The 68,340-nt window shown below is 48.1% G+C and overlaps 4 protein-coding genes across 6 annotated transcripts in view; 1 reads left to right on the plus strand and 3 right to left on the minus strand.

Annotated features, from left to right (window-relative positions):
• The first annotated feature begins 8,596 nt into the window (after window positions 1–8,596).
• Window positions 8,597–24,582, plus strand: LOC102445687 (F-box only protein 6). Of its 2 annotated transcripts, XR_016347815.1 has the most exons (7): window positions 8,597–8,853; window positions 11,314–11,584; window positions 11,912–12,038; window positions 12,736–12,831; window positions 13,389–13,524; window positions 16,192–16,403; window positions 21,618–24,582. XR_016347815.1 is itself a non-coding variant. In XM_075906637.2 (6 exons), the coding sequence occupies exons 2-6, from the start codon at window positions 11,326–11,328 to the stop codon at window positions 16,336–16,338; spliced, it is 765 nt and encodes a 254-aa protein (XP_075762752.2). In that variant the 5' UTR covers window positions 8,598–8,853; window positions 11,314–11,325; the 3' UTR covers window positions 16,339–17,874. The 2 variants fall into 2 exon arrangements, 1 of the variants encoding a protein (XP_075762752.2); XM_075906637.2 differs by lacking the exon at window positions 21,618–24,582 and having other exon boundaries at window positions 8,598–8,853; window positions 16,192–17,874.
• Window positions 19,198–29,453, minus strand: MAD2L2 (mitotic arrest deficient 2 like 2). The gene is made up of 9 exons (XM_075906641.2): window positions 29,333–29,453; window positions 26,805–26,856; window positions 25,685–25,803; window positions 24,717–24,788; window positions 23,429–23,529; window positions 23,197–23,291; window positions 22,444–22,517; window positions 21,013–21,105; window positions 19,198–19,841 (listed from the first exon to the last, which is right to left on the minus strand). Exons 2-9 carry the CDS (start codon window positions 26,842–26,844, stop codon window positions 19,800–19,802), a joined length of 636 nt encoding a protein of 211 aa, XP_075762756.1. The 5' UTR covers window positions 26,845–26,856; window positions 29,333–29,453; the 3' UTR covers window positions 19,198–19,799.
• A 14,143-nt stretch (window positions 29,454–43,596) lies between these two features.
• LOC102447780 (group IIE secretory phospholipase A2-like) lies at window positions 43,597–60,688 on the minus strand. 2 transcript variants are annotated; one of them, XM_089773050.1, is made up of 7 exons: window positions 60,031–60,688; window positions 58,732–58,956; window positions 57,437–57,581; window positions 55,920–56,026; window positions 50,760–50,904; window positions 48,717–48,823; window positions 43,597–45,572 (listed from the first exon to the last, which is right to left on the minus strand). In XM_089773050.1, exons 2-7 carry the CDS (start codon window positions 58,817–58,819, stop codon window positions 45,430–45,432), a joined length of 735 nt encoding a protein of 244 aa, XP_089629176.1. In that variant the 5' UTR covers window positions 58,820–58,956; window positions 60,031–60,688; the 3' UTR covers window positions 43,597–45,429. The 2 variants fall into 2 exon arrangements, with proteins under 2 accessions (XP_089629176.1, XP_089629177.1); XM_089773051.1 differs by lacking the exons at window positions 55,920–56,026; window positions 57,437–57,581; window positions 58,732–58,956; window positions 60,031–60,688 and adding an exon at window positions 51,387–53,189.
• A 6,093-nt stretch (window positions 60,689–66,781) lies between these two features.
• Window positions 66,782–68,340, minus strand: part of LOC149521720 (phospholipase A2, membrane associated-like) — a 10,812-nt gene continuing 9,253 nt past the window's right edge. The window contains exon 5 of the mRNA XM_089773053.1: window positions 66,782–68,319. Within this exon, the coding sequence (XP_089629179.1) occupies window positions 68,205–68,319 (115 nt within the window). The 3' untranslated portion in view covers window positions 66,782–68,204. The remainder of the gene's footprint in view (window positions 68,320–68,340) is intronic.

A 68,340-nucleotide genomic window follows, 5' to 3' on the forward strand; every position in this document is an offset into this window, starting at 1 on the left:
GGCTCATAAAAACAAAATGAGAAGTCCTGATTCCCACCTGCAGCTTGTATTACACCCCCCCTCCTGCTTTGTATCTGAGGATTTGCTAAAACACTCCACACACAAACCCACACCAAACAGCCTGCTCACATGTAGGAGTCAGTTCTATATAAAGCGAGCAGTAAGGGCACTTTAAACTCATAGTCACGTGGCCCTCAGTAGCTGCTCGAGGGACATTGTCACTGGAGCCAGCTGAAAAAGCACCTGTTCACTAGGTAAGTTGCATCCCAGTAGACACCTGATTCCTCTGGATGATCTAAGCCTTGGACAAGGCTGAAGATGATTAGAAGAGTCAGCATCAGGTACCTTTGTGGGCTCTTTATTCTACATAGAGCTGCATCTAGAAGAGAATAACAAAAAGGGATTAAGAAAGGAACCATGCAGGCTAACCGATCTAGGTGTGTGTAGTATCTTCTGCAGTATTGGTTTAATTCCGTTAGGAGAACTGTACTGTAGAGGGAGGAAATCAGACTTAATCAGCTGGGTTTTCACCACAGTTAGCACCTGTGATCAGAGTCCATTTCAGGAGATGGGGTAAGCTGGTGCTATAAGGCAGCAACAAAGAGCTAAGGATTCAGTCCAGGGATTTATTTTTGCTCTAGGTCCACACCTTCAAGGAGCCCAGTTCCAAGGGGAGTCTTGGGCGCATTGTTAGGAGGTGCTCGGTCCCTCACAATCAGACTATTAGTGGGCAGGGGTTGCAGTAAAACACAAAGCATTCACAGACTGGAGCTACAGCCCAGCTTTCCAGCAGCTGGCTGTGCCATAGGCTCATCTCTGACAGCAGGGTCATTGTTCTGTGGCTTGTTCATTGGCCACTTCAGCCCTCGTAGACTGACTGACTCCCTGCTTACTGGTGATGGGATAATAGGGCCAGTGCATCCTGCCACAAAAGGGCTTCATACTTTGGATGAGGAAGGTCCCACCCTCCCATGCTTGCCTGGGCTCAGTGCACAGTGACTCCTGGGTCAGCAGCTCCGGCTGGGGTAAGATGATTCACAGCAGTGGTAAGCCAATGCCCTGCAGGTGACAGATTCCCTTCACCCTGGGGAGTATGAATAGACTGAAGTAGTGCTCATGCCAGGCTGGGCCTGCACTCTGCTCACCTTTAAGATGTCCGAGGTCATGGTCTTCAGGGGGATTAGCCGGGGGTCATGCATGTGCACGTCCTGCTCATCTGCCAGGATCCATGGGAAGTCCTGGAGCAGGAATAAAACAGGGAGAATGAGCTGCAGAGAGCACCCTCCCTTTCTGCCATCCTAAGAGTGCTTGAAATGGGAGCAGTGTTGGCTGGAGGTGGCAAGGATCCACTGCTGCCCCATCCTTTGGTCTTCTGCACCCCACTAGTGCTCCTGTCCTGCCCCCCTGTCTTGTCATTGGGTCCATGAGAAGAGGAGTTAGGAGGGACTGGGGGCGGACGGGGGGACCTGAGGCTGTGAGAGGGATAACAGATTGGAGAGGGGAAGGACCAGAGGCGAAGCGTGTGTCTGAGCAGAGGGACATGCGGCCTTGCTGCTGATGTGCTGGGGAGGTAACTGGGAGCCCACAGCTTCAAAATGGTTTATAGAGGAAAGCCTCAGGGACAATCCCCACCACGCCCATCCCTCAGCTAGTTTAACAGTGGAGGCGGAGCTGAGGTGTCTAATTACTATGGTTTCCATTGTCCTATACGCTCAGAAACCTCACTCTCCTCCTCCTATTCCCTTCTCCAGACCTCCACTGTCAGGCCTTATCCTCTGCACTGGAGCTACAGCCTGAGAACAAACCAAAGTCATCCAGAGGAGAGAGAGTGCTCAGCACCTTGCAAGATCAAATCTTTAGCCACTTACCCATCTGGAAGCCAGGTATGCCATTTTGCCAGCGGGTTGCCGACTTCCCCGTAGGGATGCTATTGCCCCAGGAGTCCTAGCTGACATCTAGGCAGGCTGCTGGCCTGCCTGCCCAGCCCTAGGCTCATGGGGTTATCTGAGCTGGGGAGGAAACAGATCATTATGGGAGCTCCCTGGGCCAGATGGAGGGGCCCTTTAAAATATCAGTTCCTAAAGTGAAATTCGGAGGGAAGGAAGCAGGCACTAGCTGCACCTGGCTGGTGAGAGGGAATCTACCTGATGGAAAATAGAAGTGGCTGAGTGATCTCAAAGACAAATCTCTCCATGGGGTGGTGCTCTTTATCCAGGATCACCACCACCACCTTCTCCACATCATTCTGCAAGCACAGGCAGAAGGTCGGGAGCTCTACCCCTGACCATCCCTTCTCCTCTGCTCCCCACCTGGCTCTGATGCGCCCTATGAATTAGGAACATATCTAGCCCCACATCACTTCAGTGTATTCCCAGCGCTTCAAAAGGCTGCTAGATGGCTCTGGCTACAATCAAATGTCTTATCCATTTATTACTGGATATGAGATCCCACCTGGGGAGACTGTCCTTAGGACTTGTAGGGAGCTGGAATCCAGCAAATAGGACTTTTCCTTCTCTAGCTACTGCTACATGGAGAGGCAACAGCCAGCCATCAGAGGCTTTCTGTCTCTCCCCTGCCCAAGTTCAAAGGACACCAGGAAGGAAAGAAGCAGTCCTGTGGCACTTTAGAGACTAAAAAATTAGTACGAGCTTTCATGGGCAAAACCCACTTCATCAGATGAGCAGGAAGGCTCCATAGATTAATTTATGTCCAAATAAGTGTTTAAAAATCCTAAAGTCATTTAACTCAATATATTGAGTTACAATGGAAAGAGGGTTTAAACAAATTAAACTCCTTGGTGTTGGCAACCAACCCCTGCAGCTTTGTGGCAAATACTCAAAAGTGAAATGGATGAAAACTAACCAGGAAGTGAACCTGCCCTATTTCAGTCCTCCACACTGAGAGCAATGCCAACGTGGGAGGAGTGAAAAACAGACTAAGGCAATGTGCTCTGCACAGCCAGACCCCTTCTCCTAGGTGGAGCTCACGGCAGGAACAGGGCCTTAGGCATGTGTCTAACGTTGCTTGAATTAATAATCCCACTGTCTTCCATAAGGCTGCTCACATAGGTAACGTTACTTATGACTAAGCGTCGCCAGGATTTATAATCTTTTTTAAAAGCGTGTGTCGGTTTTAATCATTTGACCATCTCACAGTTAGGGACATATATACAGTTTGCAGTCTGATGGTGTCCCTTCTGTTTCAGTGTGAATAAGTGAATAGCACCAAACCTGGATTTTGACAGTAAAGAAACATATAGAAACTGATTAGGTCACTAACGCTTTACAAATATCTGTACCAAATATAGAAAATATTGTCACTTACAAACACTGTTTCTGTAAATACTGTTTCTATAATAGCCGGACAATTTATTTTAAAGTCCTCTAACCATTTGTGACCAGAGCAGTTGGGGGGGGAGGGGGGCGGCACAAAGGTTATGCCCAGCATGAGGATATCTGGCATGGCCTCACCTTCTCGAGTAGTGGCTTCACACAGTGCAGCGTGTCCTGGATGTACTGATTCAGCTCTGGGTGCAAACAGAATGCGAACTTAGTGCTATGTTCTGAATAGCTAGAGACGGGCAGGGGAGCCGACAGCCATGCTGGGTCTCTGGGCAAGGTATGTGGGAGGGGAAGGAGGGTGAAGGAGGGGAGAGCTCCCCACTCCCCAAAGGGGTGGGGTCTTGGAAGGGATGTGGAAATTCCTCGCATGGTGGTGCATGTAGGCAGCTCCTTTGGAGCTTTGCTGGTGGGCAGCCAGGCAGGCTTCCAGTGGCACATGGTTCCCAGCCACTATACCACACGCTCCCCCACCACTGCAAGCTGCGCGGTTCCCTCCCCTCCTCCCCCCGCAGGACTGCCACTTCCTCGTGGGGCCCCTGGTCCAGCCGCTGCACCTCCTCCTCCAGGCCGCTTATTCTTTGTTACAATGGCCGCCACTGCCGCTGACGGAATGGGGGTGGGTCCAAGGCAAAGCCCAGTGGATCTGCTCCGAGGCCTCTGCTCCTTGGAGCTGCTGTCTTAGTCCCGGCAGGGGCTGCATGGAGCGGGCTGGGACGCCGTGGGGTGGGATGTGTTCGGGTTCAGCCGGCGTGCTCCGTGTGCTGCTGCTCTCTTTCCCTTCTCTTCCCACCTTGCTGGCAATGAGCCTGGTCTGGCGGGGAAGGTTGGGGTTTCTTCAGCTCCCCATGCCCTCTAAGTGGGAAGTAGGGTTGCCAGGTGTCCGGTTTTGAACTGGACAGTCCAATATTTGAGCTTTCTGTCCGGGAAACAAATTGAGAAAATATAAATGTCCGGTGTTTTCTAAATCAGATGTAATGTAGACTGTGATGTGATGTCAAGTGTGTCCCATATTTTTGTTGAAACCATCTGGCAGCCCTAGTGGGGAGCTGGTACCAATGCCTCACAACAAGGTAGAGCAAAGCCAGGTAAGCATCCCCCCTCATGCCCAGATCCTCACATCCCATTCCCCCTCAGTCACTTCCCTCCTCCTGCTAAGACCCTGAACACCTAGCTTGCTCCAACACCCTCCCTTGCTCCTGCAACCTGCCCCAAGTCCCCTTCTGCATCCTCCCTCCTGGCCAGAAACCCTTCCCCCAGCCTGTTTCTGCACCCTACCTCCTACCTAGACCTAACAACCTCTCCCCCTTCTGCAATCCATCTCCCGCCCAGATCCTGCACCCCAGCCCTGTCCCACACGCTGAACTGCTCATTTTTGTCCCCACCCCAGAGCCTAAGGGGATCCATAAAATCCACTAACTCCAGAACCCCAGAAAAGTAAGTCAGGGCTATAGGAAGCCCTGAACCTCAGTCCTCCCGGTCTCTTCCCCTCGCTCCGTGGGGCTAGAGCACCAGAGGAGTGAGGTGTCTCAGTTGGGGGTCACATCAGTGAGAGTTGGGTGTTTTAGAGGCATTTTTTTTTTTGCTTCTCACTTGTGTGGTCCCCAACTGATTTTTCTGTGGGTCAGTGGCCCACAACCCAAAAAAGGCTCCCTACCGCTGTCATAAATAAAGAAAACATTGAAACTTTCTATGTTGGACATAAATTAATATTTTACTTTATTTAAAATGAAGTTTGATAAACTAACATGAGAGAGTTAAAATGCTTAATATGTTTAATAATTTAAACTAAACTGTTCTCCCTAGCTGCAGCACTATAAAATAAAAATGGCTTGGGCATAATTATGTAATTAATGGTGAGTTTCCATTAAGGTTTACATTGAGCCAGGTAGTTCACTGACCAAAGAGTTTGAGAACCACTGAAACAGAGGCACCTCTGGCCTCTCCCCGCTCATTAATGCAATGCAAGTTGGGTTAATGCAATTGCAGTATAGGTTGCATGGGGGGTCATATGGGGTCCAAACCCATCCCTATTGGTAGAGGACAGCGGGAGAAGTTCTTAGAGGGGGTCACATGACACCCTTTACTTCCGGTCATGCATCCATTGTGACCATGGTAGTATTAAGAAAATGTAGTAACAGAATTTGGCTTTGTCAGAGAATTATAGAAAAGCAGAGTTAGAAGAGACTGCAAGAATCAGCTCGTCTAAACCTGCTCCCCAAGTCGAAGGGTTTGTTGGATCTTAAACCATCCAAGACAGATAGCTCCAGCCTCCTTTTGAAAATCTCCCTCTTAGAGGGACAATTTTAGGTGAAAAATTGGCCCCAAATTCTACGTCTCTTTAAGTAAAAAACTCTCAGACTTATCTGAAGAAAGACCGTGACTGACAGAAATGTCTAAATTAATGTTTATTCATTCCATTACATAGTTAAAATAACACAAGTAATCACTGTGCCCAGCCCCTGTGGGGTTCATGCAGCCTGCAGCTGTTCAGCAGCTTTGAGTGGAGACCACCTACTCATCATGTGCACAGGGTTACTACTGTGCATAAGTGCTTGGAAGACTGGAGCCTCTAGGTTCATGGTCCAAGTAGAGTTAAGTGCAAAAAGGGAATGAGCCACATAATTCTAGTTGTTATCTACGCAGGGCTCAAATATGCTGCCTGCTCCACAAACTCAGTGAGGAGTGACAATAAATAGTAACAGGGACACAGGAAGTAACAGTTTACAGAAAGTGGCTATTCTTGACAGCTCCTAGGCTACTAGTATTTTGCTTGGTTTGGGAGTATCAATAGTGAAAAGTAAACAAGGTTTGTAAAATTATTTTTCTCTTAATCATCCAAGAGGAATTAGCAACTAAGGAGAGGAAATAGGTTTGTTTAGAACAGTGTTGTTCGGGTGTTTTTTTGTCTTAAACATCCCTTTATATTCTCCTTTATCTAATTTAAATCATGTTTATTGTCACAAAAATGATTCCCTCTTGCTGATTTCCTCTACTTGGTTTATTCTTTTGCCTCTTATAACTTTTATTTCCTCCCTGTTTGTTAAATACAGTACAAGCTGTGTTATCCAGCTCTTTAATATCTGGAAAACCTGGTTAACCGGCATGTCATAGATGGTAAAAAATTCATCCTTTAGTGAACTGGAAAAATTCCAATAGTCATCCGGCATCACTTTTCAGCATTTTCCAGCGCTTGTGGAAGTCAGGTTTGTAAAGTTTGTTGGTGTCGTGCATCTGCATATAATACTGTGATCGGATATGATTTAACCCAGTGTTTCTCAACCAGTGGTATGAAGTACCTTTAGGGGTACTCGAGAGAAGTCTGGGGGATACGTCAACACAGCTGAAATTTGGAGAAAACTGAATTTTTATTTACGTTTTATAGCGCTTTATTATTTTTGTACTTTTTACACCGACAAATTTCATGGCTACAATTTAGTTGTTTAAACAAATGTGTTGCAATGGTAGAAAAAAATTTTGTGTGTCTGAAAACTGTAGGTACTGGGGGTAATTATAATTTTTTTTTTTTAAAAGGGGTACTTTATAAAAAAAAAAAAAAAGCGTTGAGAAACACTGATCTAACCCATCTTGCAACTATGGCTAGTGTATGGTGAAAAATTCATGAACCATCAGTGTAACACTCAAGTAACCAGCCCATTTGATTAACTGGCAACCCCCCATTCCCCACGAATGCTGGATAACAAAGCTTGCACTGTACTTTTTGCTTGAAATGAAGCTGATTGCTGTAACAAGAGTCAGAGCCTACATCTGACAGAAGCTTAGGTAATATGAAGGCTGCAGACCCTGGCTGTCCACCCATCTGGGACCAGGTCTACAATAAGGGTGTGTCTAGACTACATGCCTCCGTCAACAGAGGCATGTAGATTAGACAGATCGGCAAAGGGAAATGAAGCCGCGATTAAAGTAATCGTGGCTTCATATAAATTTAAATGGCTGCCCCACTCTGCCAACAAACAGCTAATAAGCTGTTTGTCGGCTGATCGGGGCAGTCTGGACGCGTTGCGCTCACAAGGAAGCCTTTGTTGATTGGCGCAGATATGCCTCGTGAAACCAGGTTTACCTGCGCCGATCAACAAAGGCTTCCTTGTGACCGCGGTGCGTCCAGACTGCCCTGATTAGCCGACAAACAGCTGATCAGCTGTTTGTCGGCAGAACGGGGCAGCCATTTAAATTTAAATGAAGCCGCGATTATTTTAATCGAGGCTTCATTTCCCTTTTTCGAATAAACTAATCTACATGCCTCCGTCGACGGCGGCATGTAGTTTAGATGTACCCTAAGAGTGGTTTGCATCATGGCATAGTTATGCTGGCAAAGCACTCCTAGTGTGGACACAGCCTACACGGGTTGGACTGCTCTGGTCCAGCACCCTTGGGACAGGTCCAGTCCTGAACGAGGGGATTTGCCACACCAGGAGCCGTCTCTGCCCTCATGATCCATGCTGCCCCCAGGCTAGGGTCCCAGCCCTGCTAAGGCTCCCTGGCTGCCCCCAGCCCTGCTGCTGCCGTGGCCGGAGTGCCACAGCTGGAGCTTCGCAGCCCAGGGCCAAAGCTCCATGGCTGGGGCTGAAAGTCCTTGGCTACTGGGACCCCAAGGCCAGAGTTCCCGGGTTGGGGCGAGGGCTGGCCCTACCATGAGGCGAACTGAGGCCGCTGCCTCAGGTACCAGACTGTGTGTGTGTGTGGGGGGGGGGGGTCCTAGGACCCAGAGTGTAGAAAATGGTGTCTGCTGCTGGTGCATATGTAGGAAGCAGAGCTATGATGAGAGGAGTAGAACAGGAAGAAGGCAGGATGGAGACCTTTCCAAGTGAGCTCCCCGCCTCAGCTGCCAAAATGTTGTGGGCCGGTGCGACAGAAAGTGAAACTCTCCGTTTTTGCGACCCTTGCGGTTTCTGTCATGCACACATGGAATTCGGTGCTACTGCTCAGGACTGGCTACCTGCTCCGTGGGTTGCAAATTCCGCGGGGCTGGGTTTTGCTCAATGCACCCAAAGGGGCCAATCTGGAGAAGTGAGTGTTTCTGTCCTTACACCGCCAGACACCTTGGCTGCTACTGAGCTCCCTGCCTGCAGCCCCCCCCCCCCCAACACGGTGCTCCCAGCTGAGTCTCCAGCCCATCTCCCCCTGCCCCCCAGCTCTGTGGTCCAGGACCCTCCCGCTGGAGGAAGGCACCGCCTGGACCAGCCCCATTGCTCTCTGCCTGCAGCCGCCTGGGGACCCCTCAGACAGCCGGCCCCGAACAGCCCCGTCCGCCCGCAGCGGCTCGTGGGGGACCCCGCTCCCCTCGCCCCCCGCCAGCCCAGGGGTTGGGCTCCCAGCGCCTGTCTGCTCCCGCTCGGCCGGGGCTGGATTGTGCGGGGGCAGCGGCCTGCCCGGGGGAGGCGGCTCCGCGCTGGGCCCCGTGACAAGCGGCGCCGCCCGGGCGGGTTTCACTTTCCCTTCCCCGGCGCGAGGCCGGGCCCTGAGCGGCGCAGGCGGGAAGCGGGTCTCCGGGCGGGTAAGGGCGCGGGAAGGGGGGGCGGCTCTCGGCTGGAAGCGGCCCGGGCAGCCTCCCCTGCCGGGCGGGTCGCGGCTGCCGCCGGAGCTGGGCTGGGGCCCCGCTGCCCCCGAGTCCGTCCCGCGGGAGGCCGGGATCCCTGGTGGGACGAGGCGTGGCAGGGCAGGCGGGGCCCGTAGGGGAGGCACCGCTGTGGGGACAAAAGCCCTGGCACCCCGGGGTGCTGCTGAGCCCCTGGCGCTGGCTGGCTGGCAGCACCCTCCCGGGGAAGCCTTTGGCCAGGGCTGCCACCTTGGGAATGCAAAGAACCAGCAACTTCTCCCCTTGCCCCCAGGCAGGCCTGGCACAGCTCCAACCAGGCTGCTTCACCCCCCACCCTCCCACAGCAACCCAGAGCAGCGATGGGCAACTTACTAGCTGCACGTGGCCCATGGTTGGGTTTCTAGGTGTGGCCTGAGAGACATTTTGGCTACGTCTAGATTGGCATAATTTTCCGCAAATGCTTTTAACGGAAAAGTTTTCCGTTAAAAGCATTTGCGGAAAAGAGCGCAAAAGCACTTTTTGCGGAAAAGCGTCCGTGGCCAATCTAGACGCGCTTTTCCGCAAAAAAGCCCCGATTGCCATTTTCACGAGCGGGGCTTTTTTGCACAAAACAAATCTGAGCTGTCTACACTGGCCCTTTTGTGCAAAAGCTTTGCGCAAAAGAGACTTTTGCCCGAACGGGAGCAGCATAGTATTTCCGCAAGAAGCACTGATTTCTTACAGTAGGAAGTCAGTGTTCTTGCAGAAATTCAAGCGGCCAGTGTAGACAGCTGGCAAGTTTTTCCACAAAAGCAGCTGATTTTGCAGAAAAACTTGCCAGTCTAGACACAGCCTTCGTGTACTGTTGTCCATGCACAAGGTTGCCAGATTCTGCTGGTTTCCGTCCACGCCGTTTTTTTTCCTGCTGGTGTTACTAAAGAGACACGCACGTACAGCGAGGTGCGTGCTGATTGCACACAATGTTGACTGCCATGCACTGCCTGTGATTCCAATCAAAGTGCTGATATGATTCTTTCGGCACATCCTGCAAATTCTAGGTATGCAAGTGTAGTGAGAAAAGCTATCCTATCGTGGAAGACCGTCTTGGTCACAACAATCATGCAGCTCACTGAGATGGAGGAGAGCCTGCTCACTAGCCTTTTATTTTAAGAAGGATAAGAGATCTTTCGGAAAAGGCTTTATTTTCGGAAAGATCCACGTCTAGACTGGCGCTTTTTTCCAGCAAAGCTCTGTGCCGAAAAAAAGTGGCAGCCATTTTTATGCTAATGAAACGGGGGAGATTTAAATCCTCGCTTCATTAGCAATTGCGATACGTCTAATTTGCATCCCTTTTACGAAAAAGGGATGCAATCTAGACGTAGCCCTTGTGTCTCCTCATGACTCAAACCCTCTTTGCGCACTTGTGTGTCAGTGGGCAGGGAGCTGCTGTATTTCCAGCTGTTTTGATAGAATTTTTGGACTTGGGAAGGCAGCGGTAATTTCAGCTGGCCACAGAAATGTTTAATATTAGCTCTCCCCCCAAAAACTTAAAAAATGAATGATCCTGTAGCATAATAATGGCTGACTGAATTATTTTTTGGCAATTGGCAAATCCATTTAAAAGAAAACAGCCAGGCTGGTCATATACTGGCTAGGTGGTAACCACACTAGCAATTTTAGGGCCGATGCATGTGTAGATGGGGTGCAGGATCTTTTGGGCTGGGCTGGGCTGGGACGTACAAGGAATTGGGGAGATAAGAAGGATTCCTAGCATGGGAAAGAGCAAAGTGAATCTGTTTGATTGGAGGATGTGTAGGCAGAGGCATTTGATCAAAGTTATCCCCACAGAGCTGCAAATCTCACCAGAGAGATGTCCAGACACATCTTGGGATCACCTACGCTCTGTCAACCTGCAGCTGGCCAAAACAAACTGGAAACCAAATGTAGCTGGAGCCGTGTTTGAATGGTGTTTAGATTCTGCTTCAGCACAGGGTTCAAAGCCCAGCACCTAAGGGTCAGCTATTCAGAAGTATGTAGGAGCCTTAAGATGCAGCTAGATGCCTAAGAGCATTTTCAGAATCATGTCAGTAGGTTAGGTGCTTGTTCCCCATAGGGACTCCCACATCCCACTAAACCCCATATGCATCTTTGGACACCTAAATGTCTGGCCTTAAGAACTTTGCCAACCGTTCCATAAATGAGACCACAATTCACACTTAGAGAATCATTGGTGGCTAACAGGTCCCATTTTTGCCAGTGTAGCCACAACCTCAGGCTGTCTGCCTAGCATAGTGCTTTGTAAATCTGACTTGCATGTGTACTAACTCCCTTTCCTTCTTCCGCTATTCAATGGGAGACCTTCTTTGCTCAGTGTGTGTCCCTCTCCTTCTCTGTGCTGAATGTGCTGGGTGTCGTGACTCTCTCTGGCCCGCATTACAGGCTGCTGGGAAGATGACGAACATCAGTGACCTGCCCGAAGATCTCCTGCTAGAACTCCTTTCCCTGGTCCCCGCCCGGCAGCTGATCTGTAACTGCCGGCTCGTCTGTGTCCTGTGGCGTGACATGATCGATATACCTACTCTGTGGAAACGCAAGTGCCAGCGGGAGGGCTTTAATCATCAGAAGTGGAACAGGACTATCTCGGACTGGAAGATCTTCTACTTCCTCTGCAGCCTGGAGAAAAACTTACTCAAAAATCCTTGCGCTGAAGGTTCACTCCTTTTTATTGGAAAGTACGGTGGGAGGGGAATTCCTTAGCAGCTATGAGGATGGTCAGTTTCATAGCCCAGCCCAAGGCCTGATCTCTTGGGCCTTGCCTACCCTGTGAATTATTGGCTCTGGTTACAGCCATGAGAGTCTGTCTGCTGATATAATTGTGCTGGTGCAACCACTAGCAATGGCAAGTAAACCTGCACTCAGGAAATTTGAGGTGAGGGCTGAAAACGTCAGGTTCTCAGCCCCTTCTCTCCTTTTTGGCGATTAACCCTCTGTCTGCGGTTTGAGTGGCCTCACTGTCCTCTTTACAATCCCTTTCTAGAGAGCTTTCAGTTCTGGAAACTGGACTCCAACGAGGGAGACGAATGGAAGGTTGAGGACCTGCCTGGGGAACATGGGACAGACTTTCCCAGCCAACAAGTGCACAAGTACTTTGTCACCTCATATGGGTAAGAATCAGGTTCTCATGCTTGGAGCCTGGGCCTGGAGGGAAGAGGGCAAACTGGCTGGCTGGGAGCGTACCGGACTTAAGGCAGGTGGGTGGAGCTGGGTCCAGGAAGAGAAAGCAGAACAAATATCTTAGTTAGTTTGTGGAGATACAGAGGGAGCATCCTCTTCTGCCTTCATGAGTCATCCTGCCAGCCAGGAAATTCTCTGAAGGGCACTCAAGGGCTACCCGGAAGAGCTTTTTAGTGCAGATGGAAGCTCCTCACCGTTTGGATTCTTGCTTCTTTTCTAATAGAAGCAGCGGTCATACAGGTTATGTAAAGGGTTGGTAAATGGGTTATAACGTAGACAGCTTTCCTCAGTCATTTGCCAGTAAGATTGAACAGTGTTTCCAAATCTGTGGGATAATCGGATTCAAGTTCTCGGTGTGTGTCTGGTTCCAGCAACCCACAATAAAGGCAGTTGAGTAGGAGTCAAAGGGGAGTATTAGCTGCTGTTGAGTGTCTAGCACATCTGCTGCTACATCCCTGAACCATGTGCTGTCTGGTCTACCATGTCTGGCACAGTACCTGGTGTTACTAATCTGGGGTGAGCTTGGGTTTTAACTTAAAGGGAACCACTAAACTTCACTGGAGAGATGAGGAAATACTCAAAACCAAGTTGCATGTGATGCTGAAAACGTACATGATTTGTTCCCAGGTCATGTCTAAAGTCTCAGCTCATTAACCTAAAGGAAGAGGGTTACTGGGATCAGGTGATGGATGAAGTACGGCCTGATATTACAGTCAGGGATTGGTGAGTGTGTGCGTTTAAAAACTAGACTGTCTGCATATGCTATGATGTGTAGATTTCAGCTTGGACTAGTCAGTGGAGCTCTTTGACTCTTAGCCTCCTGGGACTGTAATAATTTAATCATTATTTAATAATAAGAATTGAGTTCTGTTCCTAGTCTGGAAGGGATCATGATCCAGTGTTAACTCATAGCCAAGATTCTGGAATTCTACGCCAATCTCTGCCATTTGCTCACACAATGTCTGTGCCTCAGTTTCCCCTCCAAAGGCTGACAATACTGCCATCTGAACAGTTCTTTAAGGTTCTCTAAAGACAAATACTAGTTAATAGTAACGTCACCTTTTGGGTTACTATAACACTGGGGACACCATTAGTGATATGGAGGGCTGGATTTCCTATCCCATGGGCAGGATTTCCGAGCCCCTGTATAAACGGACTAGTCCTTGCCATGCCAAAAGCAGGGAGGGCTTGTCTCTAGCAATGGACATCCCCAGAAGAGTGACTGCCCTGTGGCAGGTGTGTGTATCTTCCCAGTGCCTGACCTTTCGCTGTCTCTCCAGGTATGCTGCCAGGTTTGACTGTGGGTGCCGTTATGAACTCTGCGTGCGGCTGCTCTCTGCAGACTACATTGTCCTTCATGAGTTCTGTCCGCAACCAGTAGTCATGGAGCAGTGGAGTGATGCAGAGTGGAGAGAGGTGAGGAATCCAGGGAGTAGCTGTGCTGGCAGCAGCTTTAGATCAGTGCTGTGGTTTTAACATGTGACACTCATCTGAACTATAGCTGGATAACAGTGGGTCTCCCTTCCCCAGGACATCTGCTGGCTTTGGGCATGCAGCTCTAACATTATTCTTTAGTGGCCTTGTAGAAGCACAGCAGTGGGAGAGGGAGCTGGGTTCAGTAGAGGTTGCAGATGCTCAGCACTTCCTATATCTGTTGAAACGTGGAGAGTTTAAATAAATGCAGACATTGAAATAACATTACACTGGTGCAAGACATTGTGTAGATATTATTTTGGTTTGTTTTAAGCCTCTTCCAAATCTCACTAAGCAGAGAAACCATTCTTAAACCAGAGGAAGAGCTCACCAGCAAAACTGGGCACCTCAAGTTATATTGAAGCAGCTTTCCTGTGTAGATAAACCCTAAATTCAGAGTACACTGGCCTGAAATCAGGGTAATTCCCAGCGTAGACAATGCCATTGTCACTGAAATCATTTGTGTGTTATTTTTTAAACAAATGTCCTGACTTATTGCTAACCTAATTAAAACCTGAGAAACGTGAATATGCCTGATCCTGTTGTGATTAGTTAGTTTCTTCAGCAGGGAAACTGTGCAACTTGACCAACCTATTTTCTATTATGTCTCTTACTTTAACAGAATATTTTGTCTGTTTGGGTGGCAAGGCTTAAAGCAGAAGATTTAAAAATCCAAATATTTTCTGATAAGCCTGCCACTATCGAAATCTAGTTTAACAATAAGCATATTGCTACCTCTGGCACCAAATCACTTATCAAATATGATTGAAAAGCTTTGAAAATTGATATTTTCCCCCCTCTGCTGTAACATTTTTTTGTTTTCTATGCTTCCATCAGTGTTACTAAGAATCCAGTTTCACTTCTGCAACAGGGAACTGTTTGTTAAGATAACAACCAGCTTTTGTGCTGACATTTCCAAATCCTTCCTGGGCAAACTGCTATTAGCACTTTGTCAAAACAATTTTTAAAGAAAAGCCAAGCTGAGTCAAATATCATTAGCCTGTCCTCTTCGGTGCATCTTTAACTTTGTGTCTGAATTCCTTGCATCCTTTAAGGTCTGAATTGCTCCTCCTTCCTGGAAGTATTTTAAAATACCTGTTGTGGGCCTCGGTGTTACTTAATATGGGAGAGGCAGAAGCCAGAGCAGTCACTGATGTGCAGCAGCTGGCTCAGTGTGAGAAGGGAAGCTAGGAAGGGGAGGTGATCTGTCAGAAATAGGAGGGAAATTTGACTTGTGACTGATAGAGGTGACCTGAAAAGGAATAAGAAATTGGGTGAGTGCTTTGTAAGACTTAGAGCTGAAGAGGCTGGATGTGTGTGTTTCTCTGCTCACTTTTCCCCCCCCACTTTAGGCATAGCAGGAAGATCGGTTTTCCCGGTAGAATAGTAGAGGGAGAGGGAGGTCATAGAAGAAGCAGTGTCAGTGTCTCAGCAACATTCAGCACATTGAGCAGAGCAGTTTGCAGTCGTTGGGACACTTGAATCCTGGAGCTGTTGCTGGAGGACACTTGGTACACAGCCACACAGGCACTCGGCTGATACAACAGTCCAGGCAGAGAGGCTAATATCACTCAAGCTGCTGTAACTTCACTGGCTGGAGTTCAAAGTTGTGTTGGCAGAACTCAAGCTTTGTGTGTAGACACGTGTGCGTGGCTGTGCTGTTAGAAGACAGGTTTTGCTAGGAAATCATCATCATTTGTTGTTGCATCAGTGCCTAAGAGCTTGAGTCAAGGACCAGGACTATTATGTGTGATGCAAACTCAGAACAAAAAAGACAGGCCTTCCCCCCAGAGCAGGCAATCTAGCATAAAACACCCAACAGAAGAAAACACACAGGCAGCACAAGGAAAACAATAAGAATATTGGCTATCATGATAGGCAGTGGTTTATGGACACTAACAGCCTACACCTAGTAGCAGAGACCAGATTTAATGGAAGATGGGTCAAAATCCCTGCAACTGGTTTGAAAACACTAAATGATGATTCTTCACCAGCAGTAGCACTGTAGATGCGGAAGATACTGACTTAGCAAAGGGGTTTCATCTTTCCCTGTGCACTGGCTGGCTAAATGCATTAGGCCTGTCTAAGCAACATTATGCAGTGCTGCAGTGAGCTAAATGGGGGAGAACTTGGAGATTCTAGTACCTAACTATAGATATGAAAGAGGCTTCCAGGCTAGACAAGGCTGGATTTTTAATGTAAAACTTTATTTTAAACTTTTCGGTATTTCTGTATAGAATAGCACAAGCCTCTGTGTCTTTCTGCCTCCCAGCACAGAGAGAGTATTCATGAGCTAACTTTTTTACAAGGCCATCGCTTTCCCACAGGGATGCCTGCTAAAACTCCTCCCCTTGCCCGCCTCCGCCCCCACACAGGGCAATACATCTCAAAGCCGGAGTCAGCTGCCCCAGCCTTGTGCTAAAAATAGCCTGCTTGGGCTGTAATCCAGGCTCTGAGAGCCACCCTCCTGCTGGGCTGACCTGCCTCTGAGACTCCTTGCCGTGGCTTGCTGTTGGGTTTTTGCAGTGCAACCATGCTCTTAGTCACAGGACAGGGGCGGAGTTCATCAGGCAAAGTGAAAAATTTCTCTCCTCCTTTCTTACCCCTCAGATCTCTCACACTTTCCGGAACTACAAGGCTGGAGTTCGTTACATCTTCTTCCAACACGGCGGACAGGACACTCAGTATTGGGCAGGATGGTATGGGTGCAGAGTGACCAACAGCAGCATCACCATTGAGCCAGGGACGTCCGCGTAGAGGTTCCATGGGGAAGACTCAGTCTCTGGAACCAAAGGCCACTCGTCGCCCTTCAGTTAATCTGGGTGAATTCTGCCAGTTCAGACTTTGTTTGGTATCAGATTTGGTTTGTTTGTTTGGTTTTTTTTTTTTTTTTTTTTTTTGCTGTCCTTTTGTGACTCTGTTTCCATAATCTGGCTGACAGCTGACAAGCGAGCTCTCAGGAGTGGCAGCCAGCCTCCTACAAGCTCTGCCCTCTGAAATGGCTCTTTTCCCCCATGCTTTCTTTGCCAGGCCAAGCTGCAGAGTTTCTCTCCCAGGGCAGAGAGTGTGCTGCAGGGCCTAGGAATCTGCCTCTTCTAAAGTACGTGGGCTTGGCTGTAGCACAAGGAGCCTGATGTCAGAAATGGGGACTCCTGCAGCATTTTAAAGGAGACCTTCAAAGGGGCGGAGATTAGGAAGTGAGGATTGTGCCTGTGGGTTTCTGTAGAACAGCTGAGAGGTGTAAAAACCTAGTGAGCTTTGGAGGATGAAACAGGGGGTTCTAACTCAGCATCCTGTCACTCTGCCCCCCCCCATTCATGCTAATTGAGCTGGAATTGAAAGACAGGCTGTTGGCAGAGGAAGCCAGTTATTGGAGTAAGGGAAAGCTAAGGGGCTTGGTGCATAGAAGTATCTCCAGAAGTGAGAGCTGCTATCAGCTGAAAGGAAGGAAGAGGGGGATCCCAGAGGAAGGCAGAAGTAGGCAGGACTGGCTAATGTGACTACTATTGTGCTCTGACCCAGAAGCAAAGGGTGATGCTACCAACTCTCTGCAAACCTCAGGGGTTGTGAAGGAGAGCTGGAGTGGGTGTGGTTTGCCGTTAAGGGCTGCAGGGCCTCACCAGGGACCACTTGTGGGCAGGGACTTTTGTTGTTTTACCTGCTTTAGGATCAGGATTTTCAGGTCCTTTGAGAGCAGCATTTTGCTTGGACATAAATATTGCTTCTCTCACCTTTGGGTTTAGGGCTGTTGTGAACCTTTCGAGAGCTTGGCCAACGGTCCGTGGTTTTGGTTGTCAGAGACATGAACAAGTTCTCAATGGTCTGAATTAAACTGCTTTCTTGGAATCGCTAGTCAAACATATGGGTTCTCCAGGCACCTATAGAAGCTTCCCTAGAAAATAATGTGAGACTCCAAAGTGTAGCATGTAAAGCAAGTGACAAAAAAGTTGCAAGGCCTCCTTTATATGCTGAAAACAAAACCACCTCCTCAAGCCCATGTCACCGCTCCCCCCTTCCTACAGTGTGAAAAAATCTCTCTCTGATTTCAACCCTGGGTGTCTTGGATAGCTACAGATTGACTAAATGTAGTGAGGCTGATGGAACCAGGCTGTAGCTTTTCCTGTACACTGGGGCCTCATTGCTTTAGTGTGTGGCTAAAAAGAAGGGTCCTGGGGCATCATAGCACCAAGGAAAGGAAGTGCGGCAGAGAGGAGTGAATTTTCTTTACACCTGAAGTGCTTGTGCTACTGGCTGTCTAACAGGAATCAATAAAGTGAAATTTAGAAATCTGCATATTGCTAGTCTATTACTTTAGTCTCTTTCGTCTGACAATTCTGCTCTGACACTAGGGCTATGTCTACACTGGCGAGTTCTTAAGCAAGAACATGTCCACACTGCCATGTGCTTTTGTGTAAGAGCATCCGTGACAGCGTGGACACTCTCTTGCGCAAGAAAGCTCTGATGGCCATTTTAGCCATGGGGCTTTCTTGCACGAGAAACCCCTGCCCCGCATCCACATTGCCCTCTTGTGCAAGAGGGCTTACGCCTGCTAGAAGAGAGCGTAGCTCTTGCGCAAGAGCCCTCTCTTCAGACGCTGTCCTGTAAATCTTCTTGCTCAAGAGCGGGCGGGCAGTGTGGATGCTCTGCGGAAGAGCAGCCGTTCTTGCCCAAGAACCCTCCAGTGTAGGCATAGCCTGGGAGTAGGGCATCAGGTGATTCCACGGTGACCATCTCGCTGACTGGTCATCAAGGGAACTCAGTGAAGTAAATAGTGTTTCTTTGCCAGCCTTACCCCCCCCCCCCCCCCCCACTGCTCTTCCCTTTTCTACCCTCACCGATTCTACGAGCTTTGGCAGGCCCCACTGAGGCCGAGTTTTGAAAAAGAGTGTTATGTAGACTTTACTGGAAACAGCGTGAGTGGGCATTTCAGTTACCTCAGGGGGAATTTTACCATAAAAATTCATGTTAACTGCATGTGCTATTTAAAAAACCCTCCCTCAAACAACTCTTGTAGGAGCTCAGACAAGGAACAGATGCCTCAGCTTGCAGGGTAATAGCACTGAACCTCACAGAGGATCCGGAGGGGGCAGAGCTGAGTCAGGAGATGGGCCTATGCTACAAGGACAATGCCCTTGTTTATTGTTTCTCCCACAGGATGGAGAGGAGACCCTTCCTAGAGAGGCAGGAGGGTGGTGCTGTATTACCTTTGCCATGGGAACCTCCTCTTCTTGAGTGAATCCTGAGTGCTGGGTCTCTAAAATATTGTGATGTGACATAGTGGGGCCCAGCATCTTGTGTGTACAGCGCTAGTTTCTTAGGGATCGATAGGATCTGAGGGCAAGATCTCTCTCCCCGTGGAAGTGTATGTGCACGGGGGATATTGCATTGCAAAGGAATCCAGGAGAGGTTCTCCACACACCTCCTAAAAACTTTCCCATGGAACCATGTGGTCATCACTTGTGTCTAACACTGAAAACAAAGAGAGAGCAAGTCCACTGGGTGCAGTGGTGCCAGTTACACTTGGTGACAGAGTGAAATAGTGCTCTGACCAGTACAGTCCCTGTACCTCAACTGCTCAGGGGGAGGCTGCGTTTACAAAAAGTCAGGCTAGCGCCACACTGGTAAAACTCGCTCAGTATTTATTGATAACTACAGATCACTCACAGGGGACACACATTGTATGTCAGGACCCCCTCATCCCTGCTGTAAGTCCAGTGATTTCACCAGTCACAGCAGGAACAAAGTTGGCCCCCAATCTCAGACTTCCAGCACAACAAACACAGCTTTATCCAGCTGGATACTCATAGGTAACAAAAATGGTCATTGACATACAAGTATCAATGTACAATTGAACTACCCTATTAATGCTTAAATTGGGCTAATAAAAAACAAAATGAGAAATTCTGATTCCCATCTGCAGCTTGTATTACCCCCCCCCCCCCCGCTTTGTATCTGAGGATTTACTAAAACACTCCACACACAAACCCACACCAAACAGCCTGCTCACATGTAGGAGTCAGTTCTATATAAAGCGAGCAGTAAGGGCACTTTAAACTCATAGGCACATGGCCCTCAGTAGCTGCTCGAGGGACATTGTCACTGGAGCCAGCTGAAAAAGCACCTGTTCACTAGGTAAGTTGCATCCCAGTAGAAGACACCTAATTCCTCTAGATGATCTGAGCCTTGGACAAGGCTGAAGATGATTACAAGAGTCAGCATCAGGTACCTTTGTGGGCTCTTTCTTCTACATAGAGCTGCATCTAGAAGAGAATAAGCAAAAGGCATTAAGAAAGGAACCATGCAGGGTAACCTATATGGATGTGTGTAGTATCTTCTGCAGTATGGCTGCGTCTAGACTGGCATGATTTTGCGCAAATACTTTTAACGGAAAAGATTTTCCGTTAAAAGTATTTGCGCAAGAGAGCGTCTATACTGGCATGTGCCTTTGCGCAGAAGATTTGCTTTTGCGCAAAAGCATCCGTTCCAGTGTAAATGCTTTCTTGTGCAAGAAAGATCCGATAGCCATTTTAGCCATCAGGCTTTCTTGCGCAAGAAATTAACGTTACTGTCTACACTAGCCCTCTTACGCAAGAGGGCTTATCCTTGAGCAGGAGCGTCAGAGTATTTGCGCAAGAACCACTGATTTTGTACATTACAAAGTCAGTGTTCTTGTGCAAATACTCGCAGCCAGTGTAGACAGGCAGCAAGATTTTGCGCAAAATCATGCCAGTCTAGACACAGCCTATTGATTTAATTCCCTATTAGGAGAACTGTACTGTAGAGGGAGGAAATCAGACTTAATCAGCTGGGTTTTCACCACAGTTAGCACCTGTGATCAGAGTCCATTTCAGGAGATGGGGTAAGCTGGTGCTATAAGGCAGCAACAAAGAGCTAAGGATTCAGTCCAGGGATTTATTTTTGCTCTAGGTCCACACCTTCAAGGAGCCCAGTTCCAAGGGGAGTCTTGGGCGCATTGTTAGGAGGTGCTCGGTCCCTCACAATCAGACTATTAGTGGGCAGGGGTTGCAGTAAAACACAAAGCATTCACAGACCGGAGCTACAGCCCAGCTTTCCAGCAGCTGGCTGTGCCATAGGCTCATCTCTGACAGCAGGGTCATTGTTCTGTGGCTTGTTCATTGGCCACTTCAGCCCTCGTAGACTGTCTGACTCCCTGCTTACTGGTGATGGGATAATAAGGCCAGTGCATCCTGCCACAAAAGGGCTTCATACTTTGGATGAGGAAGGTCCCACCCTCTCATGCTTGCCTGGGCTCAGTGCACAGTGACTCCTGGGTCAGCAGCTCCGGCTGGGGTAAGATGATTCACAGCAGTGGTAAGCCAATGCCATGCAGGTGACAGATTCCCTTCACCCTGGGGAGTATGAATAGACTGAAGTAGTGCTCATGCCAGGCTGGGCCTGCACTCTGCTCACCTTTAAGATGTCCGAGGTCATGGTCTTCAGGGGGATTAGCCGGGGGTCATGCATGTGCACGTCCTGCTCATCTGCCAGGATCCATGGGAAGTCCTGGAGCAGGAATAAAACAGGGAGAATGAGCTGCAGAGAGCACCCTCCCTTTCTGCCATCCTCAGAGGGCTTGAAATGGGAGCAGTGTTGGCTGGAGGTGGCAAGGATCCACTGCTGCCCCACCCTTTGGTCTTCTGCACCCCACTAGTGCTCCTGTCCTGCCCCCCGTCTTGTCATTGGGTCCATGAGAAGAGGAGTTAGGAGGGACAGGGGGCGGACGGGGGGACGTGAGGCTGTGAGAGGGATAACAGATTGGAGAGGGGAAGGACCAGAGGCGAAGCGTGTGTCTGAGCAGAGGGACATGCGGCCTTGCTGCTGATGTGCTGGGGAGGTAACTGGGAGCCCACAGCTTCCAAGTTGTTTATAGAGGAAAGTCTCACTGACAATCCCCACCGCGCCCATCCCTCAGCTAGTTTAACAGTGGAGGCGGAGCTGAGGTGTCTAATTAATATGGTTTCCATTGTCCTATACACTCAGAAACCTCACTCTCCTCCTCCTATTCCCTTCTCCAGACCTCCACTGTCAGGCCTTATCCTCTGCACTGGAGCTACAGCCTGAGAACAAACCAAAGTCATCCAGAGGAGAGAGAGTGCTCAGCACCTTGCAAGATCAAATCTTTAGCCACTTGCTCATCTGGAAGCCAGGTATGCTATTTCCACAGGGGTTGGCTGACTTCCCCGTAGGGATGCTATTGCCCCAGGAGTCCTGGCTGACATCTAGGTAGGCTGCTGGCCTGCCTATCCAGCCCTAGGCTCATTGCCACCCTGCCTGCTGGCTGGTTCACACCTCCTTCACAAGGGTTTTGCTTGAGTTCTTTCATGTGAAACAGGTAACAGATTCCATGTGTCAAACTTGTCCCTTTCCCTGACCCAAGGGCTGCCAGTCAGTGCCTCCCACTCCTGGCAGCTCTTCCTCCATCGTCCTACAGGCTGTCTGCCTGGGCTCCACCTTGCTCTGGTCTAAGGCCTACCTCAGGAGCCAGCCTACTTCCTATGGCCCTAGCCTAAAGGTCTCCAGCAGGAGCCTTCCTGCTCCCTGCAGCTTTCCCCATAACTGGGCTACTTGGTTAGCTTTTATAGTCACCTGGTCAGCCATAGGCATGGCTACACCCAATGACCCTCAAAGGGCCAGACACGTAGGGCACCGCATGTATGTTCTAAGTGCAAAACTTCACACCTTCCTTAGGGAGAGGTCTTTGGAGATCTTTTCTCCCAGCATCTCCAGGGAACAGGCGCACTGATGAAAGGAGAATCCCAAACTGCAAGACCTTAATTCACTTCCATACTTCTTTGCTGTGCAGCTCACTGCACACAACAAGCAGACAGAGGCATCACCTACCTTGATCACCTGGATCTTCTCCATGTTTCTTGTGGCAGCCTCCCTCGTATGAACTAGGACAGTGAAGGTGCAGCCTACAAGAGAAAGGGCTGAGATGAGAGGAACGCACTAATCGCACAGCCAGAGACTTGGAGGTAACGGACCAGGGTATGATCTGGGTAGTGCCCAGACAAAGCTATCTCCTCTGTGTGCTTCATCCACAGCTAGGTAAATACCAAAGGATTGGGAAGGTAACCTGTCATTTTCGGGTATCTCTGACTTTGCTAATTCTCTCCTTAGTGCCACAATTCAGAAACTGTGGATTCCTCCATGGTCTCCACCTTCCTCTCCAGTAAACCTATTGTCACCTCCAGGCCTCTGATGAAACTGGTCCAAGCCACCTTTTATAGGATTAGGATTTTGCTCCAGTATTTAATTTCTACCCCTCACCTCTTGACCAGGATGCTCTCTGCTAGCTGGCTGCTCCCCTCCACTCCAGAGCTAGTTGCATTTCAGTGATGCTACGGGTGTCTAATACGCAAAATGCTTTGTGATCTTTTGGGGGTAGAGCTCCTGTACAAGAGATTATTTTCCTCCCACATCTCCATTTGAGCATCACTGAGTGCAGCTGTGCAAAGCAAGCTCTAGTGCATCTGTCCAGGAAAGACATTTCCCCACGCTTTATGCAAAGAGTGTTATGTGAAATCGGGCAGTCAGGCTATCCTTGGAGCAGCAGACAGAGCCCGCCCTATAAAAAGAGGATTTCAGTCCTACCTGGGGGGTTGTTGTCAAGTACGGCATCACACACGCTAATCTTCAGGATGAAGGCACGCAACAACTGCTCTACGTGGGACAACAGGGAGTCTGAGCTGGGGAGGAAACAGAGCATTATGAGAGCTCCCTGGGCCAGATGGAGGGGCCCTTGACAATATCAGTTCCCAAAGTGAAATACGGAGGGAAGGAAGCAGGCACTAGCTGCACCGGGCTGGTGAGAGGGAACCTTTACCTGATGGAAAGTAGAGGTGGCTGAGTGATCTCAAAGACAAATCTCTCCACGGGGTGGTGCTCTTTATCCAGGATCACCACCACCACCTTCTCCACATCATTCTGCAAGCACAGACAGGTCAGGAGAGCTCTACCCCGACCATCACTTTTCCCCTGCTCCCCACCTGGCTCTGATGCTCCCTATGAATTAGGAACATATCTAGCCCCACATCACTACAGTGTATTCCCAGCGCTTCAAAAGGCTGCTAGATGGCTCTGGCTACAATCAAATGCCTTATATGTTTATTATTGGATATGAGATCCCACCTGGGGGGAGACTATCCTTAGGACTTGTATGGAGCTGGAATCCAGCAAATAGGACTTTTCCTTCTCTAGCTACTGCTACATGGAGAGGCAACAGCCAGCCTTCAGAGGCTTTCTGTCCTAGTTCAAAGGACACCAGGAAGGAAAGAAGCAGTCCTGTGTCACTTTAGAGACTAAAAAATTAGTATGAGCTTTCATGGGGAAAACCCACTTCTTCAGACGAGCAGGAAGGCTCCACTAATTAGTTTATGTAAAAATAAGTGTTTAAAAGTCCTAATATCTATATTAGGATATATATATATTAAAAAATTAAACCCTGTGGTGCTGGCAACCAACCCCTGCAGCTTTGTGGCAAATACTCAAAAGTGAAATGGATGAAAACTAACCAGGAAGTGAACCTGCCCTATTTCAGTCCTCCACACTGAGAGCAATGCCAAAGTGGGAGGAGTGAAAAACAGACTAAGGCAATGTGCTTTGCACAGCCAGACCCCTTCTCCTATGTGGAGCTCACTGCAGGAACAAAGCCTTAGGCATGTGTCTAACGTTGCTTGAATTATTAACCCCACTAATTTCCATAAGGCTGCTCACATAGGTCAAGTTACTTATGACTAAGTGTCTTCAGGATTTATAATCTTTTTTTTAAAGAGTTAGCCAGTTTTAATCATTTGAACATCTCACAGTTAAGGACATATATACAGTTTGCAGTCTGATGGTGTCCCTTCTGTTTCAGTGTGAATAAGTGAATAGCACCAAACCTGGATTTTGACAGCAAAGAAATGTATAGAAACTGATTAGGTCACTAACGCTTTACAAATATCTGTACCAAATATAGAAAATATTGTCACTTACAAACACTGTTTCTGTAAATACTGTTTCTATAATAGTAGGACAATTTATTTTAAAGTCATCTAACTACTTGTGACCAGAGCAGTTGGGGAAGAGCACAAAGGTTATGCCCAGCATGAGGATATCTAGCATGGCCTCACCTTCTCGAGTAGTGGCTTCACACAGTGCAGCGTGTCCTGGATGTACTGATTCAGCTCTGGGTGACAGGACATCTGTGCAAACAGAATGCGAACTCAGTGCTATGTTCTGAATAGCTAGAGATGGTCAGGGGAGCCGACAGCCATGCTGGGCCTCTGGGTAAGGTGTGTGTTTGTGGAAAGGGAGTGCTACACTCCCCAAAGGGGTGGGGTCTTGGAAGGGATGGGGAAGCAAGCGCACCATGCCAGGTCCCTCCCAAACCTCAGTGCTGCCCTCCCTCCCTGTAGCCCTTAGAGCCACTCGGAGTGTGGTGCGCAGTGCTCTGACAGCAATTTAAAGAGCCCCCCCTTTGCCTCCCTCCTGTTGGTAGGCCTGGAGAAGGGCAGGTGGACTGCAGAACTGCTACTGTGATGGAACAGTTAACCGCTAGGTTGCCATTTTTAATCTAGCAGAGGTAAGTGGTGTTTAGAAGTTGTTAACATAGGACGACAGTGCAGTGAGTGATCTCAAAGACAAATCTTATGGGAAATAAGTCCAGTGGTGTTTGCTGACAACTACCTTGTCTACCTCACAACTGCTTTTCCTTAGGGATAGTCCCTCACAGGCAGGAGTAAGGCAGCATGGGGGAAATCTGCACTGTTGCTGCTGCTGATCTATCTGCTCTGTGCATATGTGTAACACTTCAGGCTCCAGCACTGCTAATTCATTCCTTTCAGGACTACTAAATTCACTTTAAATAGCATTAAGGGTTTAAGTTTGTTCAAATATAAACTAATTCAATTATGCATTAGCCAGCACAAATTAACATCCAATATCTCACTCATGGCCAAAGCCATTTCAGTAGCACCCCCTCGAGCTCAAGCATTAATAAGAATACCTCTTATATCTATATAGTGCTTTTGAACATTCAGCATGCTGTCTGCTTAACTGTATTTCCTCATAGCCACAGAACTACTGGAGTCTCTCCTACCTGGACTGGGACATTGTATTTTTTCCTCTTCTGAAAGATTCCAATGGGGTAAACTTCTCTAACATAAAGGATAAGGTGAACTGCCACTTCGAGAAACTCAGAGAGAACATCTGCAACCACTGGCGAACAGAACAAGGGAGGGTGGAACAAAGAAAAACAAGCTCAGCAAATATTTCATAGCCGCATGAATCTGCTGTTTAATTGCTGCTCAGGATTTTATTTTTATATTGCTTGTTTTATAAACTGCAGCGACAGTCCTCCCAAAGCGTTTTACCCTTGAGATCCCTACATTCACCATGGAAATATAACCACTTGCTGGGTGGAATACACCAGCCATTTTCCACCACAGCAACACTACGCTACCAATTATGACAGGAAGTAAAAAAGAATCACCAGCAAGGCATTAAAGGCATCCCATTTTCCCTGTACAGGTTTTACCCCAGTCATAGCAGAAGCTCCAAGCTGGGAAATAGAAGACAGAGCCAGCTCTATCTCCACAAGGGTTACATAAGTGGTTTTCAAACTTTTTTTCTCTTGACCCTATTGAAGAAAATTGATGCCCACAACACAATTTAATCTGAGTGTGTGCTCCAGAGGGGGGCTGAGGATGAGAGCTTTGGCGTGTATGAGGGGGTTCTGGCTTTGGGGAGGGGGCGTATCAGGGCTGGGGCAGAAGGAACTTACCCTGAGCAGCTCCCGGTCAGTGGTGCAGTGGGGGTCTAAGGCAGTTTCCTGCCTCTCCTGGCACTGCAGACCATGCTGTGCCCCGGAAGCAGCCAGAAGCAAGTTCCCAGCCAATGGAAGTAGGGGCTAGTGCTCAGGGCAGGGGCAGGTCAAGGGGCAGTGCATGGAGCCCTGTGCACTCTTCTGACCCCAGGAACCGGGCCCATTGCTTGCCACTTCTGGGGTGCAGCACAGTCTGTGGTGCCAGGACAGACAGGGAGCCTGCCTTAGCACCTCCACTGGTCACCTGATCCACCTGCAGCAATGAGACTCAGTGCCTGACATTCCATGAGCCAGTAGTGGGTTGTCACCCATAGTTTGAAAACCACTGGGTTATATGACTCCCTGTACCAGCAAGAAGCCTCACAAGCTTCTGGCGAGCAGCACACTACACTACCTTGTCCAAAGTTTAGATCCTGCCGAGTGAGGGTGGTCATCTTTCCAGTAACCTGCAAATGAATTGGAAAATGAGTTACTCTCTCTGTTCTCAGTTCAAGGAGCAATGCAGATTCCTCCCTCCAACCTCCCCTTACCTGCACACCCACCGCAAAAATCCACACTCTAGAACAGGGTTTTCCAACCTATTGGTTGGGACCCAAATATGGGTCACCATTACATTTCAAAAGGATCACCAAATGTCTCCCCAGGTGGCTCTGCCCTCCCTCCTCCCCCCATTTTTGAATTGCCTTGGGTCACCAAGTCTTCCTGAATTGTCAAAATGGGTCCCCATCTGGAAAAGGTTGGGAACTGCTGCTCTAGAATGATGTTCACACACACACTAATTGCTATTACACAGACCAACCAAGGGTCCAGATTTTGAAAGACCACGTAGCTCCCATTTACTTGGACTGCCCTCATGGTTGCTCACAGATCTGAACTCAGTTAAGAGGATAGTGGGTTACACAATTTTGCACAAGATAACGTCTGTCTGTGTTCTTGATGACAGCGCAGACTGCAAATTTGAATTTATTCAATGGTTTCTGCTATTTGTGGGCATGTTTTCTTCTTGTTGTTTGGGGATTTTTTTAAACATTTGCCTGGGCAGTGAAACTGAGTGGGGGGGAGGGAGTTAAAGCCAAACAGCAAAATGTCATTGACTTGGAAAAAAAGTTTTATAAAACCAAATTCCCCCTCCCATTAGGTACCTACATGGCTTCTGTTATATAGCAGTTGAGCACCTCAGCTCAATTGTTAACATATTTATCTTCTCAATATCCCTACCAGGTACGAAAGTGCCATTAGCTGGGGAGCTGAGGCACAAAGTGACTAAGGCCATATATTTTAAAGGTATTTAGGCATTGCCACACTTAGCATTGCCGTGCCTGACTGATTTAGAAGTTGACATTTCATTTCCAAAAGACTGAGGCACATAGGAACCTAAATTCCACTGTCACCAAGTGCAGCCACACTTACATACCTTTAACAGCTAGAACTCTGCCCAAGGGCACCTAGAAAGTCTGTGGCACAGCAAGGAACTGGACCCAGATTGCCAGCATTTCATGATTGTACCCTCAACCTTGAGCTATCCTTCCTTTTGCACAGAGACCCTAATCTTGAAGATGCACCCACTTGAGTACAATTGCAGGGCAAGACCACAGTTTTCGATGCCTAAATTCCAAAATGGTAACATCAGCTTAGGGCGATGACAGATGGCAATAGATCTGACCCAGAATGCACCAAAGTCAATAGGAACCCTTCTATCCATTACAATGGCTTTTGGATTAGGTCCCACATGTGTATCTGGATTAGTCGCTAGGGAAATGTACCACTCAGCACAATCCAAGGCTCTGGGATCTCTCAGTGGATGGAGGTTATGTGAGTTCTTAAGGATGCTATCTGGAAGCAGGCAACAACTTCAGCATCTTCTCAATGAAGACTTTATTAGTTGTATTTTGGCACCACCCAAATTGGTTTTGTTTCTCATTTACATTTTCAGGGTCACTGTGTTTGTCCAGCGAGGATCTTGAACAAGCCTGGATAAGCCTCTGAGGAGAGGACAAGAAGCAATGGGCTTAAATTGCAGCAAGGGAGGGTTACGTTGGAGATCAGGAAAAACTTCCTAAGTGTCAGGGTGGTTCAACACTAGAATAAATTGCGTAGGGAGGTTGTGGAATCTCCATCACCGGAGATATTTAAAAGCAGGTTAGACAGACACCTGCCAGGGATGATCTAGACCAGTGTTTCTCAACCAGTGGTACTTACGGGTACTCAGGAGAAGTTGGGGGAGGTACGTCAACAAGTGACATTAGGACAAACCTGAATTCTCGTTGTTTTATAGCACGTTATTATTTTTGTGCTTTGTACACCCACAAATTTCATCGCCCGGCCGGCTACGATCAAGTTGTTTAAACCAGTGTGTGGCAAGGGTAGGAAAAAAACTGTGTGTGTCTGAAAACTGGCCGTGCTGGGAGCCCTTTTTTTTATTACTTTGATTATTTTTTTGAAAACCGTATAGCTTTATAAAAAAAAAAAAGGTTGAGAAACACGGATCTGGACGGTCCCGGGTCCTGCCGTGAGGGCAGGCGACTGGACTGGACGACTCCCCAGCACCCTTCTGGGATGCTGGGACACTCTGGGAGGGCGGCTCATGGAACCCACAGCGCCCCCCCCCCCCAAGCTTCGCAGGGCAGCGACTCCTCCCCCCCCCGCGCACCCCCACACTGGGCCCCTTGCTGCTTTCAAGCTGGGGGGGGGAGTTTCTGGGAGTTTGGCACCTTCCAGGAGCCGGGAATCAGGTGCCCCCCCCGCCTGACTCCAGGGCACACGCAGCACCCGGCGCCCCGCCCGTTCGGGGGCGCTCAGTGCCCCCCAAATCCGCGCCCCGCCCCACAGCCCCCCCTTGGGGCCGCCCAAAGCCCTGCGCCCCCTGCGGGGGGTCACGCTCGGTGCCCCCCCCATTATAAGCCGGTATCGCCCAGCCCTTACCGCGGGGCGGCCGCCGCGCCACAGTTGCCAGGCTCCGCTGTCCGCCTGACGCGGCCCTTTGACGTGCCTCGCCCCGCCCCCTCCCGCCTGCCTCCCGCCGGGTCCTAGCGCCCCTCCGCGTTCTCCGGCGGGTCCTGCGGCGCCCGGCTGCTCCCTGGGGGCGGGGCCGAGCCAGCGGCGCTGCTGATCCTGGGGAGGGGAGGGGCGGGAGGCTCTGTCTGAGCCCGGCTCGCACGTGGGAGATGGGGTGTCTCCTGCGTGTTTCCGCGGGGCAGGCAGGGCCCGATCCAAAGCCAGCGGGAGCCTGGGAAGAGGCTTCGATTCCGATTGTGAAGGGGTCGGGGCGGGGGTGCGATGGGGTTACAGCGGCATCCCAGGGGGCTTTCCTTAGGAACCCGCCCCGACGTGACTTTAGCATTGGGGGCTCGTTTGACAGGTCGGGAACCCGAGGCACCAAACGTTGCATGACTTGTGGCCCCCCAAAATCCCACTCGATCTTGAAGCTTCCCACCTAGGCTCCCGCGCCATAATGCTACCAGGAATGTGCGCCAATGTGGAGCATAGGACATGTGAAGTGACTGTGCAATGTAACGAGCCCGTCAAACTAAAGACGGCGAAGAAAACGTAGACGGAGTTCGGAGTGAGCGCCTCAGCGAATCCCTTTCTGATTTGTTTCTATTCGCTTTTAAGCGCCATACGGATGTGCAGTGCTCAAAGGCTATGTCTAGACTGCAGGCTTCTTTCGAAAGAGGCTCTTTCGAAAGATCGCGTCTAGACTGCAGGCGGATCTTTCGAAAGAGAAATCCACTTTTTCGAAAGAGAGCACCCAGCGAGTCTGGATGCTCTCTTTCGAAGACGGCCTCTTTACATTGAAGAACGCCTTCTTTCAAAAGAGGAACTTTCGAAGGAAGGCGTTCTTCCTCGTGAAACGAGGTTTACCACCATCGAAAGAAAAGCCGTGTTCTTTAGAAATAATTTCGAAAGAACGCGGCTTGAGTCTGGACGCAGGGGAAGTTTTTTCGGGAAAAGGCTACTTTTCCCAAAAAAACCCCTGAGTCTGGACACGGCCAGAGAGGCGCACATACTCTGGTATTTAGAGGCCAACCCTGCACACCATTATTTACACAAATATTCCCATCGATTTCCCTAAGAATTACTCCTGCCAGTGAAGGTAAAAGTTTGTAGGTGTGAGTTTTTACATGACATAAGAAAATATACACAGCTGAAGAAGTGATCCGGGATGCATCTCTAATGCATCCTTGATCTTGTCTGTAGTGTAGACATGGCCTGCATTGCATGCCCAAATAAATGCATGAGTCTTTAAAATGCCAAAGGACTCCATGAGTTTTTGTTTGTTTGTTTGTTTCTGGAACAGACTAACAGGGATACCCCTTTGAAACTTAAGAAAATATGGCAACAGTGTTTTGACTTTGCATTTCTATAATTCTTTGACAGAGTTAGAAGAGACTGCAAGAGTCGGTTAGTCTAAACCTGCTCCCAGGTTGAAGGATTTGTTGGGTCTTAAACCATCCAAGATAGATGACTCCAGCCTCCTTTTGAAAATCTCCATTTTAGAGGGACAATTTTAGGTGAAAATTGGCCCCAAATTCTACTTCTCTTTAAGTCAAAAACTCTCAGCTCTTTGTGTAGATTCCTGTTATTGTCTTTGATTCTTATCTGCTTCCTTTTAACTATCCAATCTTCAGGTGCTTACTATTCCCAGTTCTGCCTTTCTGTTTTTCCTTTTGATATTTCCATACCCTCTGCTCCTTTTTTCCTGCCCCCTTCCTTTTATTCCTTCACCCATTACTTTCTCCCCTATTTATTTTGGGTCTGCACATCCTAAACTCAAAACTCCGGTCATCTGAAGAAGTGGGCTGTGCCCACGAAAGCTCATGATACCATCTACATGTTTTGTTAGTCTATAAAGTGCTATCAGACGATTTGTTGTTTTTAAGAAATGTCTAAATTAATGTTTATTTATGCCATTAAATATTTATAAAACACAAGTAATCACTGCACCTAGCTACAAGGTGGGTCTTCCAGTGGCCCTACTGGGTAAAACATCAACATGGAAAGGCTAGGGTTGTGGGTTTGATTCTCTTTCCCTCCACATGCCCTGGATGGTACGGACATGGGATGGGTTCTCTGGTAGCCTAGTGGTTAAAGCATTAACTTCCAAGGGGGGTTGATGGTCACAATCTCACCTGCCTCTTGAGCAGCTAGGCAGCTTCCCCATGGCTGGTGCTGGCACCAGCTGATGGTAGGGTGTAACTGGCTAAGGCACCAACCCCTAGAAGTCTTCCCCAGAGTTAGCCACCCATCCATGACTTTCTCTTGACTGTTTCTCCCAACATTTTCCTGACAATAACCTGAGCTTTTTTCAACTTTTTTATCAATTTTTTCCCTGACCTTTCCCCCTATTTTTCTTCAACTTTTTCTTGACATTTTATCAACTTTTCCCCACTTTTTTTCTGGACTTGATTTTTTACTATTTTCTTGGCTTTTTTCATTACTTTTTTCCTGACTTCTTTCTTGATTTTTTTCACAATGTTTCCCCCAACATTTCCTGACAATATCCTGACCTTTTCTCAGCATTTTTCTCACATTTTTCCCAGACGTTTTTCTCAACTTTTTTTGCTTTTTTCTCACCTTTTCACACACTTTTTCTTGACTTTTTTCTGACTTTTTCCTCCCAATATCCTGATGTTTTCCCATTTTTTGCCTGACTTGGCTCTTTTTCTTAACTTTTTCCACAATTTTTTCTTGACTTTTCCTGACGTTTTCCTCACAATTTACCAACCTTTTTTTAAAAAAATTTCGACTCTTGAATTTTCATGACTTTTTTCTCTACTTTTTCCTGACAATTCACCAAGATCTCTTGACTTTTTCTCTTTTTTTCTCAACTTTTTCCTGACAATATTCTGTCTTTTATCCATATTTTCTCTTAACATTTCCCAGACATTTTCTCAACTTTTTCATGACTTTTTTCTCAATTCTTTTCCTAACATATTCTAGATTTTCCCCAACTTTCCCAGACATATTCCCCAACTCTTTTTGACTTTTTTCTCAACTTTTGCCAAAGTTTTTTCTTGACTTTATTATTGACTTTGACTTGACTTTTTCCTGACTTTTTCTTGACAATATCCTGACTTCTTTCCACATTTTCCCAATTTGATTTTTGACTTTTTTTTTACTTTTTTCTCAACGTTTTTCCTGACTTTTCATCACACTATTGTGACTTTTTCTTGAATTTTTTCTCGACTTCTCCCAGCTTTTTCTCAAATTTTCTCACAAGTTTTTCTCGACTTGTTTCCCGCCTTTTTCTTGACTGTGTTCGTGACTTTTTTCCTAACTTTTCCCAGATTTTTTTAACTTTTTTCTCAACTTTTCCCATAGTGTTTCCTTTACTTTTTCATTACTTCATTCTCAATTTTTTTCCTGACAATATCCTGACTTTTTCTCAACTTTTTTTTTACTTTTCTTGACTTTTTCCTTGACTTTTCCCAGACTTTTTTCTCAACTTCTCCCAGACCTTTTTCTCAACTTTTATCTTGAAATTTCCCAGATTTTTTCTTGACTTTGCCCAGACTTTATCAACTTTTTAATTTAACTTTTTTTCTCAGCTTTTTTTCGTGATTTTTTTTCAAAATTTCCCAGGTTTTTACTTGAATTTTCTCAGAATTTTTTCTCAACTCTTTTCCCAACTATTTCTCAAAACTTTTTTCTTGATTTTTTTTTTTACATTTTTCTGACTTTTTTCTCAACATTTTCCTAATTTTTTTCTTGACATTTCCTGACAATATCCTGACTTTGTCTTCATTTCTGGTTTTGCAGTCGTTTTTCTTTACCTTTTTATGACTTTTTCCTCAACTCTTTTCCTAAAATTTTCCTAACAATTTACCTACTTTTTCTTTAAAACTTTCTCGACTTTTTTTCTTGACTTTTTCCCTACAATAAGACTTTTTCTTTACTATTTTCTTGGCTTTTCCCAGACTTTACTCTCGACTCTTTTCCCAATTTTTCCCTGACAATTTACCATCTTTTTCTTGAAATTTTTCTCAATGTTTTCCTGTTTTTTCTCAACTTTTCCCCAACTTTTCCTGACAATATCCTGACTTTTTCTCAACATTTTATTGCCTGGACCTAGACATTTTTCTTTAATTTCGTTGTGACTTTTTTCCTGACAAGTCACATACTTTTTCGTAAAAAAAATTATCAAAATTTTTCTCTATTTTTTCCCGAATTTTCACTGACAAAAATGTCTTGATTTTTTTCTTGACTTGTCTTGACTTTTACCAGATATCATCTTGACCCTTTTTCTCCACGTTTTTCTCAATATTTCCCAGACATTTTACTTGACTTTTTGTCTTGAATTTTTTTCTTTTACACTTTTACAACTTATTGTTAACTTTTTTCTTGACTTTTTTCTCATCTTTTTTTCTGATTTTTCTGATTTTTTCTGGACATTTTCTTGACTTTTTCCTCAAATTTTTCCTGACTTTTCCTGACAATAGCCTGATGTTTTCTTAACCTTTTCTCTGCTTTCCCAGGCTTTTTCTTTAATTTTTTCATGCCTTTTTGTCACAACGCCTTTCCCAACTTTTTTTTCCTGACAATTTACCTACTTTTCCTATAAAATTTTCTCAACTTTTTTTTCAGTGTTTTCCTGACTTTTCTCTTACAATATTCTGAGTTTTACTCAACTTTTGTCTTGCTTTAACTTTGTTATCAATTTTTTCCTCCCTTTTTTCTTTACTTTAGGCTTGCCGTTCCCAGACTTTTTTCTCACGTCTTTTTCTGACTTTTGTTTAATTTTTTCTTGACTTTTTTTCTCTCTTGTTTCCCAACTTTTCTCTGATAATATCCTGACTTTTTCTTGACTAATACCAGACTTTTTCTCAACTTTTTTCTTGACTTTTTTTCTTGAGATGTCCCAAACTTTTTAAACTGTCTTCATGAGTTTTTCTCCCAATTTTTTCCTCGCCGCCTTTCCCTACTTTTTCATGACAATTTAAAGACATTTTCTTGAAAATTTTTCCTTGCCTTTTCCCTGACTTTTCCTGACAATAGTCTGACTTTTTCCTTACTTTTTTCTTGAATTCTTTCTTGGCTTCCCCCCCCCCCCAACTTTCCCTCAGAATATCCTGACTTTTTCCTCAACTCTTCAAAGACTTTTTCATTACTTTTTCGCTTGACCATGCTCTTGAATTTTTGTCAATGTTTTTCTTAATTTTTTTTATAAAGATTGTTTTTTCTTGCCCAAGTTCCTGACTTTTCCTGACAATTTAACAATTTTTTTCTTGAATTTTTTGCTTGATTTTTTTTCCTCAAATTTTTCCTGAATTGTTTTTTCTTGGCCTTTTACTCAACTTTTATCACAACCTTTTTCTCCAAATGTGGCAAAAAGTTAATAAAAATGTGGGAAAAGTTGATGAAAAAATAGGGGGAAAACAAGAAACCATGCAATCGAAAAGTTGAGAAAAATAATGGGAAAAAGTTGAGGAAAAAAGTCGAGAAAAGAATAGAGAAAGATGTCATGAAAAAATTTGACACAAAAGTTGAGAAAAATGTCAAGAACAAAGTCAGGGAAAAAAATCTGGAAAACGTCAAGAAGAAAGATGAGAAAAATGACAGTAAAGTCTCAGGAAAAATTAAGCAAAATGACAGTAAATACTCAGGAAAAAGTCTGGAAAATAATTGAGAAAAAAGGTTGAGAAAACAATGTGATAAAAATCGCGGTATAGTCTGGGAAAAGTTGAGAAAAAGGTGGGAAAATGAGGGTAAATTCTCAGCAAAAAAGTTGGGAAAAAAGTCGAGCAAAAGTCAACAAAAAAGTCAGTAAAAAAATTGACAATGAAGTCATGAAAAAGTCAAGAAAAATGTCAAGAACAAAGTTGAGAAAAAGTCTGGGAAATTTTGAGAAAAACGTCAAGTAGAAAGGTGAGAAAATGATAAATTATCAGGCAAATGTCAGGAAAAGACTCGAGATAAAAGTCAAGGGAAAGTATGAAAAAAGTCAAATAGAAAGGTGAGGAAATGATGGTAAATTCTCATGAAAATTCGGGAAAAATTGAAAAAAAAGTCAAGAATAATGTCAAGAAAAAAGGTCAATGAAAATGTCAAGAAGAAAGGTTAGAAAATTATGGTAAATTGTAAGGAAAAAGTAGGCAAAAGACTTGAGAAAAAAGTTGAGAAAAAAGTAAAGAAAGAAGTCAAGAAAAGTTGAGGAAAAGTCTGGGAAAAGTCAAGAAAAAAGTTGAGAAGAAAGGTGAAAAAGCAATGGTAAATTCTCAAGAAAAAGTCAGGAAAAGAATCAAGAAAGAAGTCATGAAAAACATCAAGGAAAAAGTCGAGAAAATTGTTTAGAGAAAAGATGAGAAAAAGTCTGGGAAAAGTAGAGAAAAAAGTAAAATAGAAAGGTGAGAAAAATATAGTACATTCTCGGAAAAGAGCTGGGAAAAGAATCCAGAAAAAAGTAATGAAAAAAGTCAATTAAAAAGTTCAGAAGAAAGTTGAGAAAAATGACTGTAAATTATCAGGAAAAAATCTGGAAATGCATTGAGAAAAAAATTCGATAAAAATATTGAGAAAAAAGTCAAGTAGAAAGATGAGAAAAGATGATAAGTTCTCAGGAAAAAGTGGGGAAAAGAATCAAGAAAAAAGTCCAGGAAAAATCTGGGAAAAGTCAATAAAAAAGTCAATAAAAAGTCGAGAAAAAACATTGAGAGAAAAGTTGATAAATAAGACTAGAAGAAAGGTGAGAAAATGATGGCAAATTATCAGGAAAAATTCATAGAAAGAATTGAGAAAAAAGTCGAAAAAAAGTAGAGGAAAAGTCTGGAAAAGTTGAGAAAAAAGTCAAGTAGAAAGGTGAGAAAAAGACTGTATCTTCTCTGGAAAAAGCTGGGGAAAGAATTGGGGAAAAAGCCACAAAAAAAGTCAACAAAAGAGGCAAGGAAAAGTCTGAGAAAAGTCAAGAAAAAAGTTAAGAAGAAAGGTGAGAAAACCACAGTAAATTCTCAGGAAAAAGTCAGGAAAATAAATGAGAAAAAAGTCACAAAAATTGAGAAAATAGTCAAGAAAAAAGTCAAGCAAAAGACTGGGAAAAGTTAAGAAAAAGTCTGGGAAATGTTGAGAAAAAAGTTGAGAACAAAGTTGAGAAAATGACAGTAAATTATCTGAAAAAGTTGGGAAAAGAATCGAGAAAAATCACAAAAATGTTGAGAAAACAATTGAGGAAAAAGTTGAGAAAAAGACTGGGAAAAGTCAAGAAAAAGTCAGGGAAATGTCAAGAAAAAAGTTGAGAAGAAAGGCAAACAAACCCCAATAAATTCTCAGGAAAAAGTTGGGACAAGAATTGAGAAAGAAGTTGTGAAAAAAGTCGAGAAAAATGTCAAGAAAAATATCTATAGAAAAGATGAAAAAAGTTTAGGAAAAAATCCAGGAAAAGTAGCGATAAAAGGCTAGAAGAAAGATGAGGAAATTATGGTAAATTCTCAGGAAAAAAAGTGGGAAAAGAATTGAGAAAAAGGTCAGTAAAAATATCGAGAAGGAGCCATGAAAATAATAGAGAGAAAAAAGTCAGTTAAAGTATCGAAAAGGAGTCGTGAAAATAGTTGAGAAAAAAGTAAAACATTGAGAACTACATTGAGAACAAAGTCAAGAAAAAATCTGCAAAAAAGCCTGGGAAAAGCCAAGACAAAAGTTGAGAAGATATGTAAGATAATGACAAATTATCTGGAAAAATCAGGAAAAGAATCGAGAAATAGTTGAGAGAAAAATCTAGAGAAAAGTTGAGAAAAAGTTGTAGTCAGTGAAATATTGAGAGAAATGGGAAGAAAGGTGAGTTAATTATGGTAAATTCTCAGAAAAAAGTCAGGAAAAGAATTGAGAAAGAAATCGTGAAAAAAGTGAAGAAAAAAGTTGAGAAAACTCATGAGAGAAAAGTCAAGGAAAAAGATCGAGGAAAAGTTTGTGAAAAGTCGAGAAAAAAGTTGTGAAGAAAGTTAAGATAATGACAGTAAATTCTCAGGAAAAATGGGGAAAGAACTGAGAAAAAAGTCAAGAAAAAAGTCGAGAAAAAATCAGTAAAAGTATTAAGGAGTCATGATAATAGTCGAGAAAAATGTAGAGAAAAACATCAAGAACAAAGTTGAGAAAAAGTCTGCGAAAAGTCGAGAAGAAAGGTGAGAAAATGACAGTAAATTACCAGGAAAATATCGAGAATAGAATCACAAAAAAAGTAATGAAAAATGTCAAGAAAAGAGTAGAGAGAAAGTTATGAAGAAAGGAGAGAAAAAGATGGTAAGTTCTTAAGAAAATGTCAGGAAAAGAATTAAGAAAAAAGTCTAGAAAAAAGTTGAGAAAGAAAGAGAGAAAAAATGAGAGAAAAGGGCTGGGAAATGTCAAGAAAAAAGTTGAGAAGAAAGGAAAGGAAATTACAGTAATTTCTCAGGAAAAAGTAGGGAGAAAAATCAAGAAAGAAATTGTTCTTGGCTTTATTCCCAATTTTTTTCTCAATGTCAATAGAACAGTTGAGAAAACATCTGGGTAAAAGTCTGGGAAAAGTCAAAAGAAAATTTTTTTTTAAATGGTGAGAAAAAGGTCAAGAAGAAAGGTGAGAAGATCATAAGTTCTCAGGGAAAAGCTCAGAAAAGAATTGAGAAAAATGCTGAGAAAAAAGTCCAAGAAAAGTCTGGGAAAAGTAGATAAAAAAAGTCAAAAAGAAATTTGAGGAAAATGATGGTAAATTCTTAGGAAAAAGTCGTGAGAAAAATGAGTAAGAAGTCAATAAAAAAACTGGGAAAAAAGTTAAGAAAATGTCTTGGAAAAGTCAATAAAAATTCAAGAAGAAAAGTGACAAAATCAGGAAAAATTTGGGAAAGAAATCAAGAAAAAAGTCAAGGAAACTGTCAATAGAATAGTCAAGAAAACATCTGGGAAAAAGATTTAGAAAAGTTGAGAAAAATGTTGAGAAGGTGAGAAAATGATGGTAAATTCTTCGAAAAAAATTGGGAAAAGAATAAAGAAAGAACCGGTGAAAAAGTGAAGACAAAAGTCAGTAAAAGAATCGAGAAAGAAGTCGAGAAAATTTGAGAAATGTCTGGAAAAATATGGGATAATATAAGAAGAATGGTGAGAAAATGATAGAAAGTTCTCAGGAAGAAGTCATGAAAAGATTTGAGAAAAAAGTCATGAAAATGTCCAGAAAACGGTTGTGGAGGTGTCTGGGAAAAATTCGTTAAAGTAGTCAAGAATTAAGGTGAGAAGAAAGGTGAGAAAATGATGGCAAATACTGAGGAAAAGATTGGCAAAAAAAATCAAGAAAAAAGTTGAGAAAAGTGAAAAATGATAGTAAATTCTCAAGAAAAATTTGGAAAAAGAATCAAGAAAATAGTTGAGCAAAAACTAGAGAAAAATGTCAGTAGAACAGTGAAGAAAATGTCTGGGAAAAGTCAAGAAAAATGTCAAGAAAATGATGAGAAAAAAGTTGAGAAAAAGATGGTAAGTTCTCAGGGAAAAGACCAGAAAAGAATTGGGAAAAAAGCCAAAAATATGATGAGAAAAAATCAAGAAAAAAGTCCAGAAATAGTCTGGGAAAAATCAATTAAAAAGTCAAGAAGAAAGGCGTGGAAATGATGGTAAATGCTCAGGAAAAAATCAGGAGAAAAATTGAGAAAGAATTTGAGAAAAAAGTTGATGAAAAGTCTGGGAAAAATCGAGACAAATTTGGGAAGAAAGGTGAGAAAAATCATGCTAAATTCTCAGGTAAAAGTTGGGAAAAGAATCAAGAAAAAGATGTGAAAAATTTGAGGAAAAATCAAGAAAAATATCAGTAGAATAGTCAAGAAAACATCTGGGAGAAAGTCTTTGAAATGTTGAGAGACAATCGAGAAGAAGGGTGAGAAAATGATGATAAATTCTCAGGAAAAAGTTGGGAAAGATGTGGCAAAAAAAGTCCAGGAAAAAGTCAAGAAAAATGTTGAGCACAAAGTGAAGAAAAAGTCTGTGAAAACTTGAGAAAAAAGTTGAGAAGAAAGGTGAGAAAATGATGGTAAAGTTTCAAGAAAAGTAAGGAAAAGAATCAAGAAAAAAGTTGTGAAAACTGATGAGAAAAAAGTTGAGAAAAGAATCAAGAAAGAAGTTGTGACTTGCAGTACCATGAGTGACCACCAGGTTCACTGGTGACCTTCCCCAGCATTGGGGCCTGCAGTACCGTGAGTGGCTAAGACGGGGGTATGCTGGTGAACCCATCCAGCACTGGTGATCCTCCTCAGCATTAGGGCCTGCAGCACTGTGTGTGACTAAGGGGAGGATCTGGCCAGTGCCCCCAGCTCTGTGGTCTGCAGTATTGTACATGGCCATTGGGGGGGGGAGGGTGATGGTGAGCCCATTCTGACATTGGGGCCTGCTGTACCACTAGTGGCCACCAGGGGACGCTGTTGAGCCTCCCATTTGGGCCTGCAGTTCTGTAAGTGGACACCAAGGGGGTGATGGTGAGCCCCCCAGCACCTGTGATTTCTCTGTCTCATACAGGTGATGCAGGCCATCAACACCATCTTGCTGCACAGGGTCATCCACCATGGAAGCTATTGTCGCTGGCTTTGCTGACATGGGCTTCCGCCAATGCTATTGATGGCACCCACATCACCATCTGGGCCCCCAACCGCTGGACATCTGTGTGCACATCAACTGGAAGGGGTACTTCTCGATGGGCCTGCAGGCCAACATGGATCACCAGGGCCAGTCTCCAGACATCTACGTTGGGTGGTCAGGGGAGGCTCATGACACCTGCGTCTTCTGCAACTCCAGAATGTTCCAGAAGCTGCACGCTGGAGCTTTTTTCCCCAACCACACCATCAGGGTCAGGGACGTGGACATGCCCATGTGCACAGTGGGGGACACGGCCTATCCTCTCTTGCCCTGGCTCATGAAGCCTTATACCAGCCACCTCGACCACTCTAGGGAACGGTACAATGCCAGGCTCAGCAGGGCCTGCATGGTTGTGAAGGGTACCTTGGGCATCTGCAGGCAAAGTTCAGATCACTCTTCACTTGGCTGGACATCAGGGAGTGGAACATCCCACACACTGTGGCCATGTGTTGTGTGCTCCACCATATTTGTGAGTGGAAGGGGGAGGCATTCCTGTCAGGGTGGGGGGGGCAGAGGCTGACCAGCTCTGCAGGGCCTTCAAGCAGCTGTGTGAAGCAGCTTCAAGGGGCCATGCACATCTGGGAGGCCCTGAGGAAGAGTTTCTCACAAGGACCCTAGTGACTCTCTCCCCTGGACTTCCTCACTAGGGGCCTGTGCATTGCCCCTCTCTGCCTTTCCTCCAACACCTCCTCTTCCCCCCTCCCCTGCAGAGACCATGAAACAGACATTTTTGTTTTAGAAAAAAACCCTCTGTATTGTTTTTATTTTGGGTCAAAGTAAGTGGGGAGGGACTCGGGAAATAACCTGAGAGAGGAGAGGAGACGGGGGGAAGGGAGAGGAGAGGCTCAGGGATGGGGCTGGGAGTGGCACCTGGCTCTGGGGATCCCATTGCCACAGGTGTGGGGCCTCAGCAGCCACGGGGGGAGGGGTTGGGGGAGAAGCGGGAGCAGGCGCGGGAGTGGGCGCAGGCAGCATGCTGGCAACCAGGATTGCAAGGCTGCGCTCGTGGTTTGGCGCTGATCCAGCATTTCCCGCCAGGTGTCTCGCTGCAGCTGCGTGTCTTCCCCTCTTGCAGCTGGTCCAACTGTGGAGAATAAAGGGAGACGGTCAGTCATCGCAGGGACTGTTCCTGAAGCCTCCTCATCTCTGAGCTGAGAGTGAGTGTTCTCGGCTCAGACAAGGTCAAGGTCAAGTGTGCTCTAGCCCAGCGTTTCTTAAAGTGTGTTCCACGGCACACCGGTCTGCCATGCCTTAAAGGGACAAGCCTCCTTTTTTTTTTTTTTTTTGCTCAGCTTTTCCCTGGGAGCTTTTTTTTTCTCAACAAAAAAATCCTTGGTGTTCCCCATAAAAAAAATTGTCTGGTGTACCTCAGTCTTAAAAAGTTTAAGAAACACTGCTGTAGCCAATGGGCCCTTTCCAGCAGGGGCCCAGATGTCCCTGAGGGGTGGGGAGGAGCCTCACTAGTCCCACGTCCCTGGGACAAGCAGGCATGGGAAGGTGTCAGTCAGACCAGGATCCTGCCAGCAGGAGGGGGGCCATGGAGTAGCTGGGCTTCCCTCCGTGCCACGTGCCCTCCAGATCCAGCAGTGCCAGCATCCCACAGGGAGAGGACTTGTATCCCTGCCCGCTGGTGCCCTGGAGTGGTGCTCTCATGTGCACAGGCTGCTGTGTGATCCCCAGGCTGCAAAGGGTGAGCAAGGTGACGTGTCCCAGCCCCTCGACTCCTGCCCCCTCCTCCCTGTGTGCCTAGGGAAGATGAGGGCACTCACCTGATGTGGATTCCCAGGCCTCGGACGATGCCTGGGACACGTCCAGAGCATGAGATACCGGCTCCAGGGTCAGGACAGTGACAGTGCTGACCTTGTCCGCCTCCTCCTCCTCCTCATTCCCTCCCTCCTCCTCCTCGTCTCTGTCCCCCGGGAGTACGTCGACAGGGAGGGGAGGGACTGCCCCACCCCCCAGGATGAGATCCAGGTCCTTGTAGTCAGGGAAGGTGTGGGGTTCTGCCCCAGAGAGGGAGCTGCGCTGTCAGGCCCTGGCATATGCCTGGCAGAGCTCCTCGGTGCGGAGGTGCCCTTTGTTGGCCTGGCTGTCGGCCGTCCGGCTGTAGACATCCGCGTTTCTATGTCTGGTGCAGAGATCCTGGAGGTTTGCCTCCCCACCTGAGATCCAGGATCTCCGCACCAGACCAGGAAGGCACACGCCTCTTTCAGGCCCGGCCAGGCTCCTGGGAGCTGTCAGACAGCTCTCTGGGAGCAGTGCAGGGCTGGGTGGGAGCTGTGGACTGGCTCATTTTGCCAAATCTGTGGGCAGCTGCAGGATGGCTGGGGGCTGTCACAGCTTCCGGTCTGCCACAAGCCCTTTTCCCCAAAGCTGCAGCTTAAGCTTAAGGGCTCCCGGGGGAAGGGTGGGACTACCGAGTTTTCCTGAGCGTGGACAGTGGTCAGCAGGGCACCTTGGGAAGGGCTGGAGGCCCCTTATTTTGAAATAGCTGGAGCTGCCCTGTCTACACTGCCCCTGTTTCAAAATAGTTATTTCGGAAAAGGCGTTATTCCTCGTAGCGTGAGGTTGACCAATGCTGAAATAAGCTGCCCGTTATTTCAAAATCATTTCAAAACAATGCAATTGCTATGTGGATGCTCGCATAGTTATTATGGAATAACGGCCGTTATTCCAAAATAACGTTGCTATGTAGACATACCCCCTAGTGGCCTCAGGCCTTGAGAGCAAGGACACCGCCTGGGAGTTTGCCTGGCCAGAGCTCCCCACCTCTGCATGCCTCTCCCCAGCCCTGCTCTGTGTCAAGAAGTTGCTAGTATCAGAGGGGTATCTGTGTTAGTCTTAATTTGCAAAAGTGTCGAGGAGTCCTGTGGCAACTTATAGACTAACCGATTTATTGGAGCATAAGCTTTCGTGGGCAAAGACCCACTTTGTCAGATGCATGTAGTGGAAATTTCAAAAGCAGTTTCTCCTTTCGTGGTTTTCACACCTCCACATCAGCTTCTAGAAGTGGGCCTCATCCTCCCTGACTGAATTGACTTTGTTATCGCTAGCCTTACTCTTGATTGGTACTCTTTTCTTATGCCTGTGTGCCTCAATGAGTACAGGATCTGCCGAAAAAGCTCCCTGTTGTTGGCAAAACCACGGCTAGACTTCACTTTCACTTTCGAAAGGGCACGTGATCGGCACAGCGCCCGAACGTGAGTATGCAAATGAAGCCCGGGATATTTACATCGTGGGCTCATTTGCACTTTTGAAGTGCTTGATTTGCATCCCTCTGCCGACAGAGGGATGCAGACTAGACGGAGCCGACGGTTACATGAGGCACTTTATCCGAAGCATCTTTGAGTTATGCATATTTGTGTTCATAAGTCCACTTCCTAAAGCAGTGTTTCCCAATTGCATTTGGCCACGGAACCCTTTTAAACTCAAAAGACTGTTGCGGAACCCCTAATAACAGTCTTATACATGGAGCTGAAGAAGTAGACCACAAATAAGGCGATCGCTCCCCCACCCCGATTGACTGTGCGCGCAGCGCTGAGTCGTGACATCATCGTCCCCACTCTCTGACGAAGCTGGCATTCCACAGGGACACGTATCGTGGGAAACAAATGAAAATTGTTTTCAATAAAATTCATAAATGCTTAAATATTAATGATTTTTTTTAAATCATAAAATGTTACTGAAATGGCATTTCCTCGCGGAACCCTTATTTTCACTTCGTGGAGCCCTGGGGGTCCGTGGAACACCATTTGGGAAACACTGTCCTAAAGCATGCGGGGGTGAGGGGTGTCACCCCTCCAAGTGCCACCCAGTGACCTAATTGGACTTGGGCTTCTATTAACCCCTGGCTAACTGGTGGGGGCATGCATTCCTCTAATCACACGCCAGCACATGGTTTATCTCCACCGCAGAGCTTTTGGATCCAAATCCCAGTGATTTTAGATGCACTTTGGTTCAGGATCCCAGGGGAAGAGTCCAGGAGTCCGGTTCTGAAGCTTTTCTCACTTACCGGGGTGGCGACGTGGGTTTGCAGCTGTATTCTCTGAATAATCATCATCTAGCTTGGCTGTAAAACTAAGCCTCAGGGCAGCTGCACTGGCAGGGTAACATCGAAGGAGAAAGGGGAAGGGAGGCATAACAGGACACGAGAGGAGGAGAGCTCAGCTAAGATTTATTTCAGACATTCCATCAGCCCTTAAATCACACAAAACGGCCCCAGCCTGAATGCCGAGCGGGGGGAGTTTCCACACAGAGTCTTAGAAGCTGGGAACAGGGGGTTGCAGTTTAGAAGCTGTCCTTTATTTAACGCTGAGCCGGTGTTGCTGTACTTACAGGGCCTGGTCAGAACCCTGTTAAAGTAGCTGCTAGAACAGGGGTGGGCAATACTCTTTTACAGGGGCCACTTCAGAAATGTTTGCTGCATTGGAAGGGGGCAGGGCTTCAAGCAGAAGGGGTGGGGCCAGGATACTTCCCTGCTTCCCCACCCACAGAGCATGATTGGTCTGGGGGGTGGCAGAGCACATGAAGTCTTTGCCCCCCCCCCGGGGCCGGACGGTGGCATGGGCGAGCTGGGCAGCTGCCCAGGGCACCAACCCACGGGGGGAGCCTGATGGCATCTGTAAGGGGCGCGCGGTGTCCCTTACAGCTGCCATCAGGAACCACGCACCTGGCTCCCGCAGCGCCGGCCCCGTAGCACTAGACAGCAGTGTCCTTGTGCCCACGGCTGCGGGGCCCTGCATGGCCCGGCGCATGCGCGAGCAGCGTTGGCTGGGTCGGGCTGGGCAGCGTATGCGCCGTGCGCCCCGGGGGCAGGACCCGGGACAGCTGCTGGCGCACGCATGCAGGCCCGTGCTCCCCGGGGGCGGGCCCACACCCCACGGGCAGGCCTGTGCATGCGACCTGCGCCCGGTGGCGGCACTGCACACCCAGGCCCAGGGCGCCAAAAAGGGCTCGAGCCATCCCTGGCACACCCCAGACGTGATTTGGCATGCTCCCTAGGTGATCTGGCATGCTCCCGCTTCTGCCCCAAGCCAATCAGGGCTGGAGGAGGGGGAGTTCACAAAGTCTCCTCCTGCCCTGCCAGGAGCACACGGCAGGGAGGAGGAAACTCCGTAAGTTCCCTCCATCCCCAGGCCCGGTCTGGGGGAAAGGAGGGACGCGAAGTCTCCTGCCAGGAGTGTGTGGTGCTTAGAAGTGCCACATGCTCCTTGCAAGGCGAAGGAGATTGGCCTGGGGGTGGGGAGAGGCAGGGTCTCCGCAGGCCGGATCAACCCACTTGGTGGGTCGGATCTGGCCCATGGAGGCCCTTTTGCCCACCCCTGTGCTAGAACTTGTCACAGCTTGCGGAAGAAGGAAGAGAGAACTGTTAACCGGCACCTCGCATTGGAAAGAGATGGGGCTGGGATTTACGAAGCACTGAGACTAGAGCAGCGAGGGGCCTAGCAGGGGGGAGAGGATCCCTTGCAGAGGAAATTTGGGTAATAGAGATATTTTTTGTGGTAGGTGCGGGCAGCCCTTTGGAAACACATCGCCGCAGCCTTGTCACATTCGCAGGTGAGCTTCTCGCAGGTGGTTGTACTGCCTGAAAAATAAAGCAGGGTGGGTGTCGTGAGAACAGTACAACAGAGCCAGCGGCAATTGTCTTGAATTCATTGTTGGAGCACATGCAGGTCCTCTCGCAGCATGTCTGAGTGTTGCAGCCAAGCCACCGTATGCGGAAAAGTCACCGGGGCCCAATCCAAAGGCTATTGCCATGTTCACGACAGGCCCATGGGAATCTTTCTATGGACTGCAGTGGGTTTTCATAGAATCATAGAATCATAGAATAATAGGACTGGAAGGGACCTCAAGAGGTCATCGAGTCCAGCCCCCCGCCCTCAAGGCAGGACCAAGCTCCGTCTACACCATCCCTGACAGATGTCTATCCAACCTGTTTTGGCCCTGCCCTTCACCTACCCATCCTATTACTACTTCATAGAGATTTCTGTGATAACCATACAAGGCATGGGCCATCATATTTGATGGGGGGCACTCCAAGATTTTGCTAAGTGGTCCTGGAGAGGCTGTGGGGTCGGGGATGGAGGTTGGGTGCAGAAGGGAGTAGAAGACTGGGGTGCAGGCAAGGGTGTGGGATCCGAGGGGGAGTTTGAGTGAAGGAGAGGGATGTGACCAACATTCCCTCTAATCTTTTCTATCCATGTGTGGAATGATTTTTATGTGCACCGAGGCCTGCGTGAATGTGCACCACTAGTAGAAACAACACACCCAAATATGGGCACTCTGCTAATCACTAGGGATGTAAGAGTTTAACCAGTTAATCGATAAGCTGATGCTTATCGGTTCCAGTTTCTGGTTATACTCCTGTGGGGTCGGCGACTACTGGGAGCCCATGGGGCTAGGAGCCCGTGAAACTGGCAGCCCGTGGGGTTGGCAGACACTGAGATCCCACAGAGCCGGGAGCCAGCAGGAGCCCACAGCACTAGCAGCTGCTGGGAGCCTGCGGCACTAGTAGCCCAGGGCACTGAGAGCTCCTTACAGCACTGGCAGCTGCCGGGACTCCGTGGCACCAGCCACCACCAGGGCCGGCAGCATTTAACTGTGTAAGAGAATGAATTGGAAACAAGTACATGGGTAATCATTTGTAACCCTTTTTACATCCCTACTAATCAGCTGGGCGGCATTTGAATCTCTCCTGAGTGGCTGTGCAAGTGCACAGCGTACAGGGAACACTGGTTGTGACCTGGGGCAGAGGATTGGGGTGCAGGGTATGGGAGGGGGTATGGGTGCAGGAGAGGATTCTGGCCTGGGGAAGGGGTATAAGAGAGGTGCAAGGCCTGGGAGGGAGTTGTGACCTGGGTGGGCTGTGTGTGAAGGGTTTGGGCGGTGGTCTAGGGCAAGAGCTGGGGTGCAGGAGGGGATGGGGTGCCAGAGGCAGGCTCTGGCTGGGAGGCCCTTACCTAGGTGGCTCTCAGCCAGGAGCCAAGAGCGACCCTCAGGCAGACTCCCCGCCTGCCACAGCCCCAGATGCTCAAAGCACCTGGCTGCTGGGGCCATGTGCCTCTGTGCACGGGGGTGAGGGGAGGTGAGAGGAGGCACATGGCTGAGAGGAGGCTTCATATGCTGCTGCCCCCAGCACAATCCATGGGAGCTGTGAGATTGTGCTGGGGGTGGGGGCAGTACACAAAGCCTCCCCCTCCTGCACACGGCACAGAGAGGTACATGGAGCAGCCCTGGGGCTGCAACAGGCAGGGAGAATGCCTGAGGGTCCCAGCAGAGCAGGCTATGGGCTGGATCCAAAGGCTCGGTGGGTGGATCTTGCCCTGCCCTGTACGACATGTAGAGCTTCTTACCAAGCAGGAAGGTCGCAAATCCATCGCTAGGCGCAGAGAACTGTGGTGAACAGCTCTCAACATTTTGCATTTGCTTTGGAAGACTGGAATGATCTGAGCAGGTCCGAGCAGCTGACGCAGGCAGTACTGAGGAACATGCTCCGTTCCATTCTCGCACGGCAGAAGACTGGCCCGTAGCCTATGCATCAGCTAAGTGCCACGCAAGACCTTGAGATAGCTTGAGCAGAGGCTAATCCTCCTGTCGGAGCCCTGCACAGAGGGAATTCCACCCCAATGCACTATCGGCATTTAGATTCTGCTCCCTGTCCTAGATTCCTGTGCACCTGGTGACATCTGAATTTCCTGGCTGAGCCTAGCATGTGAGCAGCAAGCCAGAAATCACACTGCATGTGACACAGCTAGGGAGAGCACAGGTGGCCTGTTTGACAACTCTGAGCACCTTTAGATTTCTGTGATAACTACCTGTATCAGGGGTGAGCAATATTTTTAATGGGGGGCATTCCAAGATTTTGGTAAGTGGTCATGGAGAGGGTGCGGGGTCTGGGATGGAAGTTGGGTGCAGAAGGGAGTGCAGGTAGGAGACTGGGCTGCAGGAGAGGGAGTGGGATCTGAGAAGGAGTTTGAGTGAAGGAGGGGGTTGTGACCAATATACCCTCTAATTTTTTCCACCCAAGTGTGGAATAATTTTATGTGCACCGAGGTTGCAGGAGGAATAACAGGTAGTCCGAAATAGGGCTTTATTTTGAACGCCCATCTTGCTGCCGCGTGTAGAAGCGGGCAGTTATTCCAGGCTTGTAAATTTCAAAATATATATATATATATATATATATATATATATATATATATATATATATATATATATATAGCACCTGGCCAGGAAGATGCAAATCAAGTGTGGGATATTTAAATCCCGGGCTTGATTTGCATTTCTGAATGCCTACATTTGCAGCCCTATTCCGAAATAGTCTGCAAGTGTAGACATACCCTGGTACAACAGCACCCTGCGACTCTACTCAACTCAGGGTAAAATTCACCCAGAACAGAGGGACAATAAAAGGCCTTTGCTCCACTGAAGTTTTTAAAATAGGGCATATATAGTATGTAGGCCCTTGTCCTGTCCCCCTCTGAGTGGGTAAGTTTCACCCAGAGGGAAGCTTGTCTTGTTAACTCACCACCCGAATAATAATCACACCCATGTTTTGTACAGCCTGCTCCCTATTTCAAGCACCTTCCACTTGTTAACTAGTGGAACAGCATTTCGCAGCATGCTAGTCTACCGGGTGCTTAGGAGTGAGTCCCGGAGACAGCCTGTCCATACAGAGAGTGCAACCATTCCACCATTCTGGTCATGCCCTGGGCTCCACATTCTCACTTACTGCAGGCTATGCTGCCCGATTGGATGGAGTAACGGTAGGATCCCAATTTGGGGTGGCAGCCAAGAGCAGACATCTTCCCGTAGCAGCAGTCATGAGTATGACAACACCTTGAGAGAACAGAGTCAGCGTTAGTACAGTGCTCGGGGCAGCAGGGAAAATGTTACCAGTTGTTATTTGTGGTACGGCAGCACACAGGGTCCCTGCATGGGATCAGTCCCCTTGGTGGTAAGTGTTACGCATGCACAGCAAGACCCATAAGTTCCAGCATATCACCTTAGCACTCCATCTTCACCATTTTCATTCATGACCCGCAGTGACAGTGGAGTTAACACAGGCTCTTGCCATTCACCTCCCCCAGCGCTACAACAAAGGGGATGTTTAAATGCCACTCACTGTTTGCCTCATAACCATGAGGAATTTGCTTTGATCGATTTCCTGCTTGTTCCCTGTAACTAATGTCTACTAGCTGAGTCATTAAGACCCGTGTTCTCCAGAGCAATTTGCTCTCTGGTCTCCTTTGCTTTTGTAGGTATGATTGGTGCAGGCAGCAGCTCGGTGGTCTAGAAAGAGGAGCTCATTCGCTTGCTTGAGGATGATTAAGCAATGAGCATCCCCTTGAGCATCCTCAAAGTTAGTGGAGACTTGATATGTGTTGACTCAAGGAGTCTCAATTCACAGAGAGTTCAAGCTAAATAGCAACTCCCCTCACATCTGATAGAGGCAAATGGATAAAAGATCTAGTGTAAAATAGGTGAAAGTTTTGATTTGGTACCTGGATACCATGAGATTAAAGTGGTGGCTGAGGACTGAGAAAAAGCTGCCTTTGTGACACGTGACGGGTTGACTTCACTCAGAAATGTAATGCTCCTGGTTCTGTGAATTGGAAAGGTATTCTGTAGAATTCATTCTGCAAAATGCCTTTCAGACTCATGCAGTTCAGAGGACAGTGAATCTCCTTACCCCAATTTTGAGAACTGAAGACATTCACGTGTACTTAATTAGCTCCATTTGTTTCCACAAAATGTGGGCAGAACACCTGGTATGAGTGGAGTGGCCTCTGTAATTTCACTCCAATGCATCTGACAAAATGGGTTTTGCCCACAAAAGCTTACGCCAAAACAAATATGTTAGTCTCTTAGGGTATGTCTACACTACCCCGCTAGTTCGAACTAGCGGGGTAATGTAGGCATACCGCACTTGCAAATGAAGCCCGGGATTTGAATTTCCCGGGCTTCATTTGCATAAGCGGGGAGCCGCCATTTTTAAAACCCCGCTGGTTCGAACCCCGTGCAGCGCGGCTACACGGGGCTCGAACTAGGTAGTTCGGACTAGGCTTCCTATTCCGAACTACCGGTACACCTCGTAGCTGCGCGGCACGGGGTTCGAACTAGCCGGCATTTAAAAATGGCGCCAGGCAGCTTCATGCAAATGAAGCCCGGGAAATTCAAATCCCAGGCTTCATTTGCAACTGCGGATGACTACATTACCCCCGCTAGTTCGAACTAGCGGGGTAGTGTAGACATACCCCTACATAGCTGAGAGACATGCTAGAGACTTTGATCAATGACAGCATTCCAGATGGTGGAAGGAGATGTGAGCCAAAAGAAGGTTTGTGGTTTCCCGATTCCCTTGAAATGCCCTTCTCCGACTTCCTGGCATTCCACACGGATCTCAAAGCAAATGCCATTAGTTAAGCAGTGTCTGCTGACAGAATAGGTCCCCTTCATCACTGGACTGATTGCTACTGAACTAAATAATCAACATCCCAACTCTCCTTTGTGGGTAGCTAGCACTTTTGACCCAAGACACCGAAAGCTCTTCATAATAGCAGACATGTGGCAACTTTATTTTACACTTAGGCAGACAGGTTAAATGACACAATTCCATAGCAGTAGAACCGAGGCCTGATTCCCAGGCCTGTGCTCTGACCACTGGGCCACATTGCCTCCCTCAGTAACAAATTAAGGGCTATGCTGAAAATTCCAGTTCTGGAGGCCCAGGTGCTCACTGAACAAAGTGCTTAGCACTTGTGTTCTGACTTACCAGTCAGTCTCATCTAGCGGCTGTTTGGAACCGCCCAGTCCACAGTAGCACCCATAATCATTGTAATTCAGGAGGGCTAGTTTCCCCGTCATATGCTTCAACATGTCGGCAAACTGAATCAGGTTACTGCATGTGGAGGGCAGCCCTGCAAGCAAAGAGATGGGGATAATTAAACTGTAGCTAAAGGAAAGTTGGAGAAAAACACCCCCTACTTCACCCATCAATCTCTACTGCATCCTACCCCGGCCCTCTGCTCATTCTGCAGACAGGGAGTGACTAACCTAACTTGTGTGGAGCTGTATCTGCTCAGAACACAGGGATCTGCTCATGAATCTCACCCACAGTTCCCCTCTGCCCCCTCCTATTTACTGCTGGGTGCTTGGATCGTTGACTCAGGGTAGTAACCATTGGCTCCCGTTCTTGCTAATATGAATCCACCAGATCTGTTTCTTTTCCTCCCCAGCCCAGATCTCTCCCCCGCCCCCAGTTTGTGCAACATTGCACTAGATTACCTCGTCTCAAGCAAATCGTTAAGGCTTTTTATGACAGCAGCTTCAAATCAGTGTCAGCATTTACAGGAAAATCAGGAGCATTAGCAACATGCCACAGGCTTGGGTATTTACTTACAGCACAGGAAAAGTAAAGAGATGCCAGGCAACTGCTTCATGTCAGTCGAGAGCTGTTTGAAAGGGACAATCCAGCTATAGAAAGCACTCACCAGTAATGAGGGCTCACTGCGCAGTGCACAGTACCAACTGTACCTTTCTTGCTGGTGGTTATATGCCCCCACTCCTTATTAAACTAACTAAAAAAGGGTGCACAAATATTTACAATTCTCACCAAAAACTATTTGTGATGCGGCATGTGACTGGGATTCCCGGACACTGTTGCTCTAGGGACTTAGGCCCAGATCCGCAAAGGTAATTAGGTGGAGCGGAGGTCCCCTGAGGGACCGGGCCTTCGTGTTGTGGTCCATGTCAGATGGGGTGTGAGAGCCACATGATGAAACAAAAACCACCCAGCAGTCAATGTTTTCCTTGCATTTTGAGACTCAGCAATGGGCCTTTTTTCACAGGAAGTTTTGCCCAGTAGGGGCATTGTCAGAAGTACAAGGCAGCATGCCGAAGCGTGCACTGCTGCACCCAAAATAGGCATTAAAGCCATGAATGCAAACTGGAACCTTCATGCACTCACTGGCCTCTGTTCCAGATGTGCGATTCCACCTCTGCATGGGACATGGTGCTTTGCTGTTGCTAGAGACACTGCTGATGGGAAGGCAGAATGACAGGACACAGGAACTCTTGGTTCCAGAACATTTCTCTGTTGGCTTGGGGACATATGAAGCAGCATCTTCCCTTGGTACCTGTCTAGGGTAAAAACTGAGCCTCTCTCAGTGTGTAGCCTCACCACTCCTTGCCTGACTTGCTTCCATAAAAGGAGCCTGATGCCAGGTATAGAAATCTGTCAGCTCTGTGCTTTCCATTCCAAAGGTCTTTGGGCTCCAGTGGTTCCCAACAATGCCGGTAACTGAAGGTTAGAGTAGGCCAGGACACAGCTGGTAGGACTCCTTTGGGATTAGTGTTGCACTAGCCTCGACAGCAACACCCAATCAGAGCAGAGCCCCGTTGTGTTGCACAAATGCTGCTCTTAAAAAAAATAGAGGGGAAAGGAGGTTAAAAATCAGTTCCATGGACCGTCCCATGCTGCAGAATAAGGTGTTCTGCTCACCTTTATTTAGAAGCAAAGGAAAGAAAACCACATGGTAACTAAAGGAAAGGCAATGAATCTGTAATCAAAACATTAACAATGAGGAGCTGCTACCAACAGTCCTAGGAGAATCCCTCTTCAACCAAATGGTCCCTTGTCACCTTTTTTAGTACTGTAGAAGGACTGTAGCCTAGCAGCACCAAAGCCCTATCATGTTCAGTGCAGTACAAACACGTAGGAAGAGACAGTCCCGTACACTCTACATACACTGGCAAAGGATGGATGATTATCCCCATTTTACAGATGGACAAACTGAGGCACAGAGCACTTCTGACCCTGATTCATAAAAAGTACTCAGGCACATAACTCCCATGCATTCCAATGGGAGTTAGGTACCTAAATGCTTTTAAAAATCTGCATTTGGTCAACCTCACATGAGATGTCAGTGCCAAAGTCAGGAATTGAACCCAGTCCAGTGTCTCAACCATCTTGCCTATGTTGGCTGTCAGACATCAGATGTGGTTCTCTTCCAGTCTGATGTGACAGTTTAAGGTAGAGCCGCTGGACTTTTTAAAAGCAGCCCCCTGGAATTTCTCTGTAGAAAAGCACTTTGAGGTGACAGTCCATTCCTGGCTCCTGGCTGATTGGTCCTGGGGAAACAGCGTATGCAAAGTCTCATCAACCGGGTGGTCAGTAAAACGGTGGGCTGGGGAGTTCCCCTAGCATCTGGGTGTGAATCCTGTGCACTTTCTGTCTCGGTAGCGAACGTAGCGGTTGTTAAATGTCTTCAGATTCCTCTCTAGGCAGAGCGCTGTGTTCTTGTCACAGTCACAGACCTGTTCCTCACACCAGCCGCCCAAAGCTGCCAAGACACAGAGAGAGAAGCGCATTGTTCATTCGGCAATCGCTGCTCCAATGCGGAAGGGGACAAATTCTCAGCACCTCGCTCTCAACTGGCCCTGTCGAGTGCAAAGTGGATATGAAGTGCTGCTACAGGGCTCCCCAGTCATACTGGTGGTAGGTTACATTTGCCAGGAGCTTTGTTTTTAAGATCTCATCCAAACTCCACCTCACAGTCAATTTCATGGTCCCTCGATTTACCTATTTCATCTGGATGAAGGGCCAAAGTCACTGGGGGTATGTCTACACTACAGCGCTAGTTCGAACTAACTTAGTTCGAATTAGTTAATTCGAACTAAGCTAGTTCGAACTAACGCATCTAGAACTAAAAACTAGTTCGAACTAGCGTTTTGCTAGTTCGAACTAGCAAGTCCACATTGAGTGGACTCTGAACAGGGCTTAAGGATGGCCGGAAGCAGTGCCGGCAGGGCATAAAAGGAGGACTTAGAGCATGGAGATGCTGTCTCAGGCTAGCCGAGGGCTGCGCTTAAAGGGTCCCGACCCCCACCCCGGACACACAGTTCTAAGGGGTGCCCCGCTTGCAAAGAAGTTCTGGCTTGGAGTGCCCTGAGTGCCCACACTGGGCACATCACACCACTCGGCCATCAGCCCGGCTGCACTTGCCACAGGCTGCCATCTGGGGAGAGGGAGTAATTGGGGGGCTGCAGGAGAGCTTCCACCCCCAGAAGACCGCAGAGCCAGCCCAGTCCTCCCCATCGGGGGCTCGTACCCCATTCCTCCCTCACCTCCTTCCACTTACCCTTCCTTAGCCCCCCTTCTTATTGATGTACAAAATAAAGATAACGTTTCTTCCAACATTGACTCTGTCTTTATTGAAAAAAAACTGGGGGAGACTGGGAAAAGGAGGTGGGAGAGGGGAAGAGAAAGGCTGGGAGAGGGGAGGGCAACTAACATGATCAGGGGTTGGGAACAGGTCCCAGATGAAGAAAGGCTACAGAGACTGGGACTGTTCAGCTTAGAAAAGAGGAGACGGAGGGGGGACAGGATAGAGGTCTCTAAAAGCAGGGGTTGGGTGGAGAGGGTGCATTCAGAAAAGTTCTTCCTGAGTTCCCATCAAGAAGGACTAGAGGACACCAAAGGAAAGGAATGGGTAGCAGGCTTGAAACTAGTAAGAGAAAGTTGTTGTTGTTGTTGACAAAGCAAATAGTTAACCTGTGGAACTCCTTGCTGCAGGAGGCTGTGAAGGCTACAACTAGAACAGAGTTGAAAGGGAAGTGAGATCAAGTCATGGAGGTTGGGTCCATGGAGTCCTATTAGCCAGAGGGTAGGAGTGGTGTCCCTGCCCAAAGTTTGTGGAAGGCTGGAGAGGGATGGCACGAGACAAATGGCTTGGTCATTGTCTTCGGTCCATCCCCTCCAGGGTCCCTAGGGTTGGCCGCTGTTGGCAGACAGGCTACTGGGCTAGATGGACCTTTGGTCTGACCCAGTACGGCCATTGTAAGCTCAGGGCTCAGGGTCGGGGGTCTCAGTGGACCCCCTTGATTTTCATGCACACCTGGTCCTGGGTGGCCAGGCTGGCAGCTCTCCTGCCCTAGACGGCCACTTTCCTGTGCCTAGTGCGGAGATCGTGGACGAGGTCCACGATGTCCGCACTAGCCCAGGAAGGTGCCCGCCTCTTGCGGTCCAGGGCAAGCTCCCAGGAGCCGCCAGCCTGGTCCCGGCAAGAGGGGGTGGGCTGGGGGGCATCGGGTGGGTGGCTCTGTGCCGTGCCAGGTGCAGGGTCTGCTAGCTGGGTGCTGGCAGGCTTGCACCTGGCACGGGCACCGTAGCCAGCCCGTGCCCCTTTAAGGGGTCCGGGGCCGGGAGGGGGGCATAGAGTTTCCCTGGTGTTGGCCAGAGTGGCCACCAGGGAAACCTGGGGAGGGCTAGCCTCCCACTAGTTCGAACTAAAGGGCTACACAGCCCTTAGTTCGAACTAGCTAGTTCGAACTAGGCGTTAGTCCTCGTAAAATGAGGTTTACCTAGTTCGAACTAAGCTCTCCGCTAGTTCGATTCAAATTCGAACTAGCGGAGCGCTAGTGTAGCACCTATTAAAGTTAGTTCGAACTAACGTCCGTTAGTTCGAACTAACTTTGTAGTGTAGACATACCCTGGGTCAGAAGTTGAACCAGGGCTTTCAGGGAATTAAGGTACAGTATTGCACCTCCAATATTTACAGGTCATTCATTCACTTCCTTGCTTCATGCCAACAGGCAGAACAGAACCTGGGACCTTGGGAGCTTAGAGCATGCGCCTGTACAGCCTGAGCTAAAAGCCAGCTGGCTGTCAGCTGAGGCTGTAGAGGAAACTCATTCTCTCTCTCTGTAAGGGGCCTCAGTGCCATTACATGGGGCTGTGAACCACACCCAGCAGGTGTGTAGGTAACACCTCCAGGGACCCTGGTGCAGCCCTTGCCTTCAAACACCTCTCTTCCGGATCAATGGCCATTTGGAAGGAGAACACGAAGCAAGAAAGACAAGGGAGCAAACCAGTCAGCTGATTCCAGAGTAGAAGTAAAGCACATCGCAACCAGACCCCGGGGAAAGAACTCACCACACAGGATGTTCCCATCCTTGTAGGTGTAGCTGTACCGCTGCCTGCTCCCAGAACAGCCGCTGGATTTTAACCGTTTGTAGCAGCAGTGATGAGCATGGCAGCACCTGCCAGGAGAATGAAGAGCAGAGGCAGGCGTCACAGGTCTGCTTGCCATGAAAACAAACGTCAGGCAGGGGAGCGGATCTTTTCTGTGCAAACATGTCCGGCTGTTGCCTCCGCGTTTGTTGGATTCATTGTACACACCGAGGACATCACACTAATACCTCTATTGGTTCATGTGCGAACCAGGTCCTGGCTGACCCCGCCAGAAATGCCCTGGAGGCAGAACCTGTGTTTTCTGGAGAAGCCATGGAGCATCTTTGGAGACTTTCCATCCCGCCAGTCTCCTGCAAAGGACCCTTGATCATAAACTTGACTACACTTCATAAGGTTAGCTAAGCACCAGCCCCTTCTTTCACCATGACAGAGTATGGGGGGGGGGGAGGGTCCCTTTATGAATCCTGGGGCTTGACTGGGTGAGAGTGTTTTGTTGGGTGGTGGAAATTGCAGTGCTGCTTGAGGAACAATCTAGTTTAAAAAATATATCTAGTAGTAGCTGTAGTAAGATGAGGGCATGAGACATAAGCCCATATAGCACAGGCCTGGTTTGAGGTCTGAGGCCTAGCTAACAATGGACAAAACATGGCTAACATAAAGCAAAGCTAAGCTGTAAGCAAAAGCAGACCCCTGCTCCCGGACCTTGGCATGAACAGGGCTGAGACTAATTGGTAATTGGGACTTATACACAGCTCATTGAAAAAGACCATGGTACCCACTCCCCATAAATACCAACTCAGGGTCAGGGAAAGGGTCTAAGATAACAACCTGATGGATGTTTACTCCCCAAAGATACTAACTCAGGTTCAGGAAAAGGTCAAGATTGATACACAATGGATGGAGATGGTTTAATCAGATCATGAGGCACAAGGTGATTGGTGGTAACCTGGTAACATCAGAGGGCGGCAACCTCACATGTCAGCAGTGATGTGTTTGTGCCTGTATATGAGGTGGTGTCTTGGGGTACAGTTTTTGAATGGCCTTGGGGGGCAATGCAAGTGTTCCATTACATGGGGCTGTGAACCACACCCAGCAGGTGTGTAGGTAACACCTCCAGGGACCCTGGTGCAGCCCTCGCCATTTTGAGCCATTTCATTGTTACGGGGTACAAATGCGTAGTGGTTCAATAGAGTCTATTGACAACTATGACTGTACTTTGCTTAACAATAAACCTAGCCTGGCACCTTCGATCCTTATCTGGTTTGTGGTCTTTGGGGGCTCTCTTGGGGTCTGCTGTGAAGACTAAGTGCACAAGTCTACACAACACACATCATTGCACACACACACACAAGCAGCCTTCTGGTTATCATCATCCATGGAGTCAGAGACGCGTGCGGACATCGCGCCTGTGAATCCTGGCCCCTGCTAACTAAAAGCGTTGGCAAACAGCTGCCTGAACAACTGCAGCAGCAACTTACCAATCTGTTGCATCCTTCGGTTCCCCTCGGCCATCAGACGCGCAGTAGCAGCCGTACCCATAATAACTGAGCAGGGCACTTTTGCTCGTTGCTTGGTTGATCATCTTTCGAAATTCCAGGAGGCTCCCCTGTGCCTCAGACAGAGCTGCCGAGCAGCAAGAGCATTAGAAGGTCGGTTTCCTTGAAAGGACACATCACCTCTCCCCGCTCCTGCTCTTATGCACATGGGGAGCACCCTGCCCGGATTACAGAGCTCTGGGCTGAATCCTGAGAGTGAGCAGGACACAAGCTTTTTGCTAGGGGGCGCTGTGAAGCTGCTGTACTCTGCCAGGGGCAGAGAGCTGGCGCCCTCTACTGGTGTGTTTCTTGCACAAGTCTCATTCCTGCGTAGATGCTGCGGCAATTGCATGGCTCTTCTTCTGGGGACCAGCGTAGGAGGAGGCAGGGCCAAGACACCAGCTCCTCCCTGCCCCTTTTGCCAGCTTATTCTCCCATGGGAGAAGCAGGAATGCGCAGCCCTTCTCTGGAGGGCATGGGCTTTTACTGCGAGAGGTCCCTGTGCCACCGTGCAAAAGTAACCCCTTACCCCAGAGGCTTGTTTGGGTCAGGGGCCACTGACCCACAAAAAAAAAAAACAATCGGGGGCCACACACCAGAAGCTAGGGGGGCCCAGGCTAGTAGATTTTGTGAGCTCCCCGACTCTGGGGTGAGGCCAAAAATGAGAGGCTCATTGTGTGGGAGAGGGTTGCTGGGAAGGGGTCTGAGGCGAGGGGTCTGAGTCCGATGGGGGTGCAGGAGCAAAGTGGGGTGCAGAATATGGGCAAAAGGTAGGGTGTAGGAGTGAAGTGGAGGTGGGGGACCTGGGTGGGAGGGGTTGCAGGAGCAGGCTGGGGGCCAGGGGGTCTGGGAGGGTGAGAGGATGCAGGAGTGGGCTCTGAGCTGTGGGGTCTGGGCGATGCGGGAGCCAGGTACCCAATGCTGGGGAGAGGGAGCCCTGAGCCTCAGGGGCTGGATCCAGGCAAGCCGGGGTGGTGCCTGGCCTTAAGTTTCCCACCCTGCCTTATCCTGCCCCTGACTTTGCACACCTGACTGAGTGAGTAAAGCCTGAGGCACAAACTGGGGCCTCACCCGGTAAGGGCTGATTAAACCCAACGCCCAGCCCCCAAGCTGTGAGCCGAGCATGGTCGTACTTGCGCTGGCCATTCTGCTCACGTGCTGGTTACAGAGCAGAGGGGACGGTGCAATTAGCATTGACAGGGAAGCGGGGGTGGAGGGAAGGGGTGGCCTGTACTTACTGCAGGCAATCAGCAAGGTGACTGCAAAGAGACTCTTCATCTTTGTGCAGGACCCGGGAGAAGAAACCCCGACGCCCTGCTCTGTCATTCAGGCCAGGAAATCCGTGGTATCAGTCTCCAGCAGGCTTCGGCTCACTGGCTGCTGCACAGGATGCCGCCGAGAGGATGGAGAGGCAAGTCTGTGCTTCTGGACCACGAGCCCACTCGTGCCAAGGAGTCCAAGCCCTGTCCGGCACAGCAAGGAAATACAAGCGCTCCCGTATAGTGACGTGGGTGTCAGCACCGGCTTTCTCCGCGTCTCCCTTTATTGGAGTCACTGGGTGAGCCAATCATGTCAGGAGGCTGAGGCTCAGAATATGGCCCAATTTGACCCTGCATGTCCCCCCCCCCCACCCGCCTCCCACTGATGTTTCATCAGCCACATACGGTCATGACACAGTGACTGTCTCGCCAGGTGTGAAATCCCAGCCGCATTGGGATCAAGGGCAAAACTCCCCTTGGCATGTGGAGTGAGGGTTTCACCCCAGGAGCCTAACCTTGTTTTACTTCCTAGGTGTGTTCTGCTGTAATCCTTTGGGGGCATGGAACGTGGGGGCAGGGGCAGAGGGTGTGACCTCTTTCCCTGGCCATATAGATATTAGATTGCACTTAGCTATATGGTTTCTCTGTCCTTCTCAGGTCACTTTGAGGAAGGAGCGGCCTTAAAAAAACCACCCTGTAAGTGAGCTAAGCTGAGTCCTGCTCCTTCCTGCTCAGGCAGAGGGTAGCGATCTTGTAGGGGGTGTCTACAGAGGAGCTGCTGGTGGAATTTTCCATGTGCTCAGACATACTCTTGCTGATTGAGCGACCATGCTACAAATAGCAACATCACCGCGGCTGGGACCAGTTAGCTGCTTCAATAAAAACCCTGCCGGAGACCTGAGGTACAATGGGCACCTCACTTGTTATGCTTGCTGTGCAGCCATGATGATGCTACTATTTTTAGGGCTCTAGATCAATCCGGGCTAGCACCAGCTTTGTCTACCTGTGCTGGAAATTACCCCTCCAGCTTTAGTGCTTTAGACTGAGAACCCTGAAGTCCCAAAGCCAATCTCAGCTGCAGAGAAGGGTAGGGAGACGCGCACAAAAATAAAATCTGTCCCAAGTAGAGAGAACTTGTCATCTGCTTTCCTGTCTTGTGTGGGTTATTCCTCCTAACAAGTAACCAGAAGAAGTTACAACTTGTCAGACAGGGCATCAGCTGCTAGATTCCGTAACGCAAGAAAAAGAGCAGTAAATAATATCGATCACGCCAATTACCGTAATGCCTAACTGCTTCCCAGGCAAAGTCAACGTAGCAAGGTCCCTCCTAGCGGGCGTTCTCTTTTGTAGAGCACTCACCTCCCCTGGCTGGAGTAACAACTGATGTGTGCTAGCCCCTGGTTTCTCTTATATTCTCCATGCTGTCCCTCCCACTGCTCCCCCAGCCAGGTGGATCTTGTTCCCCAAGGTCCATCATTCAGGATGATCCGGATGAGTGGCCAGGTCTTTAATAGATGGTGTTTCCTGTTTCCCTCTTCTCTCTGGGTCTGATGGGCTCTACTATTGTCTTTAAGCCAGGATGAGTGATCATGCTGAAGACCCCGCCCCCCGGCGAGGCTCCAGTCCCGGTTGATTTCACACTGCTCCTTTCGGAATACGCCAGGGGGCTATGAACTCTCTGGCTGGCGGTCACACCCCTCTGGCAGCCTCTCTGCCTTCCGGTGCCAATTTGGCAAGAAACTAATTTGTTCCCGCTCAGAACAATGAAGACTAATTATGGCCCCCTTGAAGTTCCCAGGTGTTTTGCCATTGACGTCAACGTGGCCAAGATTTCACCCCACATCTTTAAGAGTGACTTGTAACGGGTTAGATCACAGAAATCCCCTTGGGCTTGTTCCCCGGTGTGCTGATTATGCCACTGCTGCCTGCCTTCCTGCCCTCTGGGGCTCCCCACCACCCTGTCCTGCTGGGCCAGAAGCTCTGGTCTCTCCTGGCTAAGGATCTGGAGCTGAACTGGTTCAGGGTTTGTGTTGTTCTTCGGGGGTGGGGTTGGGGGGGTGGTAAATTACTGCCCCCCCCCCCCCGAACAACACAGATCCAGAACCAGTTCAGCTCTGGGAAGGCTTAGCACCCTAGAAACCAACCCCCAAAAGGACCAAAATCCCAAATAAATCTGCCTTACTCTGTGTAAAAGTTGTACACAAAGCTCATAAGATCCACCCCTTTTATCAATGGAAGAGATAACCATGTGGTTTCTGCCCTCCCCAGCCAGGTAACAAATAGTTACACGGGGTTTGATAATAAATAAAATATTTGTATTATGTATAAATAATAGGATTTAAGTGGTTACAAGTGGAAACAATCAGATCAAAGTGAGTTACTAAGCTAAAATAAATAAAAAACACCAGCTAGTCCTAATCCACTAAGAAACTTGTTACAGGTAAATTCTTACCCACAGTTGTCCTACTCATCTCTTTCACAAGCTAAGCAGCCTCCTAGCTTGGTCCTGATCCTTCAGTCTTTGATGTTTCCAGCAGGCATCAGGTGGCAAGTGGGGGTTTTCTGGCATATAAATCCCTTATTGTTTTGCTTCTCCTCATATCTTCTCCTCCCCTCAAGGCAGGAATTCTTTATGCTCAGTTCAAACTTTCCTCACCTCGAGTGGAAAAGTACAAGATCCAAAATGGGTTTCAGCATCAGCCTCGCCACATGTCAGCGTAGGACCAACCACAGTTTAGGCTTTCAGGAAGAATAAAACCATTCACTGGTCATTGGATTGATTGTCACCGAGTCATTAAGTTTCCAGAGCATCAGTACTGGCCCTCATTAGCTCATTTTGAGTGATAAACAGAGCCACACTTCATATTGCTAAGTACAAATACAAGAAAGATACACGCACACAAATAGAATGTCTAGATCCAGCAGATTACAAACTGTAAAATGAAGCCTCACATGAGGTATGTTGCATATTCATAAGCCAATTTTCATAAAACATGGAGGAGCATGACAGCCCCCACTGAAGTTTCCCCGAGTCTTGTTTCCCCTCATGACTTTAAGAGTGAGGCTGAGCTGGATTATCTGAGGGCACAAACAATGAAGAGAGCCAGAATCATGGCTACCCAAGGCAAGTTTGACCCGCATGAGGACAGCCGGTTTATGTTTGACCACAGATGAATGGGGGAGGTGCTGCAACCATAGGCCAAGATGTGAAGGGCATTAACACAGCAAAAATAGCCCCCTCTGCAGTTATTCCAAATCAATTTGTACTAGGGATGTAAGCGACTAGTCGAGTCACTACTTGACTACTCACCCCCCCCCCCACCTTGCTGCCTCTGTATCAGAGGCAGCAAGAGTGGGGAAGCAGGAGCTGGTGCTGAGGGGCGCCGGCTTAAAACCCGGTTCCCCCCAGCACCGTCTCTATGGTGTGGGGGGGGGGGGAGAGGGCAAGGGAGGTAGAGTCCCGTAGCCGGCACGAGCCAGGACTGTTCAGTTCTTCCGGCTCATGCCACCCCTGGGAGATCACCCTGCTGTGGCTCTGTAGTTTAAATGTAGTAGGAGCCAGGCTGGCTGGTAGCGAGCACCCCCCCTCATTGACTTAATCAAGTAGTCGATGGAAATTCCATTGACTACTCGATTAGGCAAATAACTGCTACTTAACATCCCTAGTTTGTACAGCACCTAACACAGTACAGTCCTGGGACTAGGTGCTCAGAGTTATGTAGGTGCCTAACTCTCACTGGGTGTAGGGGGAGGGAGGTGTCTAAATCCATTTCAGGAGCGGAGCCTTGATCCATGACGAGGGCTCCTAGTTACAGGAATATAAACCTGCTCACACAAGATTTTGCACATTGATGTGGCACTATTGTTAACCGTTCCCAGCCCAACTTCTGAGAGAGTTTTCATCCTCCGTTCCCACGGCTATTACAACTGCTGAAGAAGGCGCTCTATTCAGGCGCACATCCACCGAGCCCGCAGTCTGGGCTGGGGAATCCTATAGGAAGCCCAGTGGACTTCCTACAGGAAGTCCATGCAGACAACTGGTGGGCAGAGGAGTTGAGAATAGTTCAGGTCAATATATAGGGGCCAATATCTGTAAGCTACAGAACAAGCACCTGTCCCCGTGTCCTGAGTTGCCTCCGTCACACTACAGGTGAGCTGCGAGGGATCGGTGGCTCTTTGGTTCTGCATTCCACAGGTCGCTCAGCTCCAGCGGTTCTCAACAATGCTTGTAACTGAGGCTAAAGGTGGACTGTAGGGAACTATTCTACGCTTAATGCACTTTGGGACAATTCCCGGGGCCATCAAGTTCCCCTGCTAAAATCCCACTGATGTCAGCGAGGCCAGCAGCCGGGCTGAGGCTGGGCCAAACCATCTGGCTGAAGCTTCCCAGGGGAGAGGAGTTGAGCGTTATTTTGATCAGATCCAGATTTTTCTGCCTCAGGCACCGGGCAGATGTCGTTACCAACCGACAACCCAACACTGCCAAACCCGGACTCTTGCCGCATGTGTCCTGTGTGTGTGAGCAGCATTGTCCTGGGTGGCACATGAGCTCCATACACAGGTCCAAGCTCAGCCTTGACATCTGGGCACTGCTGAGCCCGCTGGTGGCTTCAATGAGGAAACGAGGTGCCCAAACTGATTTTGGCAGGAGAGAGCTAGGCCCATAAAGCAGCTGGAGGAGGTGGTGGTGCCCTCATTAGCCTGGTGGCTAGCCCACTCCCCAGGGCCGCGGGAGAGGCAGGTTCAGTTCCTCCCTCGCTGGCACAGGTCCCCCATCTGTCAGCATAGAGTTCCACCAGTGAGCTGTGGGATATTCTGGTGTGAGGCCACGGATTTCCCTACATCCCCCCTATGGGGGTGTATACCCCTGTGAATTTCCCCAACACCCCCCCAGTTTTGTGAACTATGGTGTCATACAGCCCACCTTCACCCTCATGGTCTCACCCCTCATCAGCCCTGACACCCCCCCTGTAAATTCAAACACCCCCCTAATTTCAATTCCTGCAGAGGCTACTGTGTGAGGCTCCCTCTGCCTCTTCTTAGAGCTGCTCCACTATGGACAAATAATGGGAGCAGCTGGGCACCCCACCCAGTGTGCTACAGCAGCGTCTCCCACTCTTCTCTCTCTGGCCCAGGGACTGTTCCACTGTGTATCAACACCGAGGTCCTCATCAGGGACCCGAGCCAGCTCAGAGGTGAGAGCACTCTCCAGTGGACTGTTCTAATCCTTTCTCCCTTACAGATGGGGACACTGAAGGTGGGACTCCCACATCCAGGTGCATGGGCTAACCCTGGGAGACAGGCACCAGCACCTCAAGCTGGCAGGTGGCCTCTGAGCACACTTGCAAGCCACTTAAGCAGAGGAACATGTCTTTCCCCTCAGGTCTGAATGGCTCTGAGGCTTAGGAGGAAGATAGATGTCCATTGCCTAGGGGAGTTAGGCACCCAAATACCTGTGCAGGTTGGGGCCTTTGGTTGTCTGTGTCCCAGTGTCTCATCTGTAAAATAAGGATAGTGGCATTATGCTTATTAAGTCCACAGGCAGTGAGGTGCTCAGATACTCCAGTGATAGGCCCAGAGAGGTGCCTAAGGCCAGTCCTGCTGTCAGCATGGAGGTCTGTCCATCCCGACTGGTCCTAAGACAGCAGCTTCAGAAGGGTGTGATTTTCCACCCAAAACACACAGAAGCATTAGAAATGGGCCAAAACCAAAGGGCCAGATCGGATCCTTCCCAGTGGTGGGAGCTGAATTAAAACTCCTTGATTACCCCCATTGCCAAAAGTGGACTGAACCAAAGCCCTGGATCATGAATTTTGGCAGTGAAATTTGAATAGGGATCTGGACGCCGCGGCTCAGAATCGCCGGGGAACGTATGGCTATTTTAACTAGCAACCTGGCTGAAGGGGGCAACTCTTTCCAGCTTTCTCACTCATGACAAAAGGTGACCAGTCGTCGCCTGTGAGTCATGGCCAGGAGAACATGGTGATACTCTTCCGTTTTATTCTGAAGCAGCCCAAAGCGAATGTGCACTGAAGCAAGAGCAAAGGAAATTGACATTTCTAGACATGCCTTTATGTGCTGAGACAGAAGAGACTATTGAAGAGAATGGAGAGACTCCCCCTGCACCCAGCACAACTTAACCATGGCAGAAGACATGAGCCAGTTCTCCTTGGTATTTCTAGCAAAAATGTGACATGCGTTGCTTTCCCCCTCTAAGTAATTTCTCTTCTGATCCTGTGTATAATGATGCTGTTTAAGGCAGGTCGGGTCTCTTATTTCAGAGCAGTCTCTTGAGTTCTGCCTTACGGTCACCCGGGAAAGAGCAGCTGGCTGGAGAGGCAGCAATTCCCAATCCCAAGTGGAGTACTTGATTGCTTACCGGTGTGGGAATACTGAATGCATGAGAATAGGAGATGGTTTAATGAGCATTGCAAGGAGCCAGGTGGGACAGGAACCTTTGCTTAACACTTTGGCTTTCTCCCTCTGCACTTGAGGTTGGAGTAGAAGCGGTATGCCTTGTTGTAGCTCCTTAAATTTCGCTTCATGCACAATGCAGCGGCCTTGTCACACTTACAGATGCTCCTTTTACACCAGCTGCCTGGGCCTGGGAAGAAGCACGAACTCCATGAGAATCAGCGTATGTCTACACTTGCAGCCTATTTTGGAAGAGGGCTGCAAATGTAGGCATTCAGAATTGCAAATCTAGCCCAGGATTTAAATATCCCGCGCCTGATTTGCATCTTCCCGGCCGAGTGCCATTTTTGAAATTTACAAGGCTGGAATAACTGCCCGCGTCTACACGCGGCAGTGAAACGGGAGTTCAAAATAAAACTCTATTTCGAACTACCTGTTATTCCTCTTGCAATGAGGTTTAAAGTGTAGACATACCCTCAGCGCTGGGTGTTTGTTCACAGCCAGCATTTCCAAAAGCATTCAGCGTTGAGCTAATTCCCATCCCGACCAAGGGCAAAGCTCCCATTGACTTCAGTGGGCAGAGCTATAGACCAATCCTGAGTGCTTTTGAAAATCCCATGTCCACTCCACCCATTTTTCTCCACAAGTTTTAGAGGTTCATTGTTCTAGAGGAGCTGATGAGTTATTTCTTCAAAACATATTCCACCTCAGGGGGCAGCTCACAAACTATTTGCTATAACTTTTGGTGCCTCTATTCACTGGCCCTAATTCTCCATTCTCACTGGCCATCAGAGTCATATAATCATAGAACATTAGAATCGGAAGGTACCTCAAGAGGTCATCAAGTCCAGTCCCCCGCCCTCATGGCAGGACCACACATCATCTAGATCATCCCTCATAGGTGTCTATCTAACCTGCCCTTAAATATCTCGAGTCTCAGAGATTCCACAACCTCCCTAGGCAATTTATTCCAGTGTTTAACCACCCTGACAGGAAGTTTTTCCTAATGTTCAACTTAAACCTCTCTGGCTGCAATTTAAGCTCATTGCTTTTTATTCTGCCATCAGGGGCCAACAAGAACAATTTTTCTCCCTCCTCCTTGTAATACCCCTTTTAGACAACAGCTATCATGTCTCCTCTAAGTCTTCTCTTTTCTAAACTAAACAAGCCCAATTCTTTTAGTCTTCCCTCATAGCTCATGTTTTCTAGACCTTTAATCATTTTTGTTGCTCTTCTCTGGATCTTCTCCAATTTCTCCACATTTTTCTTGAAATACAGTGCCCAGAACTGGACACACTACTCCAACTGAGGCCTAATAAGCACAGAGTAGAGCAGAAGAAAGACTTCTTGGCTGTGTCTACACTGGCCACTTATTCTGGAAAATCAGCTGTTTTTCCGGAATAGCTTGCCAGCTGTCTACACTGGCCCCTTGAATTTCCAGAAAAGCACTGAGGATCTAATGTAAAATCATCAGTGCTTTTCCGGAAAAACTATGCTGTTCCCATTCGGGCAAAAGTCCTTTTCCAGGAAAACTGTTCTGGAAAAAGGGCCAGTGTAGACAGCACAGATTTCTTTTCCGCAAAAAAGCCCCGATCGCGAAAATGACGATCGGGGCTTTTTTGCGGAAAAGCGCGTCTACATGGGCACGGACGCTTTTCCGGAAAACGTGCTTTTCCGGAAAAGCATCCTGCCAATGTAGACGTGCTTTTTCCGGAAATATTTATAACAGAAAACTGTTCTGTTTTAAGCATTTCCGGAAAAGGGTGCCAGTGTAGACGTAGCCTCTGAGAACAGTTATTCTCCCAATTATGCACCCACCTTACAATAGCTCCATTTAGGTTGTATTTCCCTAGTTTATTGAGAAAAAGGTCATCCAAGACCATGTCAAATGCCTTACTAAAGTCTAGGTATACGACGTCCACCTGATGTTGTTTCTGCTCCCTGACTGCCAGCAGTGCATGCTCTCATGAATAACTGTGACTAACTGTGCAGACATCCAAGCTAACAGGACTTTGCATTTGTCCTTGATGAAATCACGTCAGCACAGGCAGGTGTTTGCAGAATGCAGAGAAAAGAGGTTGCCAATACTATCAGGATGAATTTGTGTCTCTTTCTTTCTCCCTGCTGGTCTGAAATCCCAGTGTAGTTGAGGCCTATCGCTTCCATTTTATTTTCCTTCTCTTCCTTGGGCTGTTTGGAGTCAGACTGTGTCCGAGGCTCAGCGGGGGGAAGCTGGCCAAGTGCTACTGAACTCAAGGCTCTGCAGCTGAGTTGCGGACCCCACAGATGTTTTGCAGAAGTGGCCCAGCAAAGCAGTGAGCTGATTTGGGATCAGAGACAAAGGAAGGGCCTATCTTTCTAGAGCAGCAGTTTTTAAACCTTTTTCCTTAGGCCCCAGTTGAAGAAAATTGTTGATGACATGACCCAACAGAATTTGACCAGAGTGTGGCTGAGAATGAGAGCTTTGGGGTGCATGAGGGGGCTCCGGCTTGGGGGGGGGGTCAGGGCTGGGACAGGAGGGGCTTACTTTGAGTGGCTCCTGGTCAGCAGTGCAGCCGGGGGGCAGGGAGGAGGGGGCTAAGGCAGCTTCTTCCTTCTCCTGGCACCGCAGAACATGCTGCGCCCCAGCAGCAGGTTCCCAGCCAATGGGAGCGTGGAGCTAGTGCTCTGAGCAGCAGCAGGGCATGGTGTGCACTCTCTTATCCCCGCCACACCTAAGAGCCGAGGCTGTTGCCGGCCGCTTCTGGGGCGAAGTGCAGAGGCAGGTAGCTGCCTTAGTAGCATCGTTCCCACTAAGGTGCATGCCTACACGGCCATGCACAAAAATTCTTCCCCCATTACCTCTTCTGGAGAGCTGCACAGCAGCACTTGCTTGGCCGGTGGCTGCTCTGGCAGGCAGGGCCGGCTGAGACGGCGGGGTGAGGGAGCTCCTGGGGTGGGGGGCCAGGACCTGCTGCGGCCATGTGGCAGGGAGGGGAGGCCCGCTCTGGTGGCCAGTGCTACCACATGGTGGGAGAGGAGGGCATGGCCTGTTCTGACTACTCACCGCATGTTATGGCCCCTCTCCTGTAGGTATAATGGTATGTGTCAGTTATGACATGACATTTGCTAGCTATGAGCCGTGAGTAACAGCAGTCATGACGCAGGCAACACCTGTAAGGAGAAACAGGCTGA

Source organism: Pelodiscus sinensis, chromosome 24, assembly GCF_052426305.1.
Source record: "Pelodiscus sinensis isolate ZL-2025 chromosome 24, ASM5242630v1, whole genome shotgun sequence".
Taxonomy (NCBI): domain Eukaryota; kingdom Metazoa; phylum Chordata; order Testudines; family Trionychidae; genus Pelodiscus; species Pelodiscus sinensis.

Excerpts from the sequence above, each read along its gene's own strand:
- LOC102447780 (XM_089773050.1), bottom strand. The coding sequence starts at position 58,819 with ATGACAGAGCAGGGCGTCGGGGTTTCTTCTCCCGGGTCCTGCACAAAG. Across the intron at positions 57,582-58,731 it reads CACCTTGCTGATTGCCTGCA|CTCTGTCTGAGGCACAGGGG; the intron begins GTAAGTACAGGC and ends GCTGCTCGGCAG. Across the intron at positions 45,573-48,716 it reads ATCGGGCAGCATAGCCTGCA|GCAGTACAACCACCTGCGAG; the intron begins GTAAGTGAGAAT and ends TTTATTTTTCAG.
- LOC102445687 (XM_075906637.2), top strand. The coding sequence starts at position 11,326 with ATGACGAACATCAGTGACCTGCCCGAAGATCTCCTGCTAGAACTCCTT. Across the intron at positions 11,585-11,911 it reads CAAAAATCCTTGCGCTGAAG|AGAGCTTTCAGTTCTGGAAA; the intron begins GTTCACTCCTTT and ends ATCCCTTTCTAG. Across the intron at positions 12,832-13,388 it reads GATATTACAGTCAGGGATTG|GTATGCTGCCAGGTTTGACT; the intron begins GTGAGTGTGTGC and ends CTGTCTCTCCAG.
- MAD2L2 (XM_075906641.2), bottom strand. The coding sequence starts at position 26,844 with ATGACCACCCTCACTCGGCAGGATCTAAACTTTGGACAAG. Across the intron at positions 23,530-24,716 it reads TGAAGCCACTACTCGAGAAG|AATGATGTGGAGAAGGTGGT; the intron begins GTGAGGCCATGC and ends CTGTGCTTGCAG. Across the intron at positions 22,518-23,196 it reads ACTTGACAACAACCCCCCAG|GCTGCACCTTCACTGTCCTA; the intron begins GTAGGACTGAAA and ends TTTCTCTTGTAG.